This window comes from Elgaria multicarinata, chromosome 8 (genome assembly GCF_023053635.1).
Source record: "Elgaria multicarinata webbii isolate HBS135686 ecotype San Diego chromosome 8, rElgMul1.1.pri, whole genome shotgun sequence".
Taxonomy (NCBI): domain Eukaryota; kingdom Metazoa; phylum Chordata; class Lepidosauria; order Squamata; family Anguidae; genus Elgaria; species Elgaria multicarinata.
In genome coordinates, this window is record NC_086178.1 from 10516766 (window position 1) to 10588854 (window position 72089).

The 72089-nt window shown below is 45.7% G+C and overlaps 1 protein-coding gene across 1 annotated transcript; it reads right to left on the minus strand.

Moving 5' to 3' along the window:
• Positions 1-4393: 4393 nt before the first annotated feature.
• Positions 4394-58131, minus strand: LOC134402096 (cytochrome P450 2J5-like). The gene is made up of 9 exons (XM_063131426.1): positions 57946-58131; positions 42785-42947; positions 41062-41211; positions 40015-40175; positions 37501-37677; positions 31756-31897; positions 9363-9550; positions 6684-6825; positions 4394-4584 (listed from the first exon to the last, which is right to left on the minus strand). Exons 1-9 carry the CDS (start codon positions 58114-58116, stop codon positions 4394-4396), a joined length of 1485 nt encoding a protein of 494 aa, XP_062987496.1. The 5' UTR covers positions 58117-58131.
• Positions 58132-72089: the final 13958 nt, after the last annotated feature.

Below are 72089 nucleotides of genomic sequence, written 5' to 3' on the forward strand. Positions count from 1 at the left end.
CATGTTTGCTGATGTGTATCTGTACATAACACACACACACACACACACACACACACACACACACACACACACTTCTGCTGGCTTCCCTCCTGCTCTTTTTCTCCACCCAATGTACTGAACAGTTAGTGCAATGAGTAATGCAGCATGTTGCTTTTGCAATGACTCTTGAAAAACAACAACACCTCTGCTTCTTCCCATGATCACCTCTCCCCCTAAGTTTACGGAATGTGAAAAAGGGGTGCAGGGAGGGAAGAAGCCGGACCGAAGGCAGCTCACCTATTCCGGAAATGTTTCCCCTCCCCCTGCCTTTCAAAAAATAAAAATGGAACTTCTTTTCAAGCCTTCCCAATTCTCTCCTTTGTCCTTTTTTAAATTTCATTCCCTTAACTGACATGTGTTGATTTACAGGTCTGCTCAGATGTAAATCACATTGTCTTCAGTGAGGCTTATTCCTGAGAAAGTCAGCATATTGCTTTTGGGAAGATGTTTAAGAAACTACAACTCCACTCCTTTGCATCCTTGCACCTACAAATAAGCTCAATTAACATCAAAAAGAAGAAGGAAGGAAGGAAACTTGTTGATGTTCTGAGACTCTACCTACATAGCCAATTTAATGTTGTTTAGGGTTACATTTCTTTCACAACAGCAAGATTTATATCAAGTCTTCACTTGATTAATTGGCTACGTGGACCACAGAAAGAGGACCTTCTCTTCTACTGCTTCCAAACTGTGGAATAGCTTGCTGGAGGAGACTCATCAGCTTGACAGTCTTTTAGCATTCAAGAAGGCTGTCAAGTCTGATCTCTTCTGGCAGGCCTATCCAGTGGAATTTTAGGATATTTTAGTATGTTTTAGGATGCTTTTAGGATGTTTTTAATCCATGTATACCGTGTTTTTTATCATTACTTTATGTGTTTCATGCTTGTTGTTGTTCCCTGCCTCGATCCAATTGGAGAGGCGGGTAAGAAATATATTATTATTATTATTATTATTATTATTATTATTATTATTATTATGTTGCATCAGTGTCAGAAGATGCCTCTGTGTACATTGGGCCATCGAGTGGAGAAGTAGAATGGACACAGCAATTCAAAGCAGAGCATCAGATTAAGTGGTAAGTAGTGAGGGAAATAATTACAGCACTAAAAAAGACACCATAATTATTTGTATATTTTTTACAATGAGCTACAGTGGGGGACAACACAGATTTTATAAAGATGGGGATGTGTTGTCAATCCATCTATTGGTATTTGATTGAGTTCCTTCACTCCTTCTGGCAGCTGGAACCTGAAGGCCCTCAGCAGGCTGGCAAGAAGATTAAGAGCTTGACGCTCACCAACTGCTCCCCAAACAAACCCAAGCCCCTGAATAGGAAATAAGGGAAAGGCAGCAAGTGAGTTAATAACCTGTTCTCCAGAGCATATATAAAGGAACAAGCGTTGGTATGCCCTGCCTCCCTCCCACAAAACTGCTGCAACTGCCATCTCCATACCTCACTTTTACCCTGTTGGATGGCACCCCTCAGGAGGAGTGGCTTTTGCTCAAGGATGCAGCAGCAGATGACTCTGACTGTAAACAGTTTCAAAGCAGGCAAAACTAGTGGAAGTCCTTAGACATGGAAACGATCAGGGCTGCTTTCTACTCCACTGCCCCAGGCTCGGCAAAGTCAATAGCTCAATAGTGGATCATTAAACACAACCTTGGCTGCTATTGGCAACTGGCCAGCCTAGCAATAGTGGGCTATGTCACAGATTCACAAAGAAAGAGAGGGAGAAAAGCCTGGGGGTGTCTGATTGTTCTGGGCTTCCACTCCTAACTTCTACAGGAAGACTTCTGCATTCACTTCTGTTGCTGGTCTGTAGTGCTATCCACAATTAGGGCCTTGCTAGACGAGGCCTTAGCGCGCCTTCAGATCCGGTTTCCCTGCTGTGCGTCCGGATGATCCATAAGTGAGGCCTCCTCCAACGCGCCATAAGCGAATTTGCTTATGGCGCGCCTTTTCCCCAGCTCCGGCCTCAGGCCAGAGCTGGGGAACGTCTAGCGACTACCGCGGCTTTTCACGGCTACTTGCTTACTCGCGAGCAGCCGTTAAAAGCCGCGAACCTGCCTGGCACAGCGCTCGTATGGCACAGCGCCTCCATCGGCCCGGGGGGGGGAGAGGGGAGGGGGAAGGATGGCAGGGTGGGTGGCAAGGGGGCAGGGCAGGTGCGATCATGCCACGCGCTGGCCGAGCAAGCAGGCGAGCGGCGCTTGCCCGGGCAATGCCGCCCCATGCCAGGCATTGCCCGGGCAAGCGCCGCTCACCTGCTTGCTCGGGCGGCGTGTGGCGCGATCGCACCCGCCCTGCCCCCTTGCCACCCACCTTGCCATCCTTCCCCCCCCCTTTAAAAAAATCCTCCTACCGTCTCCGGAGTCTTCGGGCCGCACCCGGCCCCTTTAAACAAAAACAAAAACAAAAAAAAATGGCGGACGCCGCAGGGACCCAACGTCCCTGCGCGTCCGGCGTGTGGAAGCCTTGGGGAGGCATGCTAACGTTAGCGCGCCTTGGCCCCGCCTCCCTGCCGGTGTAAGCCGGCAGGTCTAGCAAGGCCCTTAGTGAAGGTTTGAAATGGCACATTGCTTTGGAAGGGTGACAGAATGAGAGAGTTATAAAACTTTAGCATGCTGAAAGATTCAAGAACTGTAGGCAGCATCTCCAATTAAAGGACAGGGACCACAGGTAATGATCTGAGAAAGAGTCTGCTGGCAGTCAGAGGTGACAGCTCTAGGCCAATAGTTTGACTCAAGACAAGAGTGGTATCCATCCTAGAGTTCTCAAAGAACTCAAGCAATTCTGGACCTCCTCACAAAAATATGCAACATGTCCCTAAGCTCAGCCTCTGTACCAGAGGACTGGAAGATGGCCAATGTAACACCAATTTTCAAAAAGGGATCCAGGGGGGATAGGGGAAATTACAGGCTGGATAGCTTGACACCTCTTCCAGGTAAATTGGTTGAAAACATTATTAAAGACGTAATTAGTAAGCATATAGAAGGGCAGGTCCTGCTGAGGAAGAATCCACACAGCTTCCGCAAAGGCAAGTCCTGTCTCATTAATCTACTAGAATTCTTTGAGAGTGTCAACAAACATGTAGACAGGAGTGAACTTCCAAAAGGCTTTTGATAAAGTCCCTCACCAAAGACTCCTGAAGAAACTTAGCAGTCATAGAATAAAAGGAGAGGTCCTCTTATGGATCAGTAACTGGTTAAAGAATGGAAAGCAGAGAGTAGGAATACTTGATCCATGTGCAAAGGCAAAGATTTTAAAGAGAAGAGAAAATTTAGGTGTGCATGTAGGCTGCAGTAGAAATGGAGAAAATAAATGGTACCCAAGAATGTATTTGATGAAAAGGGTCCCCTCCCCCATCTTTGAAAGGCACAGAATAAGAAATGCCTAGTTTGTACATTGATGGTGCTATATAAATAATAATAATAATAATAATAATAATAATAATAATAATAATAATAATAATAATAATAATAGTTTCATAATTATCAGTATTGTCTCAGGTCTAACCCACTCTATTCTACTGGGAGGTGCAGAAATAATAGATAAACAAGTAAGTTGAAAGAAGTATATTTTATTGGCTCACCAGTTTCATCCCTTGTGTAATGTTTATGATGGGCCCATTCTTTGAGCCAGGCCAGAATTCCTGAATGACCTGAATGGACATGACAACTGGGTAAAGTTTCTATGAATTCAGTTTCTTTTGGATTCTCTGAAGCATGGATTAAGAGTTAAGTATAGTCTTGTCAAGACACATTGGCTGGAATATTTGTGAGTACATCTCCTCAACCTCTCCCTCTCCTCACAATCTACACATCCTCCTCCCCTTGCTCTCTCGTTCTTTAGCTCTTCTTCTGCCTCCTGCAACTTAGGATCGTTCAGTGGCTCTCTGCTCCATGAAAGCCCTTTCTGCTGGTCCCCAGGTAGCTGCAATCATAGTTGAAGCCAAATTCTGGGTCAGCCGGCAAGTGAGTGCTGACAATTCTGTTTGCCTTGACCAAGCCCCTACTATGGCCAGGAGAGATGGGGGATGCATTGATTAGCCCAGCCAGCTCACTCCAATCATACACAGAAAGAATTTAGCAAGTATCCATGAACAGGCAAAGTTGAGGTTGGGGGTTCTTAACAGAAAAGTAAGGAGCGAGAAATTTGTGATAATTAGTAAATACAAATCAGTCTCAGCAGCCATTAAGGAAACATCTTTGAACATGCTGCATCGAACCCCAGTGCAAATGGCTCATATCACCTCAGATGGGAAGTCTGACTGCTGGAGGGGGTGTTCCACCAGAGGCACATATTATCACCTCTGGCGGGAATGCCCGCGGGCTCAACAATTCTGGCATAAGATTACAATGAGCAACAACGGGGAACAGCACAGATTTTAAAAGGATGGGGTTGGCATGTGAACCCTATTACAGGATCTGGATTGAGTTTTTCCACTCCTTCTGGCTGCTGGAACCTGAATGCCCTCAGAAGGCTGGTCAAGACGATGAAGATCTCAATTCTTGCCAGCTGCTCTGCCAAACACACCCGAGCCCCTGTGGAGAAAGTAAAGCAAGGACAACCAATGAGTTACAATCTTTTAATGATGATGATGGTGAAGTATTTATTTATTCATTTATTTATTACCCACCTCTCCCTCTGGATCGAGGTGGGGAACAATGTTAAATACAGAGATTCTGTACCATGAAATGCAAAAGACTGCTTGAAAACATATAAAACTGGTACAATATTAAAATAACGATTGGACATCATTTGGGTAGGCCTGCCAGAAGAGATCAGTCTTTATGGCTTTCCTAAACTCAGAAAGATGGTTAAGTTGACGAATTTCTTCTCCAGAGCATTTATCCCAGCCTGGAATGAGATGTGCATCTGAGAAAGGAATGTGTTGGTAGCCTCTTCCCCACCTCACACCCCAAAGTAACCCATGAGGAACTGCCGCTCCTACACCTGCCCCCTCTATAACTCCCTTTTACTCTATTGGTTGTCATCCCCCAGACAGGCGTGGCTTTGACCCAGGCTCCACCAGTAGCTGACCCTGCTTGAATACAGTTTCAAAGCAAGCAAAATTACCAGACATACTTTAGGATGTGACGGTGGAATCAGCTACCTAGGGAGGTTGTGGGCTCTCCCACACTAGAGGCATTTAAGAGGCAGCTGGACAACCATCTGTCAGGGATGCTTTAGGGTGGTTTCCTGCATTGAGCAGGGGGTTGGACTCGATGGCCTTGTAGGCCCCTTCCAACTCTGCTTTTCTATGATTCTATGATTCTAGGACAGAGAAATGCATAGAGCATCTTAAATTAAACAATGGGGAACAGAGGGAATGGAACTGAGAAAGAGTGTAAGACTTTTCTACATGCGGCTGTTAATCCACTGTTAATTTGCTACAGCCACTTTGGGTTTCACTGTAGAATTGAAATCTGAGCACACTCTGAGTAGTGTTTTCTTTTGTGCTTTTATGTTACATAACCTCTAGCTGGCACTCAGGCATTGCTCAATAGCAGAAATACTTAAGAAGAAATGGCACTTCCTTTCGCTTTCTCAATTAAATACCATGACTAACCAAAATAGCAGCTGGGCACATTTGTCTTTTATATAGTAGCATCAAACAAAATAATAAACATTCCCAATGTCCCTCTTTTAACTATTTAAACCCATCCCCTTTCCCATTTCAATGCTGCATTTCCCCTGCAATAAATAAAACATCACTTAATGTTCTGGTTAGATACAGAAATTAAACTGGAAGGCAAATCATCATCTAGAGAACCTGAAACCAACCGTGAGTAGGGCATGACAAATGCAGAAAAAATGCCTCATGTAGAAAAGTTTTATGAGCTTCTGGCATTCAGAGGTGAAAGTACCAGGGAGGTTGTTTCTATTCTCTCATGGAAAAAGAAGAAACCTGATAGCTTTCAGCTATTCCACTAATACAGAATGCTGAACAATTCTACATGTTAAATGGTAATGTTTAGAATCTATTACTAAACAATCATTGCCCAAAGTCCAACACTAAAAATTATTATTATTATTATTATTATTATTATTATTATTTATATAGCACCATCAATGTACATGGTGCTGTACAGAGTAAAACAGTAAATAGCAAGACCCTACCGCATAGGCTTACAATCTAATAAAATCATAGTAAAACAATAAGGAGGGGAAGAGAATGCGAACAGGTACAGGGTAGGGTATGCACTTCAGAAGTAAGGGACGTGCACTTTGTAGATTACCACAGCCTAAATGGAGCAGATATAGCTTTGTACTTTGAAAATGAAAAAACCTCAGTATCTTTCAGTGCTGAAATGTTTGAGGAACAAGTTCAGACTGTGGTTTTGGGCTAAACTGAATTATATCTTATGAAAAGAACTGGGATTGTTTCAGCGTTGCCTGAAAGGAAGCCAGTTGGCATCTCTTGCATCTAACCCAGAAATCTGTGAATCACAATTACACAAAAACTTGTATTTTAACATATATTGTTGTTCCCTGCCTCGATCAAAATGGAGAGGCAGGTAAGAATTATAATAATAATAATAATAATAATAATAATAATAATAATAATAATAATTATTATTATTATTATTATTATTATTATCATCATCATCATTATGCAGGTCTGGATTTCTGCATTTACCTGCACCAAATGGTAAAAATTCTTCTCTATCTACAAAATTTCCATCCTTGTCCAAAAAATGGTTTGGGTTGAACACTTCAGGAGTCTTCCACACCTTTGGATCGGAAAGAACAGTGCGCAGATCTGGAAAAATAAATGCCCCCTGCGAGAAAAGAATGTTAGACACAGAATGAAGGCAGAACAGTACTTTTCAGGATTGTCCCCCACTGTCCCAGTACTAATCACTTGAGGACTCATGCCAGACTGGGTATCGGAAGTGCTGATGATGTTGGAGGAATCCAGTTGGATAGAGGAGCTCAACCATCGGATGAGGCGATCACTGTCCATCTAGTGGCGCTTGTTCATTCGCCTCCAGATGGGCTTTCCCGCAGGGCTCTGAGTGGTTTGAGGAGGGTTGGCCTCAACGGTAACCCTTATCCCGCCAGCTGCTGCTGCTGGGCTCCTAGTGGTTGGCCCTCTGGGTTACCGATTACTACAAGGGTGCCTGTGAAAGCTCACCAACTTACACCTCACACCCAATGCCCGCTCCTTTCTGCCTACCAAACAAATGTGACGAAACAGAAGCCAAATCAACCTATTTATACACCCTGCCGGTCTTACAGTGTGAAGTAGGTGGGGAAAAAACTCATAACCAAGTTAGATTATGAGCAAAAAATTCCTACTTGGCCTCTGAGAAGATGACCAGTGAATCCACACTGTTTACAGGGAAGGGAGGGAGGGAGCCGCACAGCAAAGAGGCAATTGGGAGGGGCCACCTGGCTTATATAGCCCTCAAGTCCCCTCCCAGTGCTTGCGCCACCTGACAATGGAGGAAGCCAATGGCTGGCCTCCACGGCTTGTCATACCACCCTCACCCGCAATTAGTCTCCCCACGCCCAGGCTTTGCCAGGCACGGCAGCAACACATTTGCACAACTGCACACATTTCAGCTGCATTTTGTGCCAATTATGCACATTTTGGACATAGTTTGCACAAATCCTGCCAACTAGCACAATTTGTGACCCCCATTTGTAGGGGGGCTACCTTTGTGCCTAGTCCAGAAACTTCAATTAGTCCAAAATGTGGCAGCCACGCTGGTCACTGGTACACCTAGGGGTGACCACATTACACCAGTTAAACCTTTAAAGCCTTACATGGTTTGGGTCCAGGCAACCTGTGGGGTCGCCTTCTCCTGTACAATCCACCTAGCACACTCAGGTCCTCTGGGAAGAATCTACTTCAGCTAGCAAAAACTTGATTAACAAGTGTTTTGTTTTACTGATTTTAAATTATATATTGTTTTAACTTGGTTTATGGTTTAATTTGTTTTAGCTGTGTATATTTATTGTTTTTATACTGTATGCCTTTATCTGTACGCCGCCCTGAGTTCTTATTGATATAGGGTGGGATATAAATATTCTAAATAAATAAATAAACTGTTGCTCTGAGTTCTCATCTGCTGCTCCCAGACTGTAGAATGGCCTGCCGGAGGAGATTCATCAACTTGACAGTCTTTTAGAATTTAAAAAATCAATAAAGACTGATCTATTCTGGCAGGACTATCCAGTGAAATTTTAGAATGTTTTAAGGATATTTTTAAGATGTTTTAAAGATGTTTTAATCATGTATGGTATGTTTTAATGTGTATTTTATATCATGTTTTTATACTGTTTGTTTTATACTTTGAATGGTTTTAGTTTTTGTGAACCACCCAGTAAACTTTGGCTATTGGGTGGTATAAAAATGCAAATAATAAATAAATAAATAAAAATAATAAAAATCTAAAAGATCAATAATAATAATAATAATAATAATAATAATAATAATAATAATAATGCACATAATGAGCACCCAGAATTCAGGGAATCTGCATGGCTCAACTCACAAAACTAGCTGAGTCAGCCGTTCTGCATTGGTCTGACATCTCCTAAAAGTAGCAGAATGCCCAGCAACAGACATATTCTGTAAAAATATGGTGCTATTCTACATAGTACTTGGGCAAAAGGAATAAAAACATTTCAGGGGAGTGTTTTCTTCAATCATTCGAACCTCTTCCTTTTTAAAAGCTTCCTATGTAGCCAATAGGGAGTCAACATCTCCCCCGCAACGCCCAATAAGGGAATTGACTCAGAGCATTCACTCATTTCATTCATTACATTTCTATACCACCCCATACTCGAAGCTCTCTGGGTGATTCACAAGCATTAAGGGAAACATCTCAAAATTTCCAAATATTTTCCCACCTCAACATTCCCCTGGGATGATGCCAGCATGTGCTTTTTGGTTTCACTTTTATTTGGGGTGGGGTGTGGGGTTAAGAGATGGGGAGGCTGGCCTGCGTCGCTGCGATTTCTTGCAGAAGCAGGATTTAAAAGGGAAAGGATGGACTTAAGCCGCCGGGTGTAGCCACTGCTGTTCTTCAAATCATTTCACCTCCTCCTTGAAATAACCAGAATACCCCTTTCCTAGTTGCAATCAGTGCAAGGGAAGATGGGGGGGGGGGGGTAGGAAGTGGGGGTGGGAGTTCGGCCTTAGATCTCAGACTTCCTTTCCATAATAAAGGCTGGATATTTACAGCTATATCTTTGAAAACTTTCAGATTTGTATTTTTGAACCCATAAGAAAGGAGTCCAATGTTTCTGAAGCTCCACAATCCTGAGATACAGGATTGTGACTATGAGCATTCACTGTATTCTGTACCTTCGGAATGAGATAACCGTTCACTTTCACATCCTTTGAACATCGTCTTGATCCCCCAAATAATAAGACATATTTTGAACGCTGCATCTCGTGAATCACAGCATTAGTGTAGGGAAGTTCCTTTCTATCTTCGTAGCAGATTGAACGTGATGAACCAAAAACATCTTCTATCTCCTTGTAGACTTTATCTGAGAAAAAAATGAAAATGGAAGCTTTAGATTGCATATCACTTTTTATTTCATAAAGCTTCAAAAGTCATTGACAAATATTTATTCTACATTAAATCATTCCATTTAATTCTCTTAGTGAATCACATACTAAAATTAGTGTATTATTTATTTGTTTATTTATTTCTTTATTACATTTCTAAGCACCCCAACAGCTGAAACACTTTTATCCCACTTTTTCCTCTAAAGACACCAAAAAACATACATTTCTCCTTACCACCCCCATTACATAACTTGTGAGGAAAGTTAGGTTGATAAAAACAGACTGACCCAAGGTCGTCCGAGTAAGTTTCATGGTTGTGTGGGGATATTTTATTCATTAACAATTCTAATATACTGCTTCATATAACAAAATCACTAAGTGGTTTACATGCCAAGGTATTAAAAATCATTATTAAAACACACAGTTAAGAAACAATTCTGAAGCTTGGTTTCTCATTCAGACACACTAACCACTACTTTGCTGAACTGAGCTGCACAGCTTGAACCTGGGGGATCCCCCAGGGAGCCGAGCTCAGGGTGGCCCCAAGCAGAGCTGAGGAGGCACCAACATCGCACTTGCAACAGGCTCAATCAGCCTTCTGGGTAGCCTGCAAAGGTGACCATGAGGGTGGAGGGAGGGGCACCAAAGGCACCCCTTGCCCAGAGTGCTATGTTTCCTAAGGCTGGACCTCTCCTGACCTAAGGTAGGTTGAAACACCAGTGCTATCACTATAGAAATATATTGTAAATATAATTAGAACTAGGTTCCCAAATGTATGTTTGAACTAAAGTTGAGTTCCATTTTTATGAAATCTACTGCACTACATTTCAATGCTGTTAAACCTGTAAGAGTTGTTACAATTGTGAATTCTTAGTTTATCACTCTTTATAAACAGTTTTATTGAGGCAGTGTTTTCGTATTTTGTGCAGTATGATAGGCCATACTGGTTCTGGCCTCTTAATGATCATTCGTAATCTCATATACATATAGGTCAGTTCCATTTCATTAAGAAAGGTTCTAGGGACGTAGGAGGTTGCCTTATTCTGCAGGCCGTAGGTCCATCTAGCCCAGTATTCTTGACACTGGCCTTAGCTAAACCTAAGGATTATCTCAGACAAATGAAGGGGTCATCCTGGCCTGCTCCCAGGATCCCCTGTGTGTCATTTGGATGCACAGGGATAATCCCGGGACAATCCTGGGATATAGGCCTTGTCTAGCAAGGCCACTGACTGGAAGCACCTCTCCATGGATTTCAGGCAGGATTCTTTCCTCACTCAACCTGAAGAAGCCAGGTATTCAACCTGGGAACTTCATGCAAAGCATGTGCTCTGTCGTACTGAGCTATCCACACACACAAACATCAGATTTAGGGGGCACAATCAGAATTAAAGCTAAATGAGATTTTTAAGAACATAAGAAGTACCATGCTGGATCAGACCAAGGGTCCATCTAGGCCAGCTTTTCACACACTGACCAACCAACTGTTGATCAGGGATAAACAAAGCAGGGGGTGGAGCCTAGCAGCTGAAAAATGCAGTAAAGTTCTTCTAAGCTCCGGGTGCCGAAGCCTAGAAACGCACTTATCTCCATATGATAAGCATGGCAAAGTGAGTAAAATTATTAGCAGTTTTAAGAATCCTCTGTGAATTGGAAACTTTTAAAAAATTCTTCTCATTGAAGCCGAGAAAGAAGATATAAATTAGTTTCAATTTGGCTGTGGCTGAGAAGGGGGGAATCGAATGGAGGGAACTAGAAGAAGAAATAACTTTGCTCTGAATGGGACGCTGACAGATTTAATTGAGAGTGTTATATTCTTATTTGATAAATATAAACTGAAGGCAAGCGTGGAGAGAGGATATAAATTAACCCACTCTGGAAAGAAGTTGGTGGAGAGGGGAAGGAGGGGGTGACTGAGAGAGTGGTTAGCAGTAATCTAAAGCATCGAAATTTAAGTGCCAAAAAAGAACAAGACTAAAAAAAAAAAACCAGTTTGGACCAGAACTAAAAATCACCCTTCTGATAAATCAGTGGCTAGATTAGTTAAAGAAGAAGCTGTGTTAGATGCTCCTGAAACAGATTTACAAGCTAAGGAAGAAGGGGAGAATATGGCAGGCAAAATGGCACAGAAAAGCATTAATAATCATTCAGACAAGGTTGCTGGCACATGCTGGCCAAGTTTGCAGAAATGATGGAAAGAAATAATGAAGTTTTAATCCAAAAGATGGAGGAAAAAAATAAAGCAGCAAATGATTTGATGGTGAAGGAAGTGTTGACTAGAGTGAATAAATCATTGCTGGAGATGAAGAAGGAACTGGAGCAAACAAAGACACAAGTGCAGCAATTATAGAATCAAGTGGATGTGAATCAATAACAGTTGAACCAACAAAATATGAGTTTTGAATATCATGAATTGTGACTGATCTGTTTGGAAGGCCAATCTAGAAGGCCAAATTTGTGCTTAAGAAGTTTTCCTGAATTGCAGGGCGAGAATTTGATAACTATTATTATGCGATGGTTTCAGGAGCAGGCTGCCGACCTAGATTGGGCTGCGCTTGATCTGGAAAGAGTACACCAGGTGGCTGGAGGAAGAACCAGAGCGATGCCTCGTGATATTTTGGTTAGATTTGCAAACTATTTAAAAAGGAGTTTATTAAGGGAATCAGACAGATGACAACGTTGTTGTATCAAGAAACACCAGTCCAAATCTACAATGATTTGTGCTCACAAACCATCGAATGGAGGAGAAGTGTCAGACCAATAATAGCAAAGCTTAAGAGGGAGGGGCTTGCATATTCTTGGGGATACCTGGTGTTTCTGAGATTTTCTTATAAAGGGAGACAACATAGAATAATGTTGGTGGAGCAGGGAATGGCCAAGCTGTGGGAATTTAATGTAGATTTAATGTATTAAAGAGTAAAAGAGATGGAAAAGGGAGATATGTTATGGTACAGGGGTAAATGGCGGGAGAGTATCATACTTTAGTTAATATTTATGCCAATAATGAGAAGCAAAGTCATTTCTATAAGGAAGTATTTAGGGAAATGGAAGAAATAAAAAAGGACATGTAATAGTGGCTGGATAGTTCAGTATGGTGATGGATAACATTTCTGACAAGTCAAACCCCACCGCTCGAGAAAGAAGGAATAATATCACAAGTTTAAATAAATTGATAAAGGAAAAGGACTTGACAATAAGGGGGGCGAGGAAAAATATACCTTTTACTCATCAGTTCATCACAGCTTTTCAAGGATAGACTATATTTTTGTCTCAAAAGGGTTAGCACTAAAAGTGTGTAATACAGAGGCAGGGGTAAACAAGGTAACAGACCACGCATTAGTAAACATGGATTTTAAAGTGAGGAGAGACTACAGAGAAGCTAATAGATGGAAGTTAAATACTAGAATATTAAAATATGAAAAGATAGTGGAGAAGATGGGGAAAGAGTTACAGGAGCTATGGGAAATTAACAATAATGGGGAATGTCTCCCACCAGTGCTGTGGGATACAATGAAGGTGGTAGCTAGGGGGATCTGTATTAGAGAAACTTGTAAATTAAGGAGACAACAAGAGGAGAAACAGAAAAAATTGGAGGAAGAAATTATAAAGTTGGAAGGGGAGTATTTGCAATGTAGAGATAAACAGACATTAATAAAATTACAAGTGAAAAAGAAGGAATTAGAAAACAGAAACCTAAAGGAAGTTCAGAGGAATCTGGTTTATTTAAAAAGGGAGTTTTTTGAGAAAGGAATTCTAAGACTCTGGCCAAGGCTACACAGGGGAGGAAGGCAAAGAATTTAATAGAGATAGTTAAGGACAAAATGGGGAAGTCATGTAATGCGATGAGAGAAAAAATAAAGATTTTTCTAGAATTCTACCAGGATTTATATAAGGAAGGAGACACACCAATGACAAGAATTAGCAGCTATATACAAAAGCATATAAAGACAATATTGAAGGGGGAGGATAGAGATTTAATGGAACGGTTTATCACAGGAAGAGAAATAAAAGAGGTCATAGATAAATTAAAAGGGGGAAATCCCCCCCATTACAGATGGATTGGGATCGGAGTATTATAAAATATTCAAAAAGATATTAGTGTCGAAATTAATGAAACTATATAATGGAATAATCGAAGATAAGATTCCACCATCTTGGGAGCAGTCAATAATTATATTAATTCCAAAACCAGATAAGGATTTGACAGTTCCAGATTCATATAGATCTATTTCTTTAATTAATCAAGATGCAAAAATCTTAACAGCTATAATGCCAAAACGAATGAACACATTTATATGTAACTATATTGGAAAAGATCAGTGTGGTTTCGTAGCAGGAAGACAAATGCATAACTTGGTGGGAAGGTTTTTAAACTTAATGCAGGAGATAAAAAAGGGAAAGCTGAGGGCCAGAATAATAGCTTTAGATATATTTAAAGCCTTTGACTGTGTGGGCTGGCCAGTATTATTATTATTATTTATTTATTTATTTATTTATTTATTTATTTATTTATTTATATAGCACCATCAGTGTACATGGTGCTGTACAGAGTAAAACAGTAAGATAGCAAAACCCTGCCGCTTAGGCTTACATTCATTAAAGATAGTAATAGAAATGATGGGATTTGGGGAAAGATTTAAAGGGTTAATAGATCAATTGTATTCATGACATTTAGATTCAATAGTGGTAGATGACGGTGTGACAGAAAAAATACAACTAGCCCGAGGGACATGACAAGGTTGCCCACTTTCACCGGTTTTATTTGTATTGGTTATAGAACTATTGGCGAATGTGATTAGAGAAGATGAAGCCATTGAAGGGATAGGAAGGGAGGAGGAAATTATAATAAATATGTTTGCAGATGATACGGTATTAACAATTAAGAATCCAATGAAGGAAATGAATAGAATAAAACATCATCTGAGTGAATTTGGGGAGGTGACAGGATTAAAAATAAATTGGATGAAGTCAGAGGTGATGCTGTTTAATTATAGTAAAAAAGAAGAGAGTGGGAGAGAAAAGAGAAAAAATGAAAGTTAAAAAAAAATTAGATATTTTTGAATTAGGATTACTAGGAATTTAGAGGATATGGAAAAGGAAAATTTAAACAGTTTGAAACAGGAAGTCAGGAGCAAATTAGAGAAATATAAAAAGATAAATTTATCATGGTTTGGAAGAATAGCACTTATAAAATTGAGGATCTTACCAAAAATAAATTTCATATTTAGAATGATGCCAATAAAGATAACAGAAAAAGAAATAAAAAGTTTTCAAATTATAGTAAATGATTTTTGTAATGGAGACAGAAAGGCGAGACTTAATAAAAAAAGTTGGTATGTAATGCAGAAAAAAGGAGGGCTAGGGCTCCCACACTTAAAGTTATACTGTGTAGCTAATAGGTTGAGACATGTGGTAGAAAGTATGATAGGAATAGGAGATTTAAGCTGGTTAGAAGACAGAAAGGGAGATGATATAGAATGGAAATTAGAAAACATATTTTTTAGAGATTTTGCCAAAGAATGGGGGGAAGAAATAGAGAACCCCCTTTTAAAAAATCACTGGGAAATCTGGCAAATATATAAAAAGGATTTAGTCCTGAACTAAATTATTGGGGACTAATAATTACTAAATTATTAGTCCCCAATAACACCAGTGATAATAATGAGGAACTTTCCAGAGTTTTTTTTAAAAAAGGTTTGGGAAAATGTTTAAAAGAAGGAAAGGTACTGAAGTTAAGAGACTGGATAGAAAAGATGAAAACTAGGTAAGAAATAAAGGAGAGATTAAAAGAGAAAAATATATCGTGGTTTAATTGTATTCAATTAGAACAGTGGACAAAGAAATGGTTAAAAGTAGGGGTGTGCACAGACCCCCCGCTCCACTTCACTTCCAGATCCGCAATTTTTGGATCGGACCGCTTTGCCCCGCCCCCGCTCCGCCCATGTCCGCTCTGCTTCGCTCGGAGCTCCGGATCCGGATCGGAGCTCCGTTTCCCCCCCCATAGGGTTGCATTGAAAGCTAAAAAAGTAAACAACTTTTTTTCTGTTCAAGTTAGAAACCTCATGTTTGGCACCATGACACCTCATGGGGGTATACACATGCATGCCAAGTTTCAAGGCAATCCCATCATCCACTGATTTTTGGGGAATTTTTGAAAATCGGGCACCCCATTCACACCCCTTTTGCACGCTTAAAATCTCAAACTCACCACCATGAGAGGTTATCCAGGGACACACACGCATGCCCAGACTCAAGGCAGTCTCATCATCCCCTGATTTTTGGCGCGGCTCTAACCTCTAACGCACCACCCATAACCCTAATTCACACCCCTTTCGATAGCTCCATCAATTTGCACGTTAGAAACCTCAAACTCAGCACAATGATAGCTTATCCACGTGTCCAAATGGACTCCAAGTTTCAAGGCAATCCCATCTTCCCCTGATTTTTGGGGAATTTATGAAAATCGGGCACCCCATTCACACCCCTTGGGATAGCTCCGTCAATTTGCATGTTAGAAACCTCAAACTCACCACCATGATAGCTTATCCATGTGTCCACAGGGACGCCCAGACTCAAGGCAGTCCCATCATCCCCTGATTTTTGGCGCGGCTTAACTCACCCCAAATCAAGTCCCATTCTACAACTACGTCAATTTGCACGTCAGAAACCTATCCTTTGGTCCCATGACAGCTTACCCATGTGTCCACATGGACGCCTAGTTTCAAGGCAATCCCATCATGCCCTGATGTTAGGGGAAGTTTTGAAAATCAGGCACTCCAGTATGTCAGGAATTTAAAGTTGCAATGCAGACAGCTCAATGGGGCCAGTTCCAAGGAAATCCCAACATGCCACTAAATCTTCTTGCACATTTGAAAAATGGATTATTGAACTTGATAAAGTCTAAGTGAGCGCAGGAAGGACTTCCCTCCTGAGTCAAAGCAAGACACATACACCATCCCTGCAAGGCGGGAAGGAGAGAAGGAAGGGAAGGCAGGCAGCCAGGCAGGCAGGCAGGCAGGAAGGCAGGCAGCATGCATTGTAGTGCCGCAAGGATGGCTTGAGCACTAACGCATAGCAAACCAACCCGTAAGCGGGCGCAAGGAGCAAGTGAGGCAAAGATGGCTGGTTGTTTCTTTCTAAGCCAGCAATTACGCATTGAGGGGCACAGAGGAGGACAACTGGGAGCAAGCGTGCCGGAGGGTGCTGGGCACGAACCGCAAAGCCCATCTCCCAGGCACCAGGTGGGCAGAGAGGCAGGCAGAGCAGGCGAGGAGTCAGTCCTGGCAGATGCCCCACCACAGCAGCACCCCGGGGGAGGCGGGCAGACAGGCAGGCAGGCAGGCAGGCATGGGTTGGCGGACCTTGCACAAGTAAGCCATAGATCTGCGGGGGAGTCAGTCCCAGCAGATCCAGCTACCTCACAAGGATGGCTCACAGGCAGGCGGGCAGGCGCATCCACTGTAGTGGCTGTGCTCAACTCGGCGCACTACAAGACGAGTTGAAGTGAGAGCTCACTTCTCAGGAAACTTAAACTGTCCGTACGCATGAAGTGGCTGTGCTACGGGTGATCGGTGCATTACTGGAGCTTAGCTTTTTCTCAGAGGGGAAGTCCATGAGTTGAAGTGACAGCTTGCTTCTCAAAGAGAGGGTTACAGCGGAAGAGGGGTGGGAAGAGACCGGGGAGAGAAGCTGGACCAGCTGCTGCGACTAGTCCTCACCCTCATCCTGGAAGACCACAGCATCCACAGGAGTGGCTGTGGTGAAGTCAATGACTCTCATGAATTGAAGTGAGACCTCACTTCTCAGAAAACTTAAACTGTCCATATGCACTAAGTGGCTGTGCTACGGGCGATCGGTCGACTGCTGGAGCTTAGCTTTTTCTCTGAGGGGAAGTCCATGAGTTGAAGTGACAGCTTGCTTCTCAAAGAGAGGGTTACAGTGGAAGAGGGGTGGGACGAGACCGGGGAGAAAAGCTGGACCAGCTTCTGCTACTAATCCTCACCCACATCCTGGAGGACCACAGCATCCAACACAAAGTGGCTGTGGTGAAATCAATGGCTGTCATGAGTTGAAGTGAGAGCTCACTTCTCAGAAGTCCATGACTTGAAGTGAGTGACAGCTTGCTTCTCAAAGAGAGGGTTACAGCGGAAGAGGGGTGGGACGAGACCGGGGAGAGAGCCACGGCCAGCTGCGCCTCCACCGTAGGGGCTGTGCTCAAGTGTCTGAACTTGAAGTTGAAGTGAGAGCTCACTTCTCAGATAACTTTAATTGCTCCATCTGAGACTGGGGAGAGAAGTTCGACCAGCTGCTGCAACTAATCCTCCTCACCCACATCCTGGAGGACCAAAGCATCCACCGAGAAGTGGCTGTGGTGAAGTCAATGGCTGTCATGAGTTGAAGTGAGAGCTCACTTCTCAGATAACTTTGCTCCATATGAGACTGGGGAGAGAAGCTCGACCAGCTGCTGCAACTAATCCTCCTCACCCACATCCTGGAGGACCAAAGCATCCACGAGAAGTGGCTGTGGTGAAGTCAATGGCTGTCATGAGTTGAAGTGAGAGCTCACTTCTCAGAAAACTTAAACTGTCTGTACGCACTAAGTGGCTGTGCTACAGGAGATCGGTCGACTGCTGGAGCTTGGCTCGCGCACATAGGGGAAGTCCATGAGTTGAAGTGACAGCTTGCTTCTCAAAATCACCTGACTGGATCACGAATAGTGCATCTGATCCCTGAGCTCTCCAAAGGGCGACTCGTGGACTGCTGGAGTTAACCTCCCTCAATTGGGGAGTGACGGGCAAGCGGGCATGGTCAGGTAGGCATGGGCTGGTGGGCACAAAGGAGCTGGTACCTTGCACAGGTATGCCATAGATCTCTGGGGAAGTGAGTCCCAGCAGATCCAGCTACCTCACAAGGACAGCTCCCAGGCAGGCGGGAATGGGCAGGCAGGCAGGTAGGCAGGTGGGCATGGGCAGGCAGGCAGGCAGGCGGGCAAGCATGGGCCGGTGGGCACAAAGGAGCTGGTACCTTGCACAGGTATGCCATAGATCTCTGGGGGAGTGAGTCCCAGCAGATCCAGCTACCTCACAAGGACAGCTCCCAGGCAGGCGGGCATGGGCAGGCAGGCAGGCAGGCAGCTGGGCAAAAAGGAGCTAGTAGTTACTGAAGCAGTTACTTTGAGTGTGGAAGATTTGTGTGCAGGCTTGGAGCACATTAACGTTGCTGCTGGATGCAAAGTGGAAGTGTTGGATGACATGGAAAAACCAAGCCTCAGCCAGAACCTTCCAAAGGGCAACCCGTGGACTGATGGAGTTTTCCTCCTGTTCCCGGTGGCTGGGACGGGTCTCGGCTTCTCAAAGCCATGGCACTGGTGTTTATGCACTGCAGCTTCTCCTACGAGAGCTGTCCCACCGACGACCGGTGCCTTACTGGAGCTTAGCTTTTTGTCTGAGGGGAACTCCATGAGTTTAAGTGACAGCTTGCTTCTCAAAGAGGGGTGGGATGAGACTGAGGAGAGAGAACAGAGCATCCACCATAGTGGCTCTTCAATGACAGAGCTTCAGGAAGAAGTGAAGTGACAGCTCACTTCTCAGAACACTTTAACTGTCCGTACGCACAAATTGGCTGTCCCACGGACGACTGGTGCCTTACTGGAGCTCAGCTTTTTCTCAGAGGGGAACTCCATGAGTTTAAGTGACAGCTTGCTTCTCAAAGAGGGGTGGGATGAGACTGAGGAGAGAGAACAGAGCATCCACCATAGTGGCTCTTCAATGACAGAGCTTCAGGAAGAAGTGAAGTGACAGCTCACTTCTCTGAACACTTTAACTGTCCGTAGGCACTAATTGGCTGTCCCACGGACGACCGGTGCCTTACTGGAGCTCAGCTTTTTCTCAGAGGGGAACTCCATGAGTTTAAGTGACAGCTTGCTTCTCAAAATCAGAAGCCTAGTCGAGTAGTCCACTTGATCCCTGAGCTCTCCAAAGGGCGACCCGTGGACTGCTGGAGTTTAACCTCCCTCAATTGGGGAAGTGAATGAGTTTCAGTGAAAGGTTGCTTCTCAAAGGCGAGGACTCTCCTGTTCCATTTTCGCAGCGAGACAGGCAGCTGCACAAACACTCACAACCACACACACAATGACAGCTTTTGCACAGAGCCTCATGAGCTGAGGTGACAGCTTGCTTCTCAAAACCATACTTCTGGGTCCGGGAGTACGTCTTCCACTGCCAGGGCACTCCAAAGGGCGACCCGTGGACTGCTGGAGAGAGGCAGCCTGGCTAGTGCTGGTGGTGCCAGGCATTGCCTTGCCCCCTGCTTGCACCTCACCCAAACACATGCAGTCAATCATGGAGTCTTTTGGAACTGGGTGGAAAACTATCCAGATGAGTTTAATAAGCTGTACCAGACGCCACAGAAATGAAATGAAATTGAGTGTGGTGCTTTGCCCTCACATAGTCACACACACACACACACGGACGGTGACAAACTCTGCCTACAGCTTTTGTAGAGGCTCATGATGCCCACCAGGCAGGAAGTATTCTGGGGAAGATTCAGCCTGGCAGTGCCTGCTACGTCGTCTACTGTGGTAGTAAGGAAGAGATAGCCTGAATTTGACGGAGTGAACTGAATTGTGGAAGGACTACAGCCTGCCTGCCTGTATGTAAGGCGAAGAAGGCATGACCTTACTGAGAGAGACGAATCGAATGATTCAGAGTTGATGTTGTGAACTGAAACACAGCCACTAAATAATAATAATAATAATAATAATAATAATAATAGTAATAATAATAATAATAGTAATAATAATAATTAAGAAGAAGAAGAAGAAGAAAAAGCCTGCCTGCCTGCCTGAACTGTAGTCTGCCTGCCAACCGAAGGAGAGGTGGAATTAAAGGGAGGGGAGCCTGCCTGTCACTCCCACGAGGGCTTGAGGGTGGGGTATCCCAGCAGGGGCAAATTGCTCTTCAGAAAGACCAGCTGCTCCACCAAGTCCGGCTCCAAGCGAGAGCGGTGAGGGGTTACTATGTCGCCCGCCATAGAGAAGACCCTCTCACTTGGAACACTGGTGGGTGGGCAGCTGAGTCGTTCCATGGCCACCCGCGCCAGATCCGGCCAAATCTGGCGGCGGGATGACCAGTAGGCCAGGGGGTCCATGGTGCATTCCTCCATGGGCTCTGCAGGGTAACGCTTCACGGCGGTTGCAGCGTCATCCTGGCCGGTGGCTGGGGAAGGTCTCTGCCCAAACACGGCGTGCAGAGCCTCTGCCCAATACCCCTGGCCTGTGCTGCTGCTGGGAGGGATGCAGGTGAGGCTGCGGGGAGTGGTGGCCTGCTTTTCTGCCTCACTCTGCCCCACCCTCTTGGCCCGTGCCGCCCGCACTTCGCCCACCAGCATTTCCACCCAGTGCTGCCTGCTATTTGGCCCACAAAGCCCATCTTTCACACGAGGGTCGCACATGGCTGCCAACATGTGGACCCTGTCTGTTTGGATGGGCTCCAGCCTCCGCGTCAGGCCGTCCCTCAGCCTAGTCACTGCTTCGCGGACCTCGGGCTCGAAGCGCCTGCCGGTGACGGGATCCTTGTACTCCAGAAACTCGCCCATCTGTTTCTGGAGATGCCTGCATACAGGGATCACCTGGCTGAGGAGGGCAGAGCTAGTGCTCAGGGTCTCGGTGGCCTTAAGGAACGGCTTGAGGTCCGCCACCAGCTGGGACATGGCGTCCCACTGCTGCTTGCCCAGGGCTGGGTAGACGCCCATGTCCCTGACCCTGAACAAGTCGTGGATGGCACGCTGTTGCTCCACCATATGCTCCAGCATCAGGTAGGTGGAGTTCCAGCGTGTCACCACGTCTTGCACTAGCCTGTGCTGCGGGAGATTCAACTCCTCCTGCTTCTCCCGCAGCAAGCGACTGCCCTTGACGCTGTGGTGGAAATGCCCTGCCACCTTTCTGCAGCTCTCCAGGAGGTTACGGATCCCGGACAGGGGACCGAGGTTGGCCTTGGTGCCCATCCCAAGGCCATCCCTCACCACAAGGTTCAAGACGTGCGCGATGCAGCGGACGCCCTCGAATCCGCCGTTGTGCACCGCCTTCACCATGTTGGGTCCCCCGTCCGTGACCATGTAACCGCGGGTGTCCTTCTGCCCAAGCTAGCCACCCATCCACCATGCGGTTCATGGCCTCCGTAATCTCCCCTGCCGTGTGGGACTGGTCCATCACTTGTGTGTGGAGGAGGGCCCAGCAGTAGCCCTCCTTGCCAGTCCCTCTAGTGTTGGATGATGCTTCCTGCCCCACGGCTGCCCACCAGTGAGCTGTCAGGGACAGGTAAGCGTGCACTCCCCCCTCACTGGACCAAATGTCTGAGGTGAAGTGCACCATCTGTGCCTCCGCCTGGCACAGATGACCCAGCACTAACTCCCTGCATGAACGGTACAGGAAAGGCACCACCCGCCTGCTCAGGGTGGTGCGACACGGCAGCTTATAGTATGGCACCACAAGCGGCATCAGCCTCTTGAAGCCTATGTTGTCGACGAGGCTGAATGGCTGCTCGTCCAACGCCACCATCTCACCGATGCAGGTGGTGATCTGGGTGGGCGTTGGAAAACGCCATCTTGTGGGTCCATACTTCCCCCACCCCATGTCCTGCAGGGTTGCCTGCCTAACCCTTGTGGGGATGGGAGATGGAGAGCTTAGAGTGGCAGTGGCAGTGCCAGCAGCAGCAGCAGCAGCCTTCGGCTTTCCCCTGGAACCAGTCGCCTTGCCCGCCTCTTTCCCCAGCAAGATTGCCTGGTGCTGCCTCTGAAGATGCATCTTCATGCTGCTGGTTCCATAATGCCCTGTAGATGAACCCCTGCTTAGGGTGAGTTTGCAGTGGCGACAGACAGCAAAGCGGGGATCTGCTCCCAACTCAAAGTGGTCCCACACTATGCTTGTCTTTCGCTTCCGTGGTGACACCACCAATTGCCCGCCTGAGCTCTCTGGTGTTGCCACAGAAACAGGGGTGGCAGTGGAAGAGGGGTGGGATGAGACTGGGGAGAGAGCCTCGGCCTGCTGCTGCTCCACCTCAGCACCCACCGCCTCCTCCTCCTCCTCCTCCCCCTCCACTGTGCTGAGAAGAACCTCGTCTAGGAGGTCTGGAGACAGGTCCATCAGCGGGCTCGTTGGCTCAAAGGATAATGAAGGAGTTGGGGATACTCCTCCTCCTCCTCCTCTAATGGCACTGCTGCTCCCACCCTCAAAAAGAGAACGCCGGGCACAGGTTGCAGAAGAGAGTGCAGCAGCACCTAACTAACTCCTCTCTCCACGAACGCCAACCCACAAAGAGACACAAAGCAGAAAGCTCTGAGGGTGCCTCTGCCTTAGTCCCCCCCTTCAACGCTGGGATTGGAGGATGCTTCATGAGGTGATCAATTCTCTTCAGGATTGGGAGTTGAATGTGCCTGTCATCGCTTCAAAACAAACAAACAAACAAAAAACCCCAAACCGCCGGTTTACAGCGCTGTCCCTGTTTGTTGACCCGATTTTTAAAAAATTCTAGCGCGCAACCCGCATGACGCAGAGAGGTGAGAGTAGTCTCAAAATGACCCCCATCCATGACTGTCTAAGCACAAGAAATTTCAGAACGATAGCTTAAAAAACAACCCTGTTATCCCTGATTCTTTTCCGCAATGCAATCCTATTGGCGAAAACCGCCGTTTGACCCGCGCTGTCCCTGTTTGTTGACCCGATTTTTTTTAAAAAATAGCACAAGACCTGCACGATGCAGAGAGGTGAGAGTAGTCTCAAAATGACCCCCATCCACGACTGTCTAAGCACAAGAATTTTCAGAACGATAGCTTCAAAAATAACCCAGTTATCTATGGGCGAAATGTTTCAAGATGGCGATCGGAGCGCTCCGCGGAAAGAGAAGCGCTCCGAAAATGGTCGCTTCTCTTCGCCTTGCTTCTAGGGGTCCGCGGTCCGCTTCTACTCCGCCTCTGGGCAAGGCGGAGCAGGCCAATTCGCTCCTGCTTCTGCGCTTCTAACAACAAACAGGGACAGCGCTGTAAACCGGCGGTTTGGGGTTTTTTGTTTGTTTGTTTGTTTTGAAGCGCTTCTCTTTCCGCGGAGCGCTCCGATCGCCATCTTGAAACATTTCGCCCATAGATAACTGGGTTATTTTTGAAGCTATCGTTCTGAAAATTCTTGTGCTTAGACAGTCGTGGATGGGGGTCATTTTGAGACTACTCTCACCTCTCTGCATCGTGCAGGTCTTGTGCTATTTTTTAAAAAAAATCGGGTCAACAAACAGGGACAGCGCGGGTCAAACGGCGGTTTTCGCCCATAGGATTGCATTGCGGAAAAGAATCGGGGATAACTGGGTTGATTTTTAAGCTATCGTTCTGAAAATTCTTGTGCTTAGACAGTCGTGGATGGGGGTCATTTTGAGACTACTCTCAACTTTCTGTGTCCTTTGGTTCGTGTGCTATGTTTTTTAAAAAAAATCGGGTACATTTACAATACAAACGGTAGGGTAAACCCGGCTGCAGCGGGGCGGGGTTTATTTGAAGCGATGACAGGCACATTCAACTCCCAATCCTGATGAGAATTGATCACCTCATGAAGCATCCTCCAATCCCAGCGTTGGAGGGGGGGACTAAGCCAGAGTCAGACTCAGAGCTTTCAGCTGTCAGCGTCTTTGTGGGTTGTCGTTCGTGGAGAGAGGAGGTAGTTATAGGTGCTGCTGCTGTGTTTGGACTTTGGAGATAGATTAGGATTTAGCTTGGCGCGTGTGTGTGTGTTTGTTTGCTTCTTTCTGACTTTTAGCTTAGTTTGCTCTGTGTTTTTCCCTTACTTTGATTTAATATAAACTTTATTTTTAAACTTTGGAGTGTGTGTTTGGTTGGTTGGTTGGTTGGTTGTCCCCCCCCTCCCCTCTCTTAAAGCCTGACTGTGTTTCATCTTCCTTCCTTCTATATACCAAAAAACACAAAAAATACCAAAAAAAAAATTATTCTCTATTTCTTCTCTCTGTTACTTGGACTCTGTGTGTGACTGTGTGATTGTGTGAGTGTGCTGTGTGTGCAGTGCACTGTTTGTGAAGTGCAACAGCCACTGATTGAGCATTTCAAATCCTGTTTGGGCAAAGCATACACACACTTCTTGTCCCATTTCCCTACATACAGTAATTTTCTTATACATATTCTTATATTCTTATACATATATTCTTATACATACTATTATTAGTATTAATATTTTATTCTTATACATATTATTAGTAGTATATACTTATACATATTATTATTAGTATTAATATTTTATTCTTATACATATTAGTAGTAGTATATTAGTATATTCTTATAGATATTATTATTAGTAATATCATCATGAGAAGAGGGAGCAGGCGCATGTCTGTGGCGGGGCGTGCTGAAAGCAGTGGTCAAGGCAAGGGTCAGGCTGGCACCAGTAAGCAGGCTGCCTCTCCTGCTGTGAAAATCAAACGGGTAACTCCTTGGCTGGCTGCTCTGCAACAGAAGCAGGAGAAGGAGCAGGCAGAGGCACTCTCTTCTGCAACTTGTGCCCGGCGTTCTCTTTTTGAGGGTGGAAGCAGCAGTGCCATTTGAGGAGGAGGAGGAGGAGTATCCCCAACTCCTTCATTATCCTTTGAGCCAACGAGCCCGTTGATGGACCTGTCTCCAGACCTCCTAGATGAGGTCCTCAGCACAGTGGAGGGGGAGGAGGAGGCGGTGGTCCTCCAGGATGTGGGTGCTGAGGAGGAGCAGCAGCAGGCCGAGGCTCTCTCCCCAGTCTCATCCCACCCCTCTTCCGCTGCCACCCCTGTTTCTGTGGCAACACCAGAGAGCTCAGGCGGGCAATTGGTGGTGTCACCACGGAAGCGGAAGACAAGCATAGTATGGGATCACTTTGAGTTGGGAGCGGATCCCCGCTTTGCTGTCTGTCGCCACTGCAAACTCACCCTAAGCAGGGGTTCATCTACAGGGCATTATGGAACCAGCAGCATGAAGATGCATCTTAAGAGGCAACACCAGTTGATCTTGCTGGGGAAAGAGGCGGGCAAGGCGACTGGTTCCAGGGGAAAGCCGAAGGCTGCTGCTGCTGCTGCTGGCACTGCCACTGCCACTCTAAGCTCTCCATCTCCCATCCCCACGAGGGTTAGGCAGGCAACCCTGCAGGACATGGGGTGGGGGAAGTATGGACCCACAAGATGGCATTTTCCAACGCCCACCCAGATCACCACTCGCATCGGTGAGATGGTGGCATTGGACGACCAGCCATTCAGCCTCGTCGACAACGCAGGCTTCAAGAGGCTGATGCCGCTTGTGGTGCCATACTATAAGCTGCCGTGTCGCACCACCCTGAGCAGGCGGGTGGTGCCTTCCCTGTACTGTTCGTGCAGGGAGTTAGTGCTGGGTCATCTGTGCCAGGCAGAGGCACAGATGGTGCACTTCACCTCAGACATTTGTTCCAGCGAGGGGGGAGTGCACGTTTCCCTGTCCCTGACGGCTCACTGGTGGGCAGCCGTGGGGCAGGAAGCATCATCCAGCACTAGAGGGACTGGCAAGGAGGGCTACTGCTGGGCCCTCCTCCATATGCAAGTGATGGACCAGTCCCACACGGCAGGGGAGATTACGGAGGCCATGAACCGCATGGTGGATGGGTGGCTAGCTGGGCAGAAGGTCACCCACGGTTACATGGTCACGGACGGGGAACCCAACATGGTGAAGGCGGTGTGCGATGGCGGATTCGAGGGCGTCCGCTGCATCGCGCACGTCTTGAACCTTGTGGTGAGGAATGGCCTTGGGATGGGCACCAAGGCCAACCTCGGTACCCTGTCCCGGATCCGTAACCTCCTGGAGAGCTGCAGAAAGGTGGCAGGGCATTTCCACCACAGCGTCAAGGGCAGTCGCTTGCTGCGGGAGAAGCAGGAGGAGTTGAATCTCCCGCAGCACAGGCTAGTGCAAGACGTGGTGACACGCTGGAACTCCACCTACCTGATGCTGGAGCGTATGGTGGAGCAACAGCGTGCCATCCACGACTTGTTCAGGGTCAGGGACATGGGCGTCCACCTGGGCAAGCAACAGTGGGACGCCATGTCCCAGCTGGTGGCGGTCCTCAAGCCGTTCCTTAAGGCCACCGAGACCCTGAGCACTAGCTCTGCCCTCCTCAGCCAGGTGATCCCTGTATGCAGGCATCTCCAGAAACAGATGGGCAAGTTTCTGGAGTACAAGGATCCCGTAACCGGCAGGTGCTTCGAGCCCGAGGTCCGTGAAGCAGTGACTAGGCTGAGGGACGGCCTGACGCGGAGGCTGGAGCCCATCCAAACAGACAGGGTCCACATGTTGGCAGCCATGTGTGACCCTCGTGTGAAGGATGAGCTTTGTGGGCCAACTAGCAGGCAGCACTGGGTGGAAATGCTGGTGGGCGAAGTGCGGGCGGCACGGGCCAAGAGGGTGGGGCAGAGTGAGGCAGAGGAGCAGGCCACCACTCCCCGCAGCGTCAGCAGCAGAAGCACCAGCAGCAGCCTCACCTGCATCCCTCCCAGCAGCAGCACAGGCCAGGGGTATTGGGCAGAGGCTCTGCATGCCGTGTTTGGGCAGAGACCCTCCCCAGCCAGCCACCAGCCAGGATGACGCTGCAACCGCCATGCAGCGTTACCTGTCAGAGCCCATGGAGGAGTGCACCATGGACCCCCTGGCCTACTGGTCATCCCGCCACCAGATTTGGCCAGACCTGGCGTGGGTGGCCATGGATCGACTCAGCTGTCCACCCACCAGTGTTCCAAGCGAGAGGGTCTTCTCTATGGCGGGCGACATAGTAACCCCTCACCGCTCTCGCTTGGAGCTGGACTTGGTGGAGCAGCTGGTCTTTCTGAAGAGCAATCTGCCCCTGCTGGGATACCCCACCCTCAAGCCCTCGTGGGAGTGACAGGCAGGCTCCCCTCCCTTTAATTCCATCCCTCCTTCGGTTGGTAGGCAGACTACAGTTCAGGCAGGCAGGCAGCCAGGCAGGCTTTTTCTTCTTATTATTATTATTATTAATTATTATTATTATTATTATTATTACTTTTATTATTATTATTATTTAGTAGCTGTGTTTCTGTTCACAACATCAACTCTGAATCATTCGATTCGTCTCTCTCAGTAAGGTCATGCCTTCTTCGCCTTACATACAGGCAGGCAGGCAGTAGTCCTTCTACAATTCAGTTCACTTCCCCAATTGAGGGAGGTTAAACTCCAGCAGTCCACGTGTCGCCCAGTTTGGATAGCTCGGGGATCAAATGGAGTACTCGATCAGTGTGCTGATTTTGAGAAGTAACCTTTCACTGAAACTCATTCACTTCCCCAATTGAGGGAGGTTAAACTCCAGCAGTCCACGGGTCGCCCTTTGGAGAGCTCAGGGATCAAGTGGACTACTCGACCAGGCTGCTGATTTTGAGAAGCAAGCTGTCACTTAAACTCATGGAGTTCCCCTCTGAGAAAAAGCTGAGCTCCAGTAAGGCACCGGTCGTCCGTGGGACAGCCAATTAGTGCGTACGGACAGTTAAAGTGTTCAGAGAAGTGAGCTGTCACTTCACTTCTTCCTGAAGCTCTGTCATTGAAGAGCCACTAATGTGGATGCTCTGTTCTCTCTCCTCAGTCTCATCCCACCCCTCTTTGAGAAGCAAGCTGTCACTTAAACTCATGGAGTTCCCCTCTGAGAAAAAGCTGAGCTCCAGTAAGGCACCAGTCGTCCGTGGGACAGCCAATTTGTGCGTACGGACAGTTAAAGTGTTCTGAGAAGTGAGCTGTCACTTCACTTCTTCCTGAAGCTCTGTCATTGAAGAGCCACTATGGTGGATGCTCTGTTCTCTCTCCTCAGTCTCATCCCACCCCTCTTTGAGAAGCAAGCTGTCACTTAAACTCATGGAGTTCCCCTCAGACAAAAAGCTAAGCTCCAGTAAGGCACCGGTCGTCGGTGGGACAGCTCTCGTAGGAGAAGCTGCAGTGCATAAACACCAGTGCCATGGCTTTGAGAAGCCGAGACCCGTCCCAGCCACCGGGAACAGGAGGAAAACTCCATCAGTCCACGGGTTGCCCTTTGGAAGGTTCTGGCTGAGGCTTGGTTTTTCCATGTCATCCAACACTTCCACTTTGCATCCAGCAGCAACGTTAATGTGCTCCAAGCCTGCACACAAATCTTCCACACTCAAAGTAACTGCTTCAGTAACTACTAGCTCCTTTTTGCCCGGCTGCCTGCCTGCCTGCCTGCCCATGCCCGCCTGCCTGGGAGCTGTCCTTGTGAGGTAGCTGGATCTGCTGGGACTCACTCCCCCAGAGATCTATGGCATACCTGTGCAAGGTACCAGCTCCTTTGTGCCCACCGGCCCATGCTTGCCCGCCTGCCTGCCTGCCTGCCCATGCCCACCTGCCTACCTGCCTGCCTGCCCATTCCCGCCTGCCTGGGAGCCGTCCTTGTGAGGTAGCTGGATCTGCTGGGACTCACTCCCCCAGAGATCTATGGCATACCTGTGCATGGTACCAGCTCCTTTGTGCCCACCGGCCCGTGCCTGCCTGACCATGCCCGCCTGCCCGTCACTCCCCAATTGAGGGAGGTTAACTCCAGCAGTCCACGAGTCGCCCTTTGGAGAGCTCAGGGATCAGATGCACTATTCGTGATCCAGTCAGGTGATTTTGAGAAGCAAGCTGTCACTTCAACTCATGGACTTCCCCTATGTGCGCGAGCCAAGCTCCAGCAGTCGACCGATCTCCTGTAGCACAGCCACTTAGTGCGTACGGACAGTTTAAGTTTTCTGAGAAGTGAGCTCTCACTTCAACTCATGATAGCCATTGACTTCACCACAGCCACTTCTCGGTGGATGCTTTGGTCCTCCAGGATGTGGGTGAGGAGGATTAGTTGCAGCAGCTGGTCGAGCTTCTCTCCCCAGTCTCATATGGAGCAAAGTTATCTGAGAAGTGAGCTCTCACTTCAACTCATGACAGCCATTGACTTCACCACAGCCACTTCTCGGTGGATGCTTTGGTCCTCCAGGATGTGGGTGAGGAGGATTAGTTGCAGCAGCTGGTCGAACTTCTCTCCCCAGTCTCAGATGGAGCAATTAAAGTTATCTGAGAAGTGAGCTCTCACTTCAACTTCAAGTTCAGACACTTGAGCACAGCCCCTACGGTGGAGGCGCAGCTGGCCGTGGCTCTCTCCCCGGTCTCGTCCCACCCCTCTTCCGCTGTAACCCTCTCTTTGAGAAGCAAGCTGTCACTCACTTCAAGTCATGGACTTCTGAGAAGTGAGCTCTCACTTCAACTCATGACAGCCATTGATTTCACCACAGCCACTTTGTGTTGGATGCTGTGGTCCTCCAGGATGTGGGTGAGGATTAGTAGCAGAAGCTGGTCCAGCTTCTCTCCCCGGTCTCGTCCCACCCCTCTTCCGCTGTAACCCTCTCTTTGAGAAGCAAGTTGGCTGGGAGCCATCCTTGTGAGGTAGCTGGATCTGCTGGGACTGACTCCCCCGCAGATCTATGGCTTACTTGTGCAAGGTACCAGCTTTTCTGGGCCCGCCAACCCATGCCTGCCTGCCTGCCTGCCTGCCTGCCTGCCTGCTTTCCCCCACCCAGGGTGCTGCTGTGGTGGGGCATCTGCCAGGACTGACTCCTCGCCTGCTCTGCCTGCCACTCTGCCTGCCTGGTGCCTGGGAGATGGGCTTTGCGGTTCGTGCCCAGCACCCTCCGGCACGCTTGCTCCCAGTCATCCTCCTCTGTGCCCCTCAAGGCGTAACTGCTGGCTTAGAAAGAAACAACCAGCCATCTTTGCCTCACTTGCTCCTTGCGCCCGCTTACGGGTTGGTTTGCTATGCGTTAGTACTCAAGCCATCCTTGCGGCACTACAATGCATGCTGCCTGCCTGCCTGCCTGCCTGCCTGTGTGTCCCTGGATAAGGTCTCATGGTGGTGAGTTTGAGATTTTTAGCGTTCAAATTGATGGAGCTATGGAAAGGGGTGTGAATGGGGTGCCCGATTTTCAAAAATTCCCCAAAAATCAGGGGATGATGGGATTTCCTTGAAACTTGGTGTGCATGTGACACCTATGAGGTGTCATGGTGCCACCCATGAGGTTTCTAACTTGAACAGAAAAAAAGTTGTTTACTTTTTTAGCTTTCAATGCAAGCTTATGGGGGGGGGAAACGGAGCTCCGATCCAGATCCGGAGCTCCGAGTGGAGCGGAGCGGACATGGGTGGAGCGGGGGCAGGGCGAAGCGGCCCGATCCGAAAATCATGGATCTGGAAGTGAAGCAGAGCGGGGGGTCCGTGCACACCCCTAAAAGTAACATGTAACATCAGAGTTAGAAGAGGAATGACAAAAACGAATGATTTTGAAGAAATATGGAAACAGTTTTTGGACTTTGTAAAACACCCCCAGAAGAATCAATGAGATTTTGAAAATCAGAATAAGATCCCTGGGTTGGGGGTGCACTTTAACGTTAATGTTAATATTAATCAATGATTACATCAAGCAGAATTAAGTGAAAAGAATGTATGTTTATTAATTTTCTTAGTATGTATTATTATGTATTATGTATTATGTATTACGGGGCTATTATTATGTAATGTTTGCATTGTTTAGAAGTATGCTTATTATATAGTTATAGAAAATCAATAAAAAAAATATTTTTTTAAAAAAGGGATGAACAAAGCAGGACATGATGTAACAGCACCCTCCCACCCATGTTCGCCAGCAACTTATGCACACATTGTTACTGCCTTGGATACTGGAGGTTGCACTTATCCATCAGGGCTAGTAGCCTTCTCCTCCAAGAATTTATCCTGCCCTCTTTTAAAGCCACACAAATTGGTGGCCATTACTACATCTTGTGGTCATGAATTCCATAATTTAACTATGCACTGTGTGAAGAAGTGCTTCCTTTCATTTGTCCTGAATCTCCCACCAAGCAGCTTCATGGGATGACCCCATTGGGTTCTGGTATTTTGAGAAAGGGGGAAAAATGTCTCCCTGACAACATTCTCCAGACCATGCATAATTCTGTACACCTCTATCATGCCTCCCCTTAACATCCTTTTCTCCCAAGCTAAACAATCCCAGCTGTTTACATCTTAGCACATCATTTGAAAGATAAGAAATCTTAAAAGAATGACATGATTGGGATCAAGAGTGTCCCTCGATCCCATGGGGCAGATCTCTCTCACCTTGGATATCTGGACGATTTGTCAGGAGGAGAAGTGCCCATCTCAGAGAAGTGGTAGTTGTCTCTGTTCCCGCGAGAAAGAAGTCGTGAATGCACTGAGCCAGGTTCTCTTCATCATAGGTAGAGTTGGGGTCATTCTTGCTCTAATGTTGAAAATGGGAAAAGGTAAAATTGAATTTAGAATGAATTATAGGCTGTTCCTAAACACTACCTTACTTTCTGTGCCATCCTTGTTGTCGTAGCAGCCTATTACATCTCATACTTGAATGTTTCGAGATCCATGTACAGATTTATGTGCAGACAGCACCTTCTGCTGATAATTTGTCTGTTTGAGGCAGTGAGTCTGAATGAGGCAGTGAGTCACTCTATGGCCTTAGCTAGACCGGGCTTTATCACAGGTCGAACCCCAGGATCATCCCTGTGTCTCCACATGACGCACAGTGTATCGCAAGATCAGGGAGGAATGATCCCTCCCTTGACCCAAGATAGAGCCCTTACCTTTGGGCCTGCTTTTTCCATGGTCTCAGGATGAGCCTGAGACCATGGAACATGTGGCCTGTTGCCGCAGAGACTGGGAGCCACACACGGGGTGCAGCGCTCCTCAGGAGGGCTGCACCCACTGGGGTTAGGGTGGGGCGAGTGGGAAAAGTAATTAAAATTAAATCAAAAATTACTTTTAGCGCACGACCGTTCGTGCGCTCCTTCCTCTTTAAAAATTAAAAAATGGCGGGCACGAGACCTCTCTTCCTGAGGTCGTCACGCCTCACGTGTAAACGGAGGAGGGATCTCGCATTAATCACAAAGCAACATCTTCCTTCCTCCGTCACAGACTGTAAGGTAGGTCTACCTAAGGTCTATATTAGGGGTGTGCACAGACCCCCCCGCTCCGCTTCTCTTCCAGATACGCGATTCGTGGATCGGGCTGCTCCACCCCGCCCCCGCTCTGCCTATGTCTGCTCCGCTCCGCTGCGGAGCTCCTGATCCGGATCGGAGCTCCGTTTCCCCCCCATAGGCTTGCATTAAGCTAAAAAAGTATATAACTTTTTTTCTGTTAAAGTTAGAAACCTCAAGTTTGGCACCATGACACCTCATGGATGTATACACACGCAAGCCAAGACTCAAGGCAATCCCATCATCCCCTGATTTTTGGGGAATTTATGAAAATCAGGCACCCCATTCACACCCCTTTCGATAGCTCCGTCAATTTGCACGTTAAAAACCTCAAACTCACCACCATGATAGCTTATCCATGGATACACATGCACACCAAGACTCAAGGCAGTCCCATCATCCCCTGATTTTTGGGGAATTTATGGAAATTGGGCACCCCATTCACACCCCTTTCGATAGCTCCGTCAATTTGCACGTTAAAAACCTCAATCTCACCACCATGATAGTTTATCCAGGGATACAAACGCATGCCCAGACTCAAGGCAGTCCCATAATCCCCTGATTTTGGGGGAATTTATGAAAATCGGGCACCCCATTCACACCCCTTTCCATAGCTCCGTCAATTTGCACGTTAAAAACCTCAAACTCACCACCATGATAGTTTATCCAGGGATACAAACGCATGCCCAGACTCAAGGCAGTCCCATCATCCCCTGATTTTTGGGGAATTTATGAAAATCGGGCACCCCATTCACACCCCTTTCGATAGCTCCGTCAATTTGCACTTTAGAAACCTCAAACTCGGCACCATGATAGTTTATCCAGGGATACACATGCACGCCAAGGTACAAGCCGACGGCAACGGCGGCAGAGCCCTGTAAGGGACCAAGGGGGAGGGGGGCCTTACCTGTGTCCGTCCGCGGTCTGTCGGTTTCTTCAATTGAGCCCGCGGTTCAACCAGGAAGTCTGGGCCACAACCGGCCCAGACTTCCTGGTTGAACCGCGGGCTCAATTGAAGAAGCCAACGGACCGCGGACGGAGGCAGGTAAGGGAGAGGAGGGCGGTTGGGGGTTACCGGGCCCTGCCGCCGTCACCGCATGGGCGACAGCGACAGCAGCAGGGCCCGGTAAACCCCACTTACCTTTCCGGCGGAGCTCCGGATCATGGAGAAGGATTCGCCTTCACCTCGATCCTCTTCGCCACGCTCCGCCGGCCCCCCAATCCTCTTCGCTTCCGCCTTAAAGGCAGGCAAAGCCCCCCGCTCCTCTTCTAATTCGCCGGTCCAATTAGAAGCGGAGCACATCCCTAGTCTATATCTCTTTCTTGAGTGCGAGTATGTGTATATGTGTGCCTGTGTGTATAAGAGAGCTCTTTAATGTGTGTCTGTTTTCTGTATTTCTGTGTTTTATACTGTGGCAGAAACCGTTGGGGCCCAGGACACACTACATATACAGTTTTCAAACCGTTTTTGAAGTGTCATATCCTGCTTGGTGTGTGTCTCTATTTGTGTTCTTTACCATGGAAAAGACATAAGGCTTTAGCTTCCAGGAGAATATGGGAAATGGTTTCCACTAAAATATGTAGTGAAAAATGTTCTTGCATTGTTAATCTATTTTGACACTAGTGTGTGCTTGCAAACATGTCATGTGCAAGATCAGTGTTGGGGCCAGAGTAGAAGACTCACTACTGTGAGTCCTGGGGCCCATCATGGACACAGAGACAGCCCTGGCTATGTGGCTCTGAGGATATTATCATTAGTAGCATCATGATTTTGTGTGTTTTTGGGACTTCCCTCCCATCCTCCTGTGCACTTGTGAACATAAAGTCACTTGGTTCTCTGCTGGAACAAGAGAACGTGGATCTAAAGGAGTGCTTTTGTATGGCTGTGTGATTTACCCATTCCTCATTTGCACTTATAAACTTGAAGTTCATGTGCCTGAGTGCTTCCTTTCTGTGTAGGGGTTGCTGGCTGGGGGTGGATCATAGATTATTCCACCTCTGGTGACCCCCTTGCTCCATATCCAATGATGCCCTTGGCTTAGACTCTGGTATCCTATTTTCTGCCACGTCACTCAGATTGGCCACCAATCACCATTGCGTGAAGTCTAACTAAACTACCACCAGCAAGAAAGCCATAGGATGCAAATAGGTCTTTAAGGTAAAGCAAGGGGCAGAAGTTGAAGTAGAACTCAACAAGGCAAGACTTGTGGGCAAAGATGCCTACAGGAGAGTAGAGAAGACTTTGATGAAAATTTTGCCCCCAATTGCGAAATATAGTGCTATCAGAATAATCATGAATCAAGCAGCCTCCAAAAAGATGCAAGTAAGGCACCTGGAAGTGAAGAGTGTTTTTCTACATGGAGAGAGAATAGAGGAACTGTATCGAATAGTAGGGGTGTGATTCGCTTCCTTGTGCCCCCAGAAATCTCTGCTGCATTCCTGCCTTCCCTCCTCCACCTGGGTGCTGTTGTGGTGCGGCATCAGCTGGGACTGACTTCCCCATAGATCTTTGGCATAGTCTTACATTTCTGCCTGCCTCTCTGCCCACCTGGTGCGTGTGAGCTGTACTACATGATGGGCTTTGTGTTTCAACCCCACAAGCTTCTGGCATGCTTGCTCCCAGTGCTGCCTGTCCTCCTCTGTGCCCGCCTCGCAGGGACGGTTTGCATTACTGGCTTTGAAACAATCCTAGGCTCACTTCCTTGTGCCCCCAGAAATGTCTGCTGCACGCCTGCCTTCCCTCCTCCACCTGGGTGCTGTTGTGGTGCGGCATCAGCTGGGAATGACTTCCCCATAGATCTTTCCCATAGTCGTACATCTCTGCCTGCCTCTCTGCCCGCCTGCTGCCTGGGAGCTGTACTACATGATGGGCTTTGTGGTTCAACCCCACAAGCTTCTGGCATGCTTGCTCCCAGTGCTGCCTGTCCTCCTCTGTGCCCACCTCGCAGGGATGGTTTGTGTGTGTGTTGCTTTGACTCAGGAGATAAGTCCTTCCTGCACTCCCTTAGACTTTTTGAAGTTCCAAATAAATTTTTCAAGTGTGGAAAAAGATTCATATTTAGGTTTATCTACTCCCCAATTCATGGCGTGTTGGGATTTCCTTTGAAATGGCCATGAATAAAGCCCATTGAGCTATGTGCAGCTTTAAAAATCCCTGAGATACTGGGGTGTCAGATTTTCAAAAATCCCTCAAAAATCAGGGGCAGCTTGGATTTGCTTGAGGCTTGGCATGCATGTGTATACATGGATCAGGTGTCATGGAGCCTAATTTGACATTTCTAATGTGAAAATAGATGGAGTTCTAGCATGGGACTTGAATTGGGGTGAGTTAAAAGTTTAACCCACTGCCAAAAATCTGGGGATAATGGGATTTGCTTAAAATTTGCCATAAATGTGGATCTAGATGGCATCTTTGTGGGTGCATGCTTCCAATTTTTTACTGTCAAAGTGTCAGAGTAAATCCCATTTCTGAAAATGGGGTGTCAGATTTTCAAAAATCCCCCAATAATCAGGGGAGGCTTGGATTTGCTTGAAGCTTAGCATGCATATTTATACATGGATCAGGTGTCATGGTGCCTAATTTGACATTTCTAACATGAAAATTGACAGAAATATCAAAAGGGGTATGAATTGGGGTTAGGGGTGATGCTTTAAAGGTTAAAAAACCCGCCAAAAATCAAGGGATGATAGGATTTGCTTGAAACTTGCCACGAATGTGGATCTAGATGGCATCTGTGAGGGTGCCTGCTTCCAAATTTTTATCTGTAAAAATGTCGGAGTAAATCCCATTTCTGAAAATGGGGTGTGCATTTTTCAAAAATCTCCCCAAAATCAAGGGAGGCTTGGATTTGCTTGAGGCTTGGCATGCATGTGTATACAAGGATAAGCTATCATGGTGCTGAGTTTGAGGTTTCTAACAATAACAGAAAAAAAGTTGTAGGTTTTTATGGTCTTCAACCATTTTACGCCTACTCCACATGAAGGGCCTGCTGGAGATTTGAGCTCCATTGGAGGAGCCTTCCTCTGCATCCCAGCAGCGTTAGGCATCTGTAATGGTGGTATATGGGAGAGAGCCTTCACTGTTGTGGCATTTAGCACCAAGTTAAAATGTTGCTTTTTATCAAAGCATTTGAGGCTGTATTTGCCTAATGCTGCACAAATTTTGATTTGTTTTTATTGCATTTTTTATACTAGCATATATTTGTAATGATTTAATACATTTTTAGCAGTAGAAGTTACTTATTGTTCAATATTGTTTGAATTAAGGTGGGATACAAATAATAATAAAAATAATAACAACAACAATAATAATGCATAAATAAAAATAAAAATGAATAAGTGGAAACTATGAGCATGTACATAAGCTTCATAGAGTAATGTGGAATTAAAATATAATCAAGAAAGCATTTTGCACAATCAGGAGGGTTAAAAAAATATCTTTTTAGTTTTCTCAGTGTGTATTTTTGTGTGGAATGGGCCCTAATCCAGATTAGTTGTTGTTGTTTTTAGTATAGAAGCAAAGTCTTCGTGCAAAGATTTCCACTCAGCAATAGCAAGCCTCTTATCTTTGGAGTTATGACAATATCTGCTTTTCTTTTTTTCATAGATATTTCAGTAGATGCACTGATGTTTGGATTATAACTCAAGCTAGTACCTAATTTTGAAATGGGTGACTTTCGGGAGGGCAACTGAATGAAAAGATTATCTGAGGCATAGAAGAAATTACTGGTGACTCATGAGATATTCCTATCCAGCCAGAGCAGGAAATGGAACAATACTTTACACGAGTCGTGTTCAAAGGAGGAAATATAAAGAGAACTTGGAAGAGTAGTTTTCAAGTACAGCATAGACTTACTTTCTCCATCTGAAGAACATAGAAATCAATGAAATCCTGTGGCTCATGAAAGGACTGTTGCTCCTTGTGCTTCTCTATCTCCTCCCTTGCAAATGAAAGCACAAACTGAAAGGCAGTCAGTGCCCTTTTCTGAGGTCCAGGAAGATGCTTAGAGATCCATGGAAACATTTCATATAACTAGAGGGAAAATAAGCAAAATCCTGACATCATCAAGGAGGAGGCTGGGTAAAACAAGCCAACCCCTTTGGATTAGCACTTCAGTATCATTCTCTAGAATATTCTTGAAGCCTGACATCAATTGTATTCTCATTTATTGAAAAGCTGGAATTAGAATCTTCTTCTGAAACCCACAATCACTAGATTCTGGGGTGGAGAAGTGAAAGGGTTCACTGATATGTATAGGGGAGGGGGCTGCGTACCTTAGCAGCTAACCCCTTTGAAGCAAAGGTATAGTGAAGGTGCTTGACCTGTAGTTACATAGCCACCAGTGTTAAGACTAGTTCACAAGAAACGCTAAGTCATGTCTCCTAGGAAACGTTAAGCCATAATGTTTAGGTCAGAATGCTTAACCACCATGGCTTAGCATGTCATCTGAACAGGGTCACTCCCTTTTTTTCTCTTTTAGTTGTCAGAGAAGATGAGGTTCATCCCACGTACACTTTTGTTCTGGTTTATGCTCAAATTATCCCATTTCAGTTATATAAAGCTTATATAGTGCTTTTATAGAATATAAAAACTTGTAAACATACCCCTCTGCTGTAGCGCTTTGCACAGATCCATTGAGGTCCACTCACACATGTTATTCCCACACCCCAGATCTTCTTTGTACCTCCTCCAACCATTCATTGGTTGTTTGAATTGGGACAACTCCTCATGGCTACTCGCAAGTAAATGTGGTAGCCAGGAAAAGTGGCGGAATGGGCTACACACCTGTGGACTCAGGATCAGCCTAAGACCACGGGAATTACCGGGTCACAGCCAGTGCCTGTTATCCCTGAGCAAGGGAGGGTTACCGCTGCCTGAGCCCAGTATCCCCTGTGCATCATCTGGACGCACAGGGGCCAGGCCGGGGTTCGCAACAGGCCAAACCCAAGTCTAGCAAGGGCCTCAGTAAATAAATCGCATTGAGTTCAACAGAATGCATTTCCAAATTAGAGCCCCTCAAATTGCAGTCTAAATTTTTGCAACTTTAAAAACACACACTGATTTAGAAGCAGCCAAAGGGCTTTGCTTGAAACTGACAAGACATTTGGGTGAAACTGACCAGCCTTGTCTTGGTTTGAAGAGCGCTCTTATGGACCTGGAGAAAAACGTGTTCCTTTGCAGTCGAAAACTGTTAAAAACACAAACAGATCTGAAGAGTCTCTCCCCACCTCCTTTCCTCCCTCGCTGTACTGGCTGCTTGATTTGCTGCTGCTGCTTTTTGCTTGTTCAACTTGGGGGGTTTAGCTGCTCCTGTTTCCCTGCCAGGAGGGAGCGGGGAATTCATAAGCAGGAGGAGGAAAGGATTTGAATTTGCACAGCCCTCTCCTTCATCAGCAATACCGCCCCTTGAAAACATGATGGATGAAAAAAATACAATCTGAAATTTGAGCTATCTGTTTTCACATGCCTGGAAAAACCAGACTTTCCCCGCACCAAAATATTTCACTATAAATGTGGGGGGGGGGGGGAAGGACCACAATCACAGCATGACATAGTCAACGTCATCCGAGTCCTTTGCAGTTAAAGCAGACAATAATGTCAGCGTCATCTGAGTCTTTTGCATAGATTTTGCTGCAACAGCACAATATAAGCCTGGTGAGATGAAGCTTACATAACTCCAATGCAGGCATCACCAACCACTGATGCTGCCACGAAGGTGAGATGCTCCCCCCATTTGAGCTGGTTTTCCTCCATCCTATCCCAGCTGACCCTCCGCAGAATGGGATGCCACAGGCAAACCAGGGAGGAGTGGTTTAACGTAGCCATAATGAAGGTTGAATCAGTTTAGATCACCCCTCCAATATTACATAAGCTCCCCGTGTGAATAGGAGGACAGGGCTCTTGTCTTTTTAACTGTTGCATTGAAAGGAGAATTTCAGCAGGAGTCACTTGTACATATGCAGCACCTGGTAAAATTCTTCTTCCTCACAACAGTTAAAGCTGCAGGAGCCCTGCTCTCTTTTGTATCTGGTCACTCTAGTATAGCTCCTGCAGCCTTAACTTTTGTGATGAAGAGTGAATTCTATGAAGCAGGTTACAAACTAGGAGATGCACAGATTCTGTAAAATCCATTATGTCTGTATTTGACAGATCCTTAAGTGCCTTTCATTGCATCGTCAGTTTCTTCATGGAATCTCCCCCACCCCCCGTTTCCAGAATTTGCATCAATTTTTCATTAGTGCAAATTCACCCTTGCAAAAATGCATGACACCCCTCCATGCCATGTGCATTTTGGCAAAATGTTATTTTCAACAGGGATCAAAGAGAGAGACCTGTCTGAGTCAGAAAGGGGAAAAAAAGCCTACTCACAACAAAAGAGATGGAGCCTGGAAATTTTAAGGCAATGTCAAGAGCGTCAATCAGTTTCTGGAATTTTTCATCTTCAAGAGGAAACCGGTGTCCAAATGTCACTGCACAAATCATGTTGGAGACTGCATTGGTGATAGGCAAGGAAGGGTCAAGTGGCTGCCCTGAAAATGGAGGAATATTAATATTAATCCAGCATCTCCTATTAATACCCAGAGTGGGATTTCATTGTGGTGCATAGGAGGCAATAGGGATTTTTGGCAAGGTATTTTTGTTAGGGGTGTGCTCCACACCTTTACGGATACCCAGATCCAAAGTGGATCCTGACATCAGAAGCTCAGTTCCGGAGTGGATTGGGGGAGGTCTGGATCGGCTCAAAGCGGTTTGGAACAGTTCGAAGCGATTCAGAATGGTCTGAAGCTCCGGAGCCAGGTAAGTGGGGAAAGGGAGCTTACCTGGATCCCCTGTCCACCGCCACCATGGACCATGCAGTGACGGCAGCAGAGCCTGGTAAGTGGGGAAGAGGGGAGGGGGGCTTACCTGGGTCCGTTGCAGTCCAGGCGGTGGCTTCAACTGCAGCCCAGGCTTCAGGCCGGTTACAGGCCGCAGCCTGTTTCCGGCCTGAGGCCTGGGCCACAGTTGAAGCTGCCGCATGGACAGATGATGGACGACGGAGCCAGGTAAGGGGGGAGGTGGGCTTATTTGGCCCTCTTTTTGTCCCCCCTTCCCCACTTACCTGCCTCTGCCATCTGCCATGGAGGCAAGTAAGTGGGGAAGGGGGGCAAAATGGGGGCTGAATATCGATCTGGACCTCTGGATATCGCTCCGGATCTGGTTCCAAAGTGGATCGGGGGAGGCCCAGTTCGACCCGAACCAGTTCGGTCCAGATCCTGAAGGTCCGGATCGGGTTCTGAAGCGGTTCGGGTAGGGCGTGCACAGCCCTAATTTTTGCATTACAAATCAAGTAACATCAATGAAATTGCATACAGAGCACAAAAAGATTTCTGCACATTGGGAGACATTTCGGCATTATTTCCTAGCATTACATACCCTTTGCATGTGCAATAATCTCCACCAGCTGCTGGGCCTCCTCTTGTATTTGGTGCTCCATGCCTTTCTTCCCCACTCCCAGCTTCCGCAGAGTCACTACAGCAAACCGTCTCTGCTGCTTCCAGGTGTGGCCGTTTGAAAGTAGAATCCCTCAGGTCATCAAGAAACAATGAGAAATTGTTACTCACAAAATGCATGTTGAAATCCTGAGGTTGCCAGCCTAGAACAGTCAACATCTGCTGGAGATCAGGCCTGTGCATCCAAAGGCGGCCCATTCTTTTAGCAACTAAGAACTGTATTGCTGAGGCAGAATCCATCTAGTACAGTTACTGATACCACTGACAACACTGTGTGCCTCTGCAGCAGAACAACTTGGGTATCCATTCCAAAATTTTGAGACTTGGATCCATGGAACTCCCTGCCACAGTTTTAATAAAGCTCCAAAGTAAATCTCACAGTAAGGGAATAGCGCTGTTAAATGCTCAACTAATGCTAAAACTCTATTGCTTCAGCTTCAGCTTCCCAGTTTCTATGGTGAAGGTATGTGATTGATACTTACGACTAGAGAGACATTTTAAAAATTAAGGGGTTATATGTCACTTTATGAGTAATAGGCTGAGATTGTTTAAAATATGATTGGTTACTTTTGGTAGTATGTAAGAGAGTCTTCCCCAGCCTAATTTGTGTTCAGGTTTCTCCCCTAAGGTCCACCCTAGCCAATTCCACACAGCCAGAAATCAAGGCTGTACAACAAACTTCCTCTTCCTGCTTCTTCTGTCTTCTAAGGTGATTCCTTTCCTTGAAATCTCCTCTGGTCAGACCTCTGCATAAATCCTTCTGGTGCTGGGTTACGTTGCCTGCTTGAAGCTCCACCATAATCTCACACCTTCCTGCTCTCCTGAGACACCATCTCTGGCTTGAAGACTTTCAGCCAGCAAGGTCCTCTCAAACTGGGAGACTTCTTTCTTTCCCCAGTTCTGAGCTCTGCTTCCTTGATCTCTCTTCCAACTAGGGATACATGGAGCCACGTCTGTCTGGTTGTGGCGGCCACCAGCTGAGCCATCCTTACTGCCATCCCGCGAGAGCTGAGGAACAATGCAGCAAGTTCCCAGGAAACACGTCCATCCCCTAACCAAACTGCCAATATGCACACAGTTACTTCCGTAATCCCCAAGTTGCTTATGTATGCAGCATTAAAAGCACAAAGGTACCCTTTAATGTTGCATATATCATTGCCTTAAGGGGATCATTTGTACAAGTTGACTATTGCAGAAGTAACCATGCCGCCTTATGCGTTGGCAGCTTTGTTAGAAGATGGGGCAGCTGCCAGGGGAAGGCACTCTCCTCCTCCCACTGCTGCCGTGGTAGCCAGGTTGGGAGGAGGAGGAGAAGAATGCCCCAGGACGTCATCATGAGCCCAAGACATCCCTCCTGCCAAATGGACTCTCCACCTGCTGACAGTGGCTTTTCCAGGTATACCTTTCAAACCAGCAAGACTTGCCCTTGAGAACCTTCATCACAACTATTTCAGGTCTAATTTGTTGTCTTCTGAGTGAAGGTAATGCTCTATTATACCGTATATGTCGCAATCCTCTTAACAGCTGGTAAATACAGTTTAACTGCTATTACCTGATTTCACCTGCTAACGATATCTCGACTGAAATTTTCACAGGATCTTCTCTAGAAAAATGAGCGGTACAAGTTTTTACTCTTCCCAACTTACCCCTTTCTCTTCCTACAGCTTTTACGAAAGGAGACGGTGGTCGCTCAGAGAATGCTTCTGCGTGGTTGATCAGCACTTCTTTCACAGCTTGGAATCCAGACACGCCTATCGCAGGCTGATGTCCTAGCCACACACAGCAAATATTTCCATATTGCTTCGCTATCTGCCATTTGGGTGAAAATAGAGAACAAAAATGTGGCAATCAAACAAATCAGATTATTTTTAGTTACTACATGAACACCAGCCTTCCTTGCATCCTCACCTCTGCAGCTTCTGGCCATGTGCAGCACCTCCCCTCTCTGCCTTCTCTCTCCCAGTTTTCCTTTAGGAATAATTATATTATGGTTGTGCACAAGGAGGGCGGCAGTTCGGTGCAACATGTTTCAAGCACAGACTCTTAGGATGCTTGGGGTGCTAATTTGAACCCCCTCAAGCATTTTCAGCTTCCTCTGTTTCTTGAGGGGCTTGTGGCATCATTCCCATGTATTCCTATGGCCATTTTGAAATCCAGGCCTCTTGTAAGGAGTGGGTGCTGGAGGGGGGCACATGTAAACATGGAAATAATCTTGGGCAGTTTTTTGGCAAACCCCTCTCCACATATCTGGGTCTTTTAAAACTCGTGCCTGTAAAGCATTGTATGAAGCTGTACTCACCTTCTCTTTATTATATTCTGTTTTCTTTTTGTGTTTGGAAATGATCCCTAGAAACTGCTGTGTTAGGGGGTCATAAGAATTGTTTCCCAAAAGCACTTTGTTAGTTTGTATTTTGATTCTGTGTGGTTTTCTTTGAAATATACATGTTTCAAAGTGTGCTTGCTGCTTGCTGCTTGCAGTGGGGAGAGATGACCTGGGGCTGCAGGAGCTTGGGCTCTGGAGTCTCTTTCCCCCAGCTGCTGAACATCTGCTGACTAGTGCCCCGCCTTGCTTACAGGTAAAGCTCCAGCCGGCCAGGGCAAGGTGGGGTGTGCTTGCTGCTTGCAGTGGGGAGAGAAGACCTGGGGCTGCAGGAGCCTGGGCTCTGCAGTCACTTTCCCCCAGCTGCTGAACATCTGCTGACTAGTGCCCCGCCTTGCTTACAGGTAAAGCTCCAGCCGGCCAGGGGAAGGTGGGGTGTGCTTGCTGCTTGCTCCTTGCAGTGGGGAGAGAAGACCTCGGGGTGCAGGAGCCTGGGCTCTGCAGTCTCTTTCTCCCAGCTGCTGAACATCTGCTGACTAGTGCCCCGCCTTGCTTACAGGTAAAGCTCCAGCCGGCCAGGGGAAGGTGGGGTGTGCTTGCTGCTTGCAGTGGGGAGAGAAGACCTGGGGCTGCAGGAGCCTAGGCTCTGCAGTCACTTTCCCCCAGCTGCTGAACATCTGCTGACTAATGCCCCGCCTTGCTTACAGGTAAAGCTCCAGCCGGCCAGAGGCAGCGCCTCGGCGCGCGCCTCGGCAACACGCAGAGTGCGTCGCACAGAGGTGCCACCCTGTTTGGAGAACACCAGCCGACCAGCAACCAACAGTAATTTCTCAAAAAAACTTGTAATCAACTTTTAAATAACTTTTAATATGTGCCTGTGGAGCTCTGGGGGATATGGGGGTGCCTGCATAACTGTGGTCACGGGTAGGGGGAGGTATGGTGCTGGGGGAGGAACAGGCCAGATGTGGAGAAGAGGGGACAGATTCCTTACAGCTATCCCCTCTTCTAGTCCTTCCCCCAACCAGATGGTTCCTGGCGGCCTTATCAGCTTGCTCTCGGGTCTGGTGCTGCTGCTGCTGAATGCCAGGTCAGTCCAAAACAAAATCTCTCTCATCCATGATCTGACTGTGGATGAGGGGGCTGACCTGGTATGTATCACTGAGACCTGGGTGGGTGAACTGGGAGGGGTTGCTCTCACCCAGCTCTGCCCTCCTGGGTACTCGGTGCAGCACCAGCACAGACTCGAGGGCCGGGGAGGGGGGGTTGCCGTGGTCTATAGGAATACAATCTCCCTCTAGGCTTCCTGTTCAGTCGAGTGCTGATCTTGAGTGTCTGTACTGTGTGTTGGGTACTCGAGACAGATTAGGGATTCTGCTGGTGTACCGTCCACCCCGCTGCCCCACAGTCTCCCTGCCTGAGCTGATGGAGGTTGTCTCGGACCTGGTGTTGAGGACCCCCAGGATGGTGGTTCTGGGGGATCTCAACTTCCATGCTGAGGCCGCTGTATCCAGAGCAGCTCAGGACTTCATGGCTGCCATGACAACCATGGGGCTATCTCAACGTGTTACTGGCCCAACACATGTAAAAGGACACATGATTGATCTGGTTTTCTCGACTGGACAGGAGGATGGTGATCTGAAAGTGGGGGAACTAACGTCTACCCCCTTGTCATGGTCGGATCACTTCCTATTGAGGTTTAGACTCTCGGCGGCCTTTCCCGTCTGCAAGGGTGGGGGGCCTATTAAAATGGTCCGACCCCGGAGGCTAATGGACTCCGATGGATTCCAGAGGGCTCTGGGGGATTTTCCTGCTGGTATGGCTGGTGCTCCTGTCGAAGCCCAGGTCGCTCTGTGGAATGCAGAGATGACTCGGGCGGTTGACACGATCACGCCCAAGCGCCCTCTCCCTCTGAGCAGAGCCCGGTAAGCTCCTTGGTATACACCTGAGCTGAGGGCAATGAAGCAAGAGGGGAGACAGCTAGAACGCAGGTGGAGGAAAACTCGTGCTGGGTCTGATCGAACACGGGTTAGAGCTCGCTATCGAGCCTACTCTGTGGCGGTGAGGGTGGCAAAGAGACAGTTCTTTTCCACCAGCATTGCGTCTTCTCAGTGTCGTCCGGCGGAGCTTTTCTGGGTGGTTCGCGGCCTGTTACATTCTGGGCCAGGGCGAGAGATGGTGGAACCCTCGGTAGCACGCTGTGATGAGTTTGCACGGCACTTTGAAGATAAAGTCGCTCAGATTCATCATGAATTGGACACCACACTTAATGCAGCTCCACCAGTAGAGGCGTTCAGAGCGCCGTCCGGCTCAGTTTTATTGGATGAGTTTCAGTTATTGAAGCCCGAGGATGTGGACAAGGTGCTTGGCCAAGTCCGGTCGACCACCTGTGTGCTTGACCCTTGCCCTTCGTGGCTTATTACATCAAGTAAGGAGGGGATCACCGGCTGGGTCCAGGAGGTTGTGAATGCCTCCTTGAGAGAGGGAGTGGTGCCGGCCTCTTTAAAAGAGGTGGTAATTAGACCACTCCTGAAGAAGCCTAATCTGGACCCGGAGGACATTAACAACTACAGGCTGGTGGCTAATATCCCCTTCCTGGGCAAGGTGCTTGAGCGGGTGGTTGCAGGACAACTCCAGGCACTCTTGAATGAAATGGATTATCTAGATCCATTTCAATCGGGTTTCAGGCCTGGTTTTGGAATGGAAACTGCCTTGGTTGCCCTGTGGGATGACCTCTGTCGGGAGAGAGACAGGGGGGGTGCGACCCTGTTGGTTCTCCTGGACCTCTCAGCGGCCTTCGAGAGGTCCAGGAGATACCATCGAATCCTTCTGGATAGGTTGTCTGAGCTGGGAGTTGGAGGTATTATTTATTTATTTATTTATTTATTACATTTTTATACCGCCCAATAGCCGAAGCTCTCTGGGCGGTTCACAAAAATTAAAACCATCATAAAACAACCAAGAGGTTAAAAACACAAATACAAAATACAATATAAAAAGCACAACCAGGATAAAACCATGCAGCAAATATAAGGTTAAAATACAGAATTAAAACAGTATAATTTAAATTTAAGTTAAAATTAAGTGTTAAAATACTGAGTGAATAAAAAGGTCTTCAGCTGGCGACGAAAAGAGTCCAGTGTAGGTGCCAGGCGGACTTCTCTGGGGAGCTCATTCCACAGCCGGGGTGCCACAGTGGAGAAAGCCCTCCTCCTAGTACTGCGTTGCAGTGGTTCCGCTCCTTCTTGGATGGCCGATTCCAGAAGGTGTTGCTGGGGGATTATTGCTCTGTGCCGTGGCTTCTAAGCCATGGGGTTCCACAGGGCTCTATCTTATCCCCTATGCTGTTTAACATATACATGAAGCCGCTGGGGGAGGTTATCCGGAGATGTGGACTGAGGTGTCATCAATATGTGGATGATACCCAGCTCTACCTTTCCTTTTCATCAAACCCAGGTGAGGCAGTGACTGTTCTTTTTTTTTTTTTTTTGAATATTTTTATTATTGAAACAACAAACACAAATCAAAATCACTTAATACAAGATATTATCATACCTTACTATCATATATTCAATATTAACCTATTAAACATAATATAATAAACATAACAGTGCTCCCCCCACCTCGGGATCTCATTCTTGTTTCCAAAAACTCATAGTTTCATCTGTTGGTGGAACCCCCCTTCCTTTAGAAAATACAAACTCCAGGAACTTTTTCCATATACTCTCAAAATCATTCGTTTTTACTATGCCTCTTTGCATTTTTATATTACATGTCAATTTATCGTTTATAGCAATGTCCCACACTTCTTTATACCATTCTTCAATACAATAATCTCCTGTAATTTTCCAATTCCTAGTTACTATCAACCTCGCAGCTGTCAGTAGGTTCGTTATCAATTCTTTCATTTCTTTATTACATTTAGGATCATCATGCAGTGAGAGTAATGCAATCCTTGGTGTAACTTCTACTTTAAATCCCACAATCTGTTCAATCTCATAAAACACCATCTTCCATAACTTTTGCACATATATACAATCCCACCACATATGTAAATACGTTCCCTTTTCTCCACAACCCCTCCAACAATCTGCTGAAAGCTGTTTATTAATCTTATTTAATCTAACCGGAGTTAAGTACCACCTCCATACAAGTTTATAGTAATTCTCCTTTATTCTTACTGACATATTTCTCAACACTCTCTGTCTCCATAGTCCATCCCACCTCTGTTGTCCTATTTGTATCTTCAAATCAGTCTCCCAAACCATTTTCCCAGCACTATCCAGCCCTCCTTTCTCAACTAATATATTATATATTTGACTCACTAACCCCTTTATCCCTATGTTTTGTCCCTTATCTATTTCTTTTTTTCAATTAATTCCTCAAATTTCGTCCTCTCTTTACATTCTCCATTTTCTCTTACCCAATTTTTAGTCCATTGTTCTAATTGAAAATAATTTAACCACGTTAATTCCAAATCTCTCAAAACTTCTTCCAGCCTCTCTCTTGTATTCATCCCCCTTAACCACTCTCCTAATTTCATTTTATTTATTTCTTTTAAAACTTTGCTTAACCTCATCTTTAAATTTTCAGGAAATTTCTTTAACATTATCACCGGTGTTAAGGGGGAATTACTTGAAAACAATTCCTTTTTATAATTATCCCAAAGTTCCCAATGGAACTTCAGAAATTGGTTATCTAAATCATTAAGCCATTTACCCTTCCCTTTTTGCTTAAAAAACACATTTTGCAATTTCAACTCAATATTCCCTAGCGTATTTTCCTCCATCCATTTCAAATCCCCTACCCCTATAATTGCTTCAACAACATGTCTTAACCTATTAGCTAGATAGTAGTACTCAAGGTTTGGGAGACCCAGTCCGCCTCTCTTTTGGCTTAAATACCATTTGCTTTTATTAATCCTTGATCTCTTCCCTTCATTGCAGTAATTATTTATAAGATTCTGCCATCTTTTTAATTCTATCACTGAAATTCTTATTGGTAACATTCTAAAGAAAAAATTAATCTTAGGTAAAATTTTCATCTTTATTAAAGCTATTCTTCCAAACCAGGAAAGATTCAGTTTCTTATACCTCTTTAACTCTTCCTCTAATTCTTTTTTCAATCCATTTAAATTCTCACTTCCCAAATCTTCTAAATTTTTTGTAATCTTAACACCCAAATATTTAATTTTCTCTTTGCTTTTCAAAACTGAAGCCTTCCCTTCCCACTCCCTTTCTTCCTTTTTAGTATAGTTGAATAACATCAAATCCGATTTTGCCCAGTTTATCCTTAACCCCGTAACTTCCTCAAAATCATTCAACTGCTGTTTAATTCTTTCCATTTTACCTAAAGGATCTCTGATAGTCATCAATGTATCATCTGCAAACATGTTCAGTTTAATTTTATTACTACTGCCTATCCCCTCTATCTCTTCATCCTCTCTTATTGCGTTTGCCAACAATTCCATCACCAATACAAACAGGACTGGCGAGAGTGGGCATCCTTGTCTTGTCCCTCTAGCTAGTCGTATCTTGTCCGTTATTCCATCATTTACTACCACTACGGCTGTGCTTTTAGAGTATAACTGTTCTATTATTGTTCTAAATTTAGTACCAAATCCCATTTTATTTATAACCAACTTTAAAGTTTGCCAGCTCACACAATCAAAAGCCTTAAATATATCTAACGCTAAAATACCCGCCTTAATCCTTGATTTTTTTATCCCCTGTATTACACTCAACACTCTACCTATTAATGTGTGCATCTGTCTACCTGCTATAAAACCACATTGATCTTCCCCTACATATTTAGCTATACATTTATTTAACCTTTTAGCCAAAATGCCTGAAAAAATTTTTGCATCTTGGTTTATTAGTGAAATTGGTCTATATGAATCGGGGAGAGTTAGATCCTTATCTGGTTTCGGAATTAAAATTATTATAGAATGCTCCCATGACTCTGGGATCCTCTCCCCCTCCATTATTGCATTATATAATTTCAGCAACTTTGGCACTATTAAGGTTTTAAATTTTTTGTAAAACTCTGGTCCTAAACCATCTGCCCCTGGTGATTTCCCTGCTTTAAGCTGGTCTATAACCTCCTCTATTTCACTTTGCGATATTTTATTATCCATTATTTCCTTATGTTCTTTTTCTAATCCTTTCTTCAAAAATTTATCCACATATTCCTCCGTCCTCTTCATTTGGATATCTCTTTTCTTGTATAACTCTTCAAAAAAATCCTGAAAATTTTTTATTTTATCCTTCATCAAATGACAATCATTACCCTGCTTATTTTTTACTAACCCTATCCCATTTTTGGCTTTTTCTTTCTGTGTGAGTTTGGCAAGCATCTTAGAGTTCCTGTTACTATTTTGAAAATATTCCCTTTTCATATAAATTAAATTCCTCTGTACCTCTTCTAAATTAATATTTTCTAATTCCTTTTTTTGTGCCATTAATTCTATTAATTTATGTTTATTCTTAGTTTGCCAATATTCTTTTTCCAGCTTTATTATCTCTTTTTCTAAAGTAGCCTGCCTTGCCTCTTGTTGTCTTTTTAATTTACACGTTTCCCTAATACAGTTCCCCCTAAACACAGCCTTCATGGTATCCCAAACCACTGCTATTCTTGTTCCCCCTTTCTCATTTATTTCCCATGTTTCTGACAATTCCTTCTGCATTTTCTCAATTACTTTATCATTCTTAAATATCTTAGTATTCAATCTCCACCTTAATGCTTCTTTATATTCCTTACTAACTGCAAAAACTAAGCTTACCAGTGCATGATCCGATACCTTGATTGTCCCTAATTCCATTCTACATGTCTTGGTTACAAAATCTCTAGATACAAAAATATGATCAATTCTGGAGTATGTATGATGGACTGAAGAATAAAACGTGAATCCTGGGTCTGCCCCTCTGAGAACTCTCCAAGAATCAACAAAATCCTTCTCTTTAATTAATTTGCTTAAAATAGTAACATTGTTTCTCTTTTCTGCTTCAGAGGGATTTGACCTATCTACTCTATTGTCCATAACCATGTTAAAGTCTCCCGCCATAATTACATACCCCTCCTTGAATTCTTCCATCTCTCTTAATACCTCCTCATAAAATTCTTTTTGTTTATTGTTTGGTGCATACATGTTAATCAAAGTATATTTTTCCCCCTCCAGTTTACCTTTAATCATGAGATATCTCCCATTCTCATCTTTTTTAATATCCTCCATCATAAACCCAGTTCTTTTTGAAATCAAAATGGCCACTCCCTTTTTTTTTATGTCCCCAACGATACTTCATAATAGACTGGCCATCTCAATCGAATAACGTTCTTTTTCTCCTTAATTTGATGAGTCTCTTGCAGAAATATCATATCAGAACCATCCTTGTTTAACAATTGTTCAATCCTTCTCCTTTTTACGACTGCCCCCAGACCTTTGACATTGAGCGTTGAGATTCTTAACTTCTTATCCATATTCAGCTCTCTGATCTTCTATTCGATCCCGATCGTGTTGAAAACATAACATACACACATATACATACAACACCTCTAACATACCCTTCCCTCCCACCCCACTTCCCCCTTCCCTCCCATCACCTTTCCCCCCAATATATACCCGGAAGTCTAATACTTCCACCATTTTTTTTTTACCCTTTGGGGGGGGGGAAAGAAGCCAGGAACCCAGAGCCAGCAGGAACTAATTAATATATTTCTTATCATCGCTATATTAACCATCTACACCACCACCCCAACTGCTCCTCTTTCTTCTTCATCATCGCTTTTTGCACCGCCACCAGCATCTCTTTGAGGACCCAAACCTAAGCTCTCAAGAAGCTCCATGCCTTGCTGGGCGGAGAAAACCCTATGATTTTCCCCGTTGTATGAGAAACGCAGAAAAATCGGATATCCCCATGCATAAAGAATTTTCTTCTTTTTCAATTCCTCCGTTATGACCTTGACACTGCGTCTCCATTCCAAAGTCTGTTGGCACAGATCATTAAAGACCTGCACTGATGCTCCTTGGAACTTCAGCTCACCCAATGCTCTTAATTCTTTCATCAATTGCTCTTTCTTGTAATAGCTTAAAAATTTCACCAAAACATCTCTGGGGGGTGCACCACTTTTGAAACCCCCTACCCTGTGAGCATGCTCCACATCTTCTTCAGCTAATTGCAGGGTTGGGACTAGTTCTTTAAACCAGCTTAGAATATTCTTCCTGAGGTCCTCCCCTTTCTTCTCCACCATATAACGAACGCGCATGTTTACTCTTCGTGCGTTATCTTCCATAGCAATCAGTCTCTTATCTAGATCTTTAAATTTCACCTCTTGATCATTTTGAGTCTTCTTAATTTCTTTAACTTGATTTTTCACTTGATCAACCTCTGTCTTCAAAAAGCCTAATTGATTGTCTCTTATAGCCATTTCTGCAGCCAGCTTATCCACCCTCTTATTATTTTTGTCAATTTCCGTTTCAATTTTCATAAATAGTTCAGCTTTAAGACTTCTCAACATAGCTGAAATTTGATCCACCATTTCCTCTTGCCCTGCTGGCTCTGCGCCAGCTCCGGCAGCCATCTTCAACTCCTTTGTCGTTGTTACAGATTCTTCTTGTTTTTCTTCCGTCTCCGGCTCTGGATCAACAACTCTTTGAAGTCTTTTAATGGTATTGTTGGACGCGTTTTGAACCCAGCGTGGCTTCACCACCGGGGCAGTTTTTTTGGGTGGCATAGGCTTGTAAATACTGCTGCTGCTAATTAGTTTCGCTTTCAAATCCAACAAACAGCGAGCTCAGAAGGGTTTTACTGCCGTGCTTAACGAGATTTATTACTTGCTACTGAAGAGGTGGCTATCAATCAATCTCTCCTGACGATGGCTCTGCAATTAAAATTCCTTTCAAGATAAGCTCTCCGTCTGGGAGATTCCTTATACAGCCGCTCTTAACAGTTCAAGGAGGGGCTACTTCTCCACTAGCCACCTTCCTTCCACTTCAAATATACTCGTTAAGCAGCAAAATACTTTAATCTTTTAAATCCCATTCTGTAGCTCAAAGTTTCCCATTCAATCTTCACCGTTCTTCACTATTTCCAGCCCAGATAATTAGATGATAAGGCTTAAAAACCTACCGGTCCATCGGCAGTTCTTTTTTTTCCTTATTGCTCCATTGGCACGCTGGCTCCTCCCCCGGCAGTGACTGTTCTGAACCAGTTCCTGGGCACGGTAATGGACTGGATGAGGGCTAACAAACTGAGACTCAATCCAGACAAGACAGAGGTACTGTTGGCGGGTGGTTCATCTGTCCGGCGAGGTGATGTTTGCCCTGTCCTGGACGGGGTTGCACTCTCCCTAAAGGATCGGGTCCGTAGTTTGGGGGTGCTCTTGGATCCAGGACTGTCGCTTGAGGCACAGGTGAACTCAGTGGCAAAGAGCACCTTTTATCAGCTTAGGCTGATATACCAGCTGCACCCTTATCTGGACAGAGATAGCCTAGCTACAGTTATACATGCTCTGATAACCTCTCGCTTGGATTACTGCAATGTGTTATACGTGGGGCTGCCTTTGAAAACGGTCCGGAAGCTTCAGCTGGTACAAAATAGGGCAGCTCGTTTACTAACAGGGACTGGCCGGCGAGATCACATTACGCCAGTCCTTTTCCAGCTTCATTGGCTGCCAGTCCAGGTCTGGGCCCGATTCAAAGTGCTGGTATTGACATTTAAAGCCCTAAATAGTTTGGGGTCAGGCTATTTGAAGGAACGCCTCCTCCCATATGTACCTGCCCGGACCTTAAGATCATCTACAGGAGCCCTTCTCTGTGAGCCCCTGCCAAAGGAAGTGAGGCAGGTGGCTACTAGAAGGAAGGCTTTCTCTGCTGTGGCACCCCGGTTGTGGAATGAGCTCCCCAGAGAGGTCTGCCTGGTGCCTACACTGTACTACTTTCGTCGCCAGCTGATGAGCTTTTTATTCTCTCAATATTTTAACACTTAATTTTAACCTAAATTTAAATCTTACTGTTTTAACTCTGTATTTTAATCTTATATCAATTTTGCTGTGTGGTTTTATCCTGGTTGTGCTTTTTATACTGTATTTTGTAATTGTGCTTTTAACCTGTTGGTTGTTTTATTGTGGTTTTAATTTTTGTGAACCGCCCAGAGAGCTTTGGCTATTGGGCGGTATAAAAATGTAATAAAATAAATAAATACATAAATAAATAATTTATCCCCTTTAGGTATTTTGATTTGTAGATGATCCCTGAATTTCTACAATGATTTCCTGTGGCCTTTTGGAATGAACCAATGCATTTCAATGGCCATTCAGTGTCCTTTGGTTTAGTATGTCCCCCATTCATGATCTCTAAATCTGCTGCTTTAATGTAATATGACCACATGAAAAGGAGAACAGGGCTCCTGTATCTTTAACAGTAGTATTGAAGAGAGAATTTCAGCAGTTAAAGCTGCAGGAGCCCTGCCCTCTTCTGCATCTTGTCACACTAGGCAGGGCTCCTGCAGCTTTAACTGTTGTCATGAAAAGGGACTTTCACTAGGTGCAACATGCATACAAAGGACCCCCTTCCCCCGATTTCCTCCCCCAATCTCCCCTTGCTTCCAATCCCCCAATCTCCTGATGTCCTCTGTTTCCAACCCCCATGTCCCCAGCCTCCGTTTCCCAACCCCCCATGTCCCCTGGCCTGCGATTCTGCCACCACCAAGTCCCCGGCCTGTGTTGGCCTCCACCGCCGAGTCCCTGGCCTGTGATGCCCGTTGATGCCCGGCACTGTCGAGTCCCTGGCCTGTGATGCCCGATGCTGCCATGTCACCGGCCTGTGATGCCTGGCCAGGGGACATGGCAGTGCCAGGGATGCAGCGGTGGCGGGATCGCAGGCCAGGGGACATGGGGGCAAGCCCGGGGTGAGCACCAGGCTAACCTGCAGTCTAGCAAGGCCCTTCATGGGGTGATGCATGCATGTAATTGCTAATTTCAATGGTGCCTGCTCTAAAATGATCACTGTAACTGCCAAGGCTCCTAGCGCTAGGGCTGCTGGGATACAGGGGGGGATCAGTTGGAGGAATCAGGTGCTCCACTAAACACATTGGTTAAGAAAAACTTAACCACAAAAGGTTTAAAAGTGTTGTCTGCAAGCATTCCGCATGTGGTTAGCATTGACCACAGCTGAACATGGTTAAGCAAACCACAAAGCCCAGAGTGTCACTTTGTTGGAAAAAGGCCTTCTGAGTTTTGACCTACAAACAATGCTTCCACCATTAGACATGTGACCAAGGCCATGCCCCTTGTGGGATGGACATCTCAAGATGCCCCCCCTTGGGATGGGCATGTTGAGGTTGGCATGCCTCCTTGAGGGCAGCCATATTGTCCTCCTTCTTGGTTTCCAAAGTATGGTCAGCCTATGCTGGATGCTTTGGAGAAAAGATGGGACATTATCCTTAAAATGGTACATTACACCACTTTACTAAAAGAAAATATATCCCAATTAAGATTGGGAAATTTTCTCCAATTACATGCAAAATTTAATAGGTGGCATTTTAGTCGGTTAGTGCTTTTCCTCCCAAGCAGGTCCTATTCAATTTCTCAACTATGTTTTTCAGATTCCTTCTCTGGAGAAAGCACAATCTTCAGTCTGTCTAGTGTTTAAACAAGCAGCTACATTTCTTTCTTCTTTTTTTAATACACAAGTCAGTGCTTGCAAAATCTGAAGCCCACAGAGGGACATCTGAACATTATATAACTATAACTCTATCTATCTATCTATCTATCTATCTTAGTGTAGTATTTACTTTTTTACTTTTTGGCTAAGCCATTACCTGCTTCTAGTGCATTTGAATCTGGATTTTGTGAGTCCCACACAAACACATATTATTGATCATTTCTTTAGTAGAAATTGTGTATTACTAAGAGATTTTAAGTGTATTTCTAATTACAAGATATGACTTTCCATATTAAATAAAGGTGTGTTGGACCATAACAAGCGTCTTCGTAAAGTTTGGGCAACAACAACTTTATGTTTATTAAGATAACGCAGTGATATTTAAATTTATTATTAATTTTACTATGTTTGTACAATCAAATGTGTGTGTGTTTTAAATACTTGATATTATTACGCTTCAGTCCTTGAAACACTTCAGTGGGAATAAGCCCCTCTGAACACAGTGCAGGTTATTCTGACCGGACATGCATAAGATCACACTGCTGATTGCATCTGGTGACGGATTTGCTGAATTCAGTTGAATAAACTGAGCTGTCTTAAGTATATGGGGTAGTGGAGAAAGAGAGTCTCTCAAATATCACAATACGTATGTACAGCATCTGCATCTCAGTCCATGCAGACCTAATACCAATAATTCTGATAGTGGAGGTACAATGCCACCATTGTGTGTCAGCAGAAATATTCAAGAGATATCCTGAAGCATCCAGGAATGAAACAACTGGAACAACAGGTTTAATATAATATGGAAATATATGATCATAAAGAGACATAAACCCATCTCTAGCGGACTCAGGCATTGAAAGACTCTAAAAGGTCTAAAGTAGCACCAGAACCCTGCTATGAGTCTGGAGGAGTAAGTTTATGTCAGTTCTTCTTAACACCCATGAAAATATGAATTGCAGGGTTTATCTTAAGCATTTCCAGGAGCAGCTCCTTGCACAGCACATTGGAGGAGTTAATTCTTGAGATTAAAATTAGAAAAACATAAATGTAGCAAGATGTTGATTCTCTACAAGAGGGCTCAGTTGGCACATCAGCTGCAACTTAAGAAAGGCTGTCTTACATAGGCATGCAGACAGGATGTTCTGGGTGTGCCCAGGCACACCCTAATTTCCTGGGACTGTCTCTACTTTCCTGCACCCACTGCTTTTAAGGAGGATGGGAAAGCACCATTGGCAGCCCTGGGGGAACGATGCACCTTCTGGTGGCCCTGGAAAATGAGCTTTTCTGCCCACTCCACTGTTCTAATCAGGAGTGGAGGAGGGGGAAGCACACTTTCTCTCCCCACCACTGCACCAATTGGGACATTAAGGCCCCGACTGGAGCAGTGGTGGAGGGCGAGAAAGTGTGCTTTCCCATCCTCCACTCCAATCAGGACCTTTAAGGGGCACACTCAAATTAAATGAGCTGTGCATGCCTGTGCTGTCCTGGTCATTGTTGCCAGAGAGCATAGGAATGAAAGGAACACCCATACAGATAAAAGCAAAGAGTATAAAACAATAAACATACATAGCTAAAAACAAATTAAACCGTGAACCAAGTTAAAACAATATATAATTTAAAAGCTGTAAAAACATTTAAAACAGTTAAAACTATGTGCCATCTTAGTGAATTTAACCATTAAAGGCTTTGTTAAAGAGGCATGTTTTCACTTGGCACTGGAATAAAATCAGCGTTGGCACCAGCCAAGCCTCCAACAGTCAGGGTGCCACAACAGAGAAAGCTCTGTAGACATGATACTGTGCATTCAGCTGGTTATACAAGCAAGGATTTCCAAATTGTGTAATGCAAGTGGTACCTACAACAAAATGTTGTACTCTGGAGTGCTCCTACTCAGGATAATCCATTCCATCCACCCTCCCATTCACTTTCCCACTTTCCCACTATACTCAGTAATCATGCAGTGGCTTCTGAGCATGCTAAGTCTTCAGTGAGCTGTTTTGGGGTCTCCTCCCTTTCCCCATCTAAGTATTTTTTTGTACTTCTGCAAACTTTGGGGCTCTCCAATGCCAGCTGATACATCCTACTTATGCACATTCTTTTCGCTACCTAAGAACTGGAACTCAAAGAATCAAGATGACATTTAATGAAAAGATAAGAAATGAGCATTGTTGGAAATGAAACCAGACAGAAGAGGGTTTGGTGTATATTCAATGGAAATATGAGACCAGGAATTCCTCATTGGACTGATAATTGTGTGTAAAAGGAAATTTACTATAGGATCCATAGATAGCATAATAGCAGTAAAATTATCAGTGGTTTAGATGAGGAGGGATATTATTTAATAATTTCTGATAAGCATAATCCTAAGGTATTCTTTATTTGATGTACATTCTTCATTTTATTGTACTTTAATATGCAGTTTACCAATTTGAGAACCTTTGGCCCAAAAAATAGTATACAAATAAACCTTAACAAGCAGTTGGTTCCCCCTGAACACAGTTTGTGGAGAAAAATCAAATCATAGTTAAAGGTCATAAATATTGAATTACAGTGAAAACCTTTATTATTTGTGAAATCTGTGTGCCAACAGCTTTCCAACAAAGTTTGTTTCATGAGAATTTGTCAACAAGAAGATAGTGAAAAAAGGCTAACCAATTCCAGACTTTGAATATATACTTACATTTTCATATCACATTTGTTCCACAATATTTTATTAACACAATCCTTTTGTCCATAGTCACCACAAAAAGAAAAGAATTCAAAATTCTCTTCACTCAAATTCTTATTCAGCTTAATGAGGTCTTAATAAATTATTTGGGAAGAAGTACCTTAATGAAAGTATCTTCATGTAGTTTAATTCCAAATCTCCACACGCCTCCAATGAAAGGAAGGGAAAGAGGCCCGGGAGGGTAGTGTCTGCGTGTCCAGAGTTGGCCCAGGAAGACCAAAATCAGAAGAGCCACCAGCAGAGCAATCAGAAGTGCCTGTACACCCATCATTCTCCTGCCTTCTCTTTGTCTTCAACTGTTGCTACAATGTCTGGATATGTTGACTCTGCTGTCCCTGATGGCCTCTTGCCTTCCTTAGAGGTGTTGTCACTTCTTTCTCTTGTACCCTGTTAACATCTATTTATATTCACCAACTACAAAAATAATAATCAAATAAGCAATTAAGCATAATCTCTTCTTATATCATATCATTGTTGAATTTGGTCCTCCAGGCTTGTGTCACAGGAGCACGGTGTACTTTGCAGCATGGCTAATTCTGATATGTCTCACTCTAATAATTAGAAGGAGTGTTTAATTAGAGATGTCAGTCTAATTCTACTCAAAGCTAACATGGGACCATTTTAGGGGGTGGGGATTGCAATAAATATTCAGAAAAATCAGTGTACCGTAACTTGATGAAATATCGGTGAATCTAAGAAGAGTCCTGCTGGATAAGGCAAGAGGTCTATGTAGTTCAACATCTTGTTTCCCACAGTGACCAACCAGATGCCTCTGAGTGGCCCTCAAACAGGACATGAGGGCAATGGCCCTCTCCCAGTGTAGCTCTCTAGCAACAGGCATTCAGAAGAAAGCCATTGATAGCCTTATCCTCCATGATTTGTCCAAAGCCTTTTAGGTTCTTGGCTTCATGGATGTGTGAATCCTGTCTCTTTTAGTTCCAGGAACTTTTCTCTTTTGCCTCCCTGTACTCTCAGCTATCCAAGGAGAGTTGCAAGCATATGTGCATAGAGCAGCCATGTCCAACCTGGTGCTCTCCCATTTTGTTGGTGGCCATGCTGGCTGGGGCTTAAGGACATTGTAGTCCAGCTCAGCTTGAGGGCACAAGGTTGATGAAAGCTGCTGGCAGAGACCATCCTGGAAAGTGCCAGGTACATGCTGGAAAATGGGTTGTTTCTTCCTTTATATTTTACATCAGCCTCCATAAACAGCTCTATTGAAACTGATCAAGTTTTGGTAATGAGCGTGACTGCATGGGTGTACCAGGGAGATGATGGGTTTCCCAGGAAAAGGGGGTACATGGCCCTCAAAGAAATACAAAAGAGTGGTTCAGAAAGACATATCTGTCAAGGGAGATATTGTGGAATTTCACTTAGACATGGAGATGTCGTTCACTCAAACTGCTTTATTCGGTAAGAAAGAAAAACATGCTGCAGCGGAGACCCCACCTTCACCGAGGCGACAGAGGTGTGTTTTTTTTTTTACTTCCATAGGGTTCCAGTTATTATTGCATACAATGGCACTGTTATTACTAAACATTGAAGTTAGACTGACAGCAGCCACAGACATTGGCTGGTGAGTTCCTCTTTTGGGATATCTCGCTGTTGCAAAGGCTTCTACACCCCAAAGCAGGTAGAGTGTGAATGTGAGACATATGCACATATATGTATGGATTCATAGATGGTTTTCCTCAAGAACCCTTTTGGAAATCTCCATTACAGAAAGAGAGCAAAACTCCAACACTCATTTTTAGTTTCAAAGTTCTTACAGGTGTTTAGAGATTTCCATTACAGAGGGAAGCGAATAAGAAGATTACTTTAATCTCGGTGTTTCCTGTGATAAAAATTTTGTGCTCTGACATCCTGCAACATTTTATGGCCCCAGTTGTGGGGAAGGGCAGTTGCAACCATCTGAAGTCCCAAGGATTTCATTTCAATTTAGGCATGCCTAACCTTCTATGAATCAGGGCTATGAAATGTAAATCCATTGTTTTAAAATATTTATTTTGGTTTAAGACTTTTTCCTCCATGCAGATGTTGCCATTTTGCTATTCATGCATTTTTAATATTGGTTTAAAGAGAAGGGTCCTCTGCCTCCTTGAAAGTGGAGAATGATCTGCTGCCCATGAAGGAGGCACAATTGTGGGAGACTGTCTTCACGGTACCACGTTGGTGCCACCTTACCCACAAACCCTGCGCGTCCACTTATCCAGGGTAGCATCGGGCAATGCTGATGCCAAGGAGGGTGTCTGGGGTCTCTGGCAGTCATCTGGGTATTGGAGCTCCCCCACTGCCGCCCTTTTCCTGTTTTCTATCAACCAATCAGCAGTCAACTTCAGCCAGGACTGCCCCGCGGATGGGCCATGGAGCGAGGTCAGATGGCAGAAGAGCCAGGGTGACCTCACTCCCACTGAAAAAGTTGGAGTAAGTCCATGGCTTTTGTTCTGTGCAGCTTTGCGGGAAAGCCCTGCAGAGGCTGCAAATCTGCGGCTGCATCGTATCACTGACACAACACAGATTTGCACCCACCCCAATAGAGACAAGATGGAGGTGCTTACTGTCAAGGGCCCTAACCTGGGTTTGGAGGTGTGTCAACCAGTTCTAGATGGGGTTACACTCCCCCTGAAAGACTGCATTCTCAGCTTGGGGGTGCTTCTGGATCCGTTGCTCCAAATGACAGCCCAGATAGATGTGACATCCAGGAGTGCCTACTATCAGCTTCAGCTGATATGCCAGCTGTGTTGGGTTATTGCCAGAACTTTTCTCCTTCTGGAACTCTGTTTGTGCTCAGAAAACAAACACACATCACGCAGGTCTTACACAGCAGAGCTGGTTTATTTTCTTCAGGCTTCTGTGCAGTTCAATTCAGATCAGTTCAGATCAGCACACTGAGGCATACACAGAGAGCAGTGATTAGAGAGCAGTGATCAGTTCAATTTTACACAAGTGAGAAACTATATACAGAACTTACACAATTCTTATCTACATTACATACAGCTGTGATGAGGCTAACTTAGAATCTTGGCAAGGTTCCCAGAACAGCCTCTATCTCAAGGTAATTGCCCACAGATAGACTTTCTCTGTTTAACCCTGAGATAGCCATACACACACAATTTTAATGACTAAGCAAGTATTTCTTTCATATACTTAACAGTCCTCCTCTTGCGCATGTTGTTTAAATTGTGTTACAATCTGAGACCCAGCTTTAAAACATCTCTTTGTGTTTTACCATTGAACGTTCCACCTGTCCTTTCTCATTTTGTTTTACTTTGAATACCCATTTACAGGTAATGGCTTTACGACCTTCAGGTAAAGGTACTAGCTCCCACGTTTCATTTTTTTCCATTGCTCTGATTTCCTCTGACATTGCTTCATGCCAGCCCTGAGCTTCTGTAGGTTCCATTTCCTGAATTTCCTCAAATGAAGTAGGTTCATAGGCTATTAGTAAAGCTCTATGAGAAACCTGTTTGCTTTGGTATTCATCTGAGTAACGAATTGGAGCTTTGCGTTACCTTTCTGATCGTTTTGGCATAGTTACATGCATAGTTTCCTCCTTTACAGTTTCTTCCCCCTCCCTCTCTTGCTGAGATTGTTCAGGAATTTCTTCTGTTTCTACAGCTTTCTGTTCTACAGGCAAACTTACATACTGTTTTGTTTCCTGCATTTGTTCATGAAAAACTACATCTCTGCTCACAATTACACTTTTGTGATATGGAGACCACAAACGATAGCCTTTTGTTTGTGTATCATATCCCAACAGTTTACATTCCAAACCTCTTTGAGCTAGTTTTCCTGGTCTGTTTTCTTTCTGAATATGAGCAAAACATTTACTCCCAAAAACCCTTATATGTGACACTCTAGGTTTTCTGTTGTAAAACATTTCATATGGAGTTTTTTCATGTACAGAGTGGTAAAGCCTGTTTAACAAATAATTTGAGGTGGACAAAGCTTCTGCCCAGAACAGGTTAGACAATCCTGACTCTTTCAATAGAGCTCTTAACATGTTCTGCAAGGTTCTGTTTTTCCTTTCTGCAACTCCATTTTGAAATGGTGAATATGGAGCAGTAAGGTCATGTTGTATACCCTCATCACTGAGGAATTTTTTAAATTGGTTGCTAAGAAATTCACCTCCCCGGTCCGTTCTTAGATTAGCTATAGGTTCTTTAAATCTATTTTTACTCCACTTAACAAACGCTTTGAACTTTCCAAAAGTTTCACTCTTCTGTTTTAACACATACACAAATCCAAATCTACTGTAATCATCAACAATAGACAAGAAAAATCTGTTTCCTCCTTGACTTGTCTCAAAAGGACCTGCAAGATCTGCATGAATTAATTCAAAAATTCTTTTTGTTGTTCTCTCACTATGTTTTGGAATGTTTGACTTATGACACTTGGTTTCACTGCATACATTACATTCTAGATAGTTAGAACATGGTTTGATTTTCACCCCTTCACACAATTCTGGAATCTTAGAAATTGTTTTATAGTTAGCATGACCAAACCTTTTATGAGTTAAATGGATACACTCTTGGTGTGGTTTGCAATTGGCTATTGTTTTTGTTGTGACTTTGCTGGCTACAACTTCATTTTCTGTACAAGTATTAATCACATACAAAGATTCTTTCATTATTCCCTGCACACACACCTTGTTTCCCTGTTTTATAGTACAATTTTCTTCAGTAAAACAAACCTCATACCCCATTTCTGTTAACTGAAACACACTTAGAAGGTTTGTTTCTAATTCTGGTACATATAAAACACTTTGTAGTTCAACTCCCAGACAATCAAAATATACATTACCCACACCACAAATCTGGATTTTTGTTCCATTTGCAAGGGTAACACACTTTTGCTCTGAAGTAGAAGTTTCCAAGGTTACAAATGAAAGTTTGTTTTTTGCCATACTTATTGAAGCCCCAGAGTCCAAAAACCAAGGATTCATTGTTTCTTTGACTCTTGCTAGAAGACACTTCTTTGTTGATTCAGCTTCATTCATGTTGTTTTCTTCTCTCCACTTTGCTGTCAACAGCTTTTTCTTCTTGTTGCAATCCCGCCTTAAGTGTTCTGTGGAACCACAGTTAAAGCATTTCCTTGCCTTTAATGCAGCCACCACATCAGAAGTTTTATGGCTTTGTTGAAATTCAGCCACAGGATGTTTAAGGCTCTGTTGTTTTGAAGCTTGTCTTCTTTCATAGGTTTCCAGTAGTTTTCCAGCTACATACTCGAGGGTTAAATTTTTCTCCTCTTGACTTTCCATCATGGTGACAACCGCGTCGTACGATGAATCAAGACTTGACAAAATCACATAGACTTGGTGTATAGTTGTAAACTCCATCCCTCGTGCCCTGAGTTGATTGAAGATTTCTCTCATGCTTTTCAAATGGTTTGACATAGACTCCCCTGGTTTCAGCTTCATTCCATACAGTTTCCGGGTTAGAATTACTTTACTGCCCGCTGTTTCTCTTTGATATACAGCTTGTAGCGCATTCCAGCACTCTTTTGATGTATTCAAAAACTGAATGAAGGAAATTTGAGAGTCTTCCACAGCTAATGCAATAACTGCCATTGCTTTTGCATCGTCCTTAAACCATTTAGCATTCTGTGGATCTGCTCTATCTGGTGGATCCTCTGTGACTACATACCACAGTTCAGCCTGAATCAGATACATTTGCATTTTGTAAGACCATAATGCATAGTTAGAGTCATTCAGCTTTTCTAACAATTGATGCAAACCAGACATATTAGCTCCTGCCATTTCCTCTGCTTTAGGAATTTGTATCTCACCGTCCTCCTGCTCAGAGTCCTCCTCAGAGTCAGCCGACTGAGATTCTTCCTCACTTTGCAGCACTGGCTTTAGCTTGATGTCTTCCTTCATCAACAGTTTTCTGTTTTAGCAGACTCCTGGTTCTGATACTGCACCGTTCCCACCAAGTTCTGGTTCTTCTGCCTGGGTTAGGCTGGCGTAGACTTGCCTGGACTGGACTGGGCTGGGCCCATAACCTTTGTTGGGTTATTGCCAGAACTTTTCTCCTTCTGGAACTCTGTTTGTGCTCAGAAAACAAACACACATCACGCAGGTCTTACACAGCAGAGCTGGTTTATTTTCTTCAGGCTTCTGTGCAGTTCAATTCAGATCAGTTCAGATCAGCACACTGAGGCATACACAGAGAGCAGTGATTAGAGAGCAGTGATCAGTTCAATTTTACACAAGTGAGAAACTATATACAGAACTTACACAATTCTTATCTACATTACATACAGCTGTGATGAGGCTAACTTAGAATCTTGGCAAGGTTCCCAGAACAGCCTCTATCTCAAGGTAATTGCCCACAGATAGACTTTCTCTGTTTAACCCTGAGATAGCCATACACACACAATTTTAATGACTAAGCAAGTATTTCTTTCATATACTTAACAAGCTGCACCTCTTCCTTGAGTTGCAAGTCCTAAAAACGGTAGTGCATGAACTGGTAACTTGGAGGATCAACTTCTGCAATGCACTGTTCATAGGGCTACCTTTGTGCCTAGTCTGGAAACTTCAACTAGTTCAAAATATGGCAGCCAGGTTGGTCACTGGTACATCTAGGGGTGACCCTATTACACCAACTTTAAAATCACTTCACTGGCTGCCAATTAGTTTCCAGGAAAAGTATAAAATGTTGGTTAATACCTTTAAAGCCCTACATGGTTTGGATCCAGGTTACCTACGGGATCGCCTTCTCCCATACAATCCACCCTGCTCACTCAGGTCCTCTGGGAAAGGTTTACTCCAGTCAGCCACAACTTGGCTGACAACTGTTACCTAGAGGACCTTTTCTTCTGCTGCCCCCAGACTATGGAATGGCCTGCTGGAGGAGAATCATTGCCTTAATACTTCTTCTGAGTTTAAGACAGCCATAAAGACTAGTCTCTTCTGGCAGACCTACACAGATGAATTTTAAGCATAAGAATTTTGATATGTTGTGATTGTTATTTTAATATTGTATTGGTTTTACATGCTCTTTTAACTAGTTTTATGTACTATATTGTATTTAATGTTGTTCCCTGCCTCGATCCAGAGGGAGAGGTGGGTAATAAATAAATATATGATGATGATGATGATGATTGATGATGATGATGATGATGATGTGCCTAAAGATTGTCCCTGGGGCTCAAAACAAACAACAAACAGTAAGGAATATAATCATCATCATCATCATCATCATCATCCTCATCATAATAATTTATTTATTACCCACCTTTCTGATTGGATTGAGGCAGGGAAGAAAAGCTCATTTGCTCATTTCAGGTATTATGAATGATGGAGTCCAATGTCCTATACTAGAAATCCCATTTTCCATTTAGAAGAAACTACTCCACTTTTTTTTTTTAAAAAAAAAAATAACAATTACCTGTTCATTAACTTATCCCAGGTTCATAAATATTTGCTGCTCCTTCTTGATTAATTTTCAAAGGGACAGGAATTGAGATGATGGTGGCAATAGATTGCTATATGTACGTAGAGCCAGAGCAAAACAGCTGTAGTGGTTTAAAATAGAGAACAGGAGAGAGAGAGAAAGAGAGAGAGAGAGAGAGAGAGAGAGAGAGAGAGAGAGAGAGAGAATAAACAACCCAGAGAGCCCCGGCTATAGGAGCGGTATAGAAGTGAAATAAATAAATAACATAAATAAAATAAATTATATCAAACATAATTGGTTTCTGACCTCATCCTTAGAAATTAATAAGTAACAACAAAATCTTTTGACCAATAGGAAATCTACATGTGCCCTATGTGAATATGAACTTTAAACTAGGGGTGTGCACGGACCCCCCGCTCCGCTTCACTTGCAGATCCGCCATTTTCCAGAGCGGGTCGCTCCGCTCCGCCCCCGCTCCGCCCACTTCCGCTCCGCTCCGCTCGGAGCTCCGGATCCGGATCCGGAGCTCCGTTTTTGCCCCCCCATAGGGTTGCATTGAAAGCTAAAAAAGTAAACAACTTTTTTTCCGTTGAAGTTAGAAACCTCACGTTTGGCACCATGACACCTCATGGGCGTATACACACACACGCCAAGTTTCAAGGCAATCCCATCATCCCCTGATTTTTGGCGAATTTTTGAAAATCGGGCACCCCATTCACACCCCTTGGGATAGCTCCGTCAATTTGCATGTTAGAAACCTCAAACTCGGCAACAGGGCAGCTTATCCATGTGTCCACATGCACGCCAAGTTGCAAGCAAATCCCATCATCCCCTGATTTTTGGCGCGGCTCTACCCTCTAACGCACCACCCATAACCCTAATTCACACCCCTTTAGATAGCTCCGTCAATTTGCACGTTAGAAACCTCAAACTCAGCACCATGATAGCTTATCCACGTGTCCACATGCACGCCAAGTTGCAAGGCAATCCCATCATCCCCTGATGTTAGGGGAACTTTTGAAATTTGAACACTCCAGTATGTCAGGGATTTAAAGTTGCAATTGCAGACAGCTCAATGGGGCCAGTTCCAAGGCAATCCCAACATGCCACGAGATAACCCTAAATCTTCTTGCACATTTGAAAAAGGGATTATTGAATTTGATAAAGTCTAAGTGAGCGCAGGAAGGACTTCTCCCCTTAGTCAAAGCAAGACACATACACCATCGTTGCAAGGTGGGAAGGGGAGAAGGGAGGGAAAGCAGGCAGGAAGTATGCATTGTAGTGCCGCAAGGATGGCTTGAGCACTAACGCATAGCAAACCAACCCGTAAGCGGGCGCAAGGAGCAAGTGAGGCAAAGATGGCTGGTTGTTTCTTTCTAAGCCAGCAGTTACGCCTTGAGGGGCACAGAGGAGGACGACTGGGAGCAAGCGTGCCGGAGGGTGCTGGGCACGAACCGCAAAGCCCATCTCCCAGGCACCAGGCGGGCAGAGCAGGCGAGGAGTCAGTCCTGGCAGATGCCCTACCACAGCAGCACCCCGGGGGAGGCGGGCAGACAGGCAGGCAGGCATGGGTTGGCGGGCCCAGAAAAGCTGGTACCTTGCACAAGTAAGCCATAGATCTGTGGGGGAGTCAGTCCCAGCAGATCCAGCTACCTCACAAGGACGGCTCCCAGGCAGGCGGGCAGGCGCATCCACTGTAGTGGCTGTGCTCAACTCGGCGGGTGCACTACAAGACGAGTTGAAGTGAGAGCTCACTTCTCAGGAAACGTAGTGACTGTGCTACGGGAGATCGGTGGACTGCTGGAGCTTAGCTTTTTCTCTGAGGGGAAGTCCATGAGTTGAAGTGACAGCTTGCTTCTCAAAGACAGGGTTACAGCGGAAGAGGGGTGGGACGAGACCGGGGAGAGAAGCTCGACCAGTGACTACTACTAATCCCCACATCCTGGAGGACCACAACATCCCACACAAAGTGGCTGTGGTGAAGTCAATGGCTGTCATGAGTCGAAGTGAGTGCTCACTTCTCAGGAGGAAACTTAAACTGTCCCTATGCACTAAGTGGCTGTGCTATGGGAGTTCGGTGGACTGTTGGAGTACCAGCCGCAATCAGTCAGTCAGTGTGCAGTCAGTGGTTGGGGAGAGAGGCACGGCCAGCTGCTGCAACTAATCCTCCTCACCCACATCCTGGTGGAACAAAGCATCCACCAGGAAGTGGCTGTGGTAAAGTCAATGGCTGTCATGAGTCGAAGTGAGTGCTCACTTCTCAGGAGGAAACTTAAACTGTCCCTGTGCAGTCAGTGGTTGGGGAGAGAGGCACGGCCAGCTGTGCCTCCACCGTAGGGGCTGTGCTCAAGTGTCTGAACTTGGAGTCGAAGTGAGAGCTCAAAATTGCTCCATATGAGACTGGGGAGAGAAGCTCGACCAGCGACTGCTACTTATCCCCACATCCTGGAGGACCACAGCATCCCACACAAAGTGGCTGTGGTGAAGTCAATGGCTGTCATGAGTTGAAGTGAGTGCTCACTTCTCAGGAAAATTAAACTGACCGTACACACTAAGTGGCTGTGGTATGGGCGATCGGTGGACACCTGGAGTACCACCCGCACATAGGGGAAGTCCATGAGTTGAAGTGACAGCTTGCTTCTCAGGAGGAAACTTAAACTGTCCCTATGCACTAAGTGGCTGTGCTATGGGCGTTCGGTGGACTGTTGGAGTACCAGCCGCAATTGGGGAAGTGAATGAGTTTCAGTGAAAGGTTGCTTCTCAAAATCAGCACACAGATCAAGGACTCCATTTGATCCCCGAGCTATCTAAAGGGTGACCCGTGGACTGCTGGAGTTTTCCTTCGGTTCCCGGTGGCTGGGATGGGTCTCGGCTTCTCAAAGCCATGGCACTGCTGCATATGCAGTGCAGCTTCTCGAAAGAGAGCTGTCCCACGGAAAAACGGTGCATTACTGGAGCTTAGCTTTTTCTCAAAGGGGAAGTCAATGAGTTGAAGTGAAAGGTTGCTTCGGAAGTCTATGGCTTTCATGAGTTTCAGTGACAGCTTGCTTCTCAAAGAGGGCGTTACAGCGGAAGAGGGGTGGGACGAGACCAGGGAGATGAGCTGGACCAGCTGCTGCGACTAATCCTCACCCACATCCTGGAGGACCACAGCATCCGCAGTAGTGGCTGTGGTGAAGTCAATGGCTGTCATGAGTTGAAGTGTGTGCTCACTTCTCAGGAAAATTAAACTGTCCGTACACACTAAGTGGCTGTGGTATGGGCGATCGGTCGACTGCTGGAGTACCACCCGCACATAGGGGAAGTCCATGAGTCGAAGTGAAAGCTCACTTCTCAGATAACTTGAATTGCGAGACTGGGGAGAGACGCTCGACCAGCTGCTGCAACTAATCCTCCTCACCCACATCCTGGTGGAACAAAGCATCCACCGAGAAGTGGCTGTGGTGAAGTCAATGGCTGTCATGAGTTGAAGTGAGTGCTCACTTCTCAGGAAAATTAAACTGTCCGTACACACTAAGTGGCTGTGGTATGGGCGATCGGTCGACTGCTGGAGTACCACCCGCACATAGGGGAAGTCCATGAGTCGAAGTGAAAGCTCACTTCTCAGATAACTTGAATTGCGAGACTGGGGAGAGACGCTCGACCAGCTGCTGCAACTAATCCTCCTCACCCACATCCTGGTGGAACAAAGCATCCACCGAGAAGTGGCTGTGGTGAAGTCAATGGCTGTCATGAGTCGAAGTGAGTGCTCACTTCTCAGGAGGAAACTTAAACTGTCCCTGTGCAGTCAGTGGTTGGGGAGAGAGGCACGGCCAGCTGCTGCAACTAATCCTCCTCACCCACATCCTGGTGGAACAAAGCATCCACCAGGAAGTGGCTGTGGTAAAGTCAACGGCTGTCATGAGTCAAAGTGAAAGCTCACTTCTCAGGAGGAAACTTAAACTGTCCCTATGCACTAAGTGGCTGTGCTATGGGAGTTCGGTGGACTACTGGAGTACCAGCCGCAATTGGGGAAGTCCATGAGTTGAAGTGAGTGCTCACTTCTCATTAAACTTAAACTGTCCCTATGCACTAAGTGGCTCTGCTATGGGCGTTCGGTGGACTGTTGGAGTACCAGCCGCAATTGGGGAAGTCCATGAGTTGAAGTGAGTGCTCACTTCTCAGGAGGAAACTTCAACTGTCCCTATGCAGTCAGTTGAAGTGACAGCTTGCTTCTCAAAGATGGGTTACAGCAGAAGGGGAAGAGGAAGAGGATGAGACTGAGGAGAGAGAGAGAAGAGAGCATCCACTGTAGTGGCTTTGCTAGTGGCTGTGCTACGGGCGATCGGTGGACTGCTGGAGTACCTCCCGCACATAGGGGAAGTGAATGAGTTTCAGTGAAAGGTTGCTTCTCAAAATCAGCACACAGATCAAGGACTCCATTTGATCCCCGAGCTATCTAAAGGGCGACCCGTGGACTGCTGGAGTTTTCCTCCGGTTCCCGGTGGCTGGGATGGGTCTCGGCTTCTCAAAGCCGTGGCACTGCTGCATATCCAGTGCAGCTTCTCATAAGAGAGCTGTCCCACGGAAAAACGGTGCATTACTGGAGCTTAGCTTTTTCTCAAAGGGGAAGTCAATGAGTTGAAGTGAAAGGTTGCTTCGGAAGTCTATGGCTTTCATGAGTTTCAGTGACAGCTTGCTTCTCAAAGATGGCGTTACAGCGGAAGAGGGGTGGGACGAGACCAGGGAGAGGAGCTCGACCAGCGACTGCTACTTATCCCCACATCCTGGAGGACCACAGCATGCACAGTAGTGGCTGTGGTGAAGTCAATGGCTGTCATGAGTTGAAGTGAGTGCTCACTTCTCAGGAGGAAACTTAAACTGTCCCTGTGCAGTCAGTGGTTGGGGAGAGAGGCACGGCCAGCTGTGCCTCCACCGTAGGGGCTGTGCTCAAGTGTCTGAACTTGGAGTCGAAGTGAGAGCTCAAAATTGCTCCATATGAGACTGGGGAGAGAAGCTCGACCAGCGACTGCTACTTATCCCCACATCCTGGAGGACCACAGCATCCCACACAAAGTGGCTGTGGTGAAGTCAATGGCTGTCATGAGTCGAAGTGAGTGCTCACTTCTCAGGAGGAAACTTAAACTGTCCCTGTGCAGTCAGTGGTTGGGGAGAGAGGCACGGCCAGCTGCTGCAACTAATCCTCCTCACCCACATCCTGGTGGAACAAAGCATCCACCAGGAAGTGGCTGTGGTAAAGTCAATGGCTGTCATGAGTCGAAGTGAGTGCTCACTTCTCAGGAGGAAACTTAAACTGTCCCTGTGCAGTCAGTGGTTGGGGAGAGAGGCACGGCCAGCTGTGCCTCCACCGTAGGGGCTGTGCTCAAGTGTCTGAACTTGGAGTCGAAGTGAGAGCTCAAAATTGCTCCATATGAGACTGGGGAGAGAAGCTCGACCAGCGACTGCTACTTATCCCCACATCCTGGAGGACCACAGCATCCCACACAAAGTGGCTGTGGTGAAGTCAATGGCTGTCATGAGTTGAAGTGAGTGCTCACTTCTCAGGAAAATTAAACTGACCGTACACACTAAGTGGCTGTGGTATGGGCGATCGGTGGACACCTGGAGTACCACCCGCACATAGGGGAAGTCCATGAGTTGAAGTGACAGCTTGCTTCTCAGGAGGAAACTTAAACTGTCCCTATGCACTAAGTGGCTGTGCTATGGGCGTTCGGTGGACTGTTGGAGTACCAGCCGCAATTGGGGAAGTGAATGAGTTTCAGTGAAAGGTTGCTTCTCAAAATCAGCACACTGATCGGGTCACCCAGAGGACCACAGCCTGTACGTAGTGGCTGTGCTGAAGTCAATGACTTCCATGAGTTTAAGTGAAAGGTTGCTTCTCAAAGGCGAGGACTTGCCTGTTTCATTTTCGCAGCGAGACAGGCAGCTGCAGTAACACTCACAACCACACACACAAGGACAGCTTTTGCACAGAGGCTCATGAGTTCAAGTGACAGCTTACTTCTCAAAACCATACTTCTGGATCAGGGAGTACGTCTTCCACTCCCAGGGCACTCCAAAGGGCGACCCGTGGACTGCTGGACTTTACCTCCCTCAGTTGGGGAAGTGAATGATGAGTTTAAGTGAAAGCTTGCTTCTCAAAGACGGGTTACAGCAGAAGGGGAAGAGGAAGAGGATGAGACTGAGGAGAGAGAGAGAAGAGAGCATCCACTGTAGTGGCTTTGCTAGTGGCTGTGCTACGGGCGATCGGTGGACTGCTGGAGTACCTCCCGCACATAGGGGAAGTGAATGAGTTTCAGTGAAAGGTTGCTTCTCAAAATCAGCACACAGATCAAGGACTCCATTTGATCCCCGAGCTATCTAAAGGGCGACCCGTGGACTGCTGGAGTGTAACCTCCCTCACCCTCAATTGGGGAAGTGAATGAGTTTCAGTGAAAGGTTGCTTCTCAAAATCAGCACACAGATCAAGGACTCCATTTGATCCCCGAGCTATCTAAAGGGCGACCCGTGGACTGCTGGAGTGTAACCTCCCTCACCCTCAATTGGGGAAGTGAATGAGTTTCAGTGAAAGGTTGCTTCTCAAAATCAGCACACTGATGTAGTCACCCAGAGGTCCACAGCCTCTATGTAGTGGCTGTGCTGAAGTCAATGACTTCCATGAGTTCAAGTGAAAGGTTGCTTCTCAAAGGCGAGGACTCGCCTGTTTGCTTCTCAAAAAACCATACTTCTGGATCAGGGAGTACGTCTTCCACTCCCAGGGCACTCCAAAGGGCGACCCGTGGACTGCTGGAGAGAGGCAGCCTGGCTAGTGGTGGTGGTGCCAGGCATTGCCTTGCCCCCTGCTTGC

Excerpts from the sequence above, each read along its gene's own strand:
- LOC134402096 (XM_063131426.1), bottom strand. The coding sequence starts at position 58,116 with ATGATGGGTGTACAGGCACTTCTGATTGCTCTGCTGGTGGCTCTTCTG. Across the intron at positions 9,551-31,755 it reads AAATCGTCCAGATATCCAAG|ATAAAGTCTACAAGGAGATA; the intron begins GTGAGAGAGATC and ends TTTTTTTCTCAG. Across the intron at positions 6,826-9,362 it reads ACGGTTATCTCATTCCGAAG|GGGGCATTTATTTTTCCAGA; the intron begins GTACAGAATACA and ends CTTTTCTCGCAG.